Source organism: Chenopodium quinoa, unplaced genomic scaffold (assembly GCF_001683475.1).
Source record: "Chenopodium quinoa cultivar QQ74 unplaced genomic scaffold, ASM168347v1, whole genome shotgun sequence".
Taxonomy (NCBI): domain Eukaryota; kingdom Viridiplantae; phylum Streptophyta; class Magnoliopsida; order Caryophyllales; family Amaranthaceae; genus Chenopodium; species Chenopodium quinoa.
In genome coordinates, this window is record NW_018745448.1 from 6,394,314 (window position 1) to 6,466,402 (window position 72,089).

Consider the following 72,089-nt stretch of genomic DNA (forward strand, 5'->3'; position numbering starts at 1 on the left):
TTTAATCCAATTCCTAAACCAATTAGGATTAATTGGAAGCTTCTACAAGTTTCTAAAAGATCTTAATTATCCGTTTTGAAAAGATAAGATTAAAGAGTTCGAAATTGAATAAAACTTCTCTTTTTTAAAGTCCTATTTTATCCGAATTGAAAGACGTTCAAAGATAGATAGATATGAATTTCGTGCCTCATATTTTTTATCTGAATTTTATATGGTTGTATAGCCCTTGAAATTATATTTCCAATGATATATTATAAAATCAATTCCGAGTTATAACGGAAAAGATATGAATAAAATGTCAAACTCTATCCAAGACTGACATCGTCCCACTATTTCGTCTATATCTTTTATTCTACAAAATATTTTATTCTGATTCCAATTGGGTTAGAAAGTAGACTTCAAGAGCTTTCCAACGATATCTTATTCATCTTATTTTGATTTCTGGATCAAAAGATATGATAAAAACAAAAACTGCAAAAACTGTTGTCTATCGCAAGAGTTTTATCCGATTTGAATTCTTATCTTTTCTTAATTCTTCGACCCTTCTTTTTTTTTCTCTATAAATAAAAGTCATATCTCCCCTTTTTCCAATCATCAACAAGCTTGATCATAAAATAATTCTCTTCTCCCTCTTTAGCCTAAACACTAGCCTCCCTATTCTTCCATAATATATACTTCCCCTAAGCACTCCAAGGAGTCCATACAATACCCGAATTTCTATACTTTAACCAAGGCGTGAAAGTTATAATTAACTGAGGGTTTGGACCAAATCAAATCTACATTTATTTAATTTAATTTCCATTTGATTTATATTTTTATTGAAGTTACTAACAATTTATTCATGATGTAACAATTTAAAGGAACGCGCGGAATGTGAGTAATTAATTAATTTTATTACTCTTATTTTATTTTCTTATTGCTAGTATCATGATTAGGTTATGTTATATTTGATTTGACTAACGTTATTATTGTTGAATTGCTTTCAATATTAATGTTTATTCATTATTGTTATTATCACCATATTGCATGTTTAAAGGGAATATGTAATTGAAAATCACGCCTAATAAGATAATTTGGACAACCGGTTTAGGTTCCTTTTTAATCTAGTTATTTAATTCAAGTGATCACAAGTATTTTAGAATTATATGTTGCATTAATATTCAACCAATATAGCTTAATAATAGTTTGGAGCGAATTGAATATTTTGCTTGTATGCCTTTGAGATCGCAGGAATCACTTTTCACTATAAGAATCGAGTAGAGGCCAATACGGGCGAATGTGACTCCATGAATCACTTCGTACCATCATCCCCGATCCTCCTTTCGTGGTTCCGAACCATATGGAGTTAGTAATCTCATGGATTATGAATGGGGTGTAACCTTCACGGGTCAATCGTTGTTGCCTATCGTTGTCCCTTAATCGTGGTTGCCTTTTATGATCCGTGAACGGTTTACAAGTTCCTTAAAAACTTGTTAGCGGCTCCCTACTTTCCTTGTCCCTAATCGTATATGTCAATTCCCACTTCCTATGAGTGCCAAGCATATTCACACATGCTTTAACGTAGGCGCACTTCGAACGACGCCTACAATTTGGCGACTCCACTGGGGAGGATTCTTGGTTATTATCACTACAACATAAACGAGCAAATGCAATGGTCTTAACCAACGATTAAAGAGTAGTGCAACAGTTGAGTGCAACGACCTAAGCTAATACAACAGTTATTGCAACGGTTATAGATAATACAGCCGTTTGTAGCAACGGTCTTGGCTAATGCTACGGTTTTTAGCAACGGTTTAAAAACTAGCCATGGCATTAGGTCTTTAACCGTTGCATTATATGATGGTAAGAGCTGATAAATAAAATAGGAGTATAAAATTTTTGGAGTTGCGCGCTATACCCCGGACTTTTTGTGCGCTTTTTTTCCCCAAAATTTCAAAACCCTCATTTCTTTTAGTCTCAAATTCTTAAGTCTCTAGTACAGTACTTCCCATTTACCAAACTTCAGCTATATTCTAGAGAATTCCCATTACCAAACTCTTTTCAAAATCCCCAATACAGAACGAAGTCGACATTGGCGCTCCGGCATCCATTTGGAGATTAATTATCATGTAATTTCAAACTCTCTTTGCACTGTGCTTCTAATTAAGTATGCAGGTTTCAATTTTTCTTTAACATTATATTTTGTTTGCAAATTTTCATGCTCAATTGACCTAGAATTTTCAATTGATTGAAGTTTTTGTTAATTAAAATTATCTAAATCTTCAACCTTTTGTTCTTTTTACTGTATAAACAATCTTGTTGTTTTATATTACTTAATTATTGATAAGAAGAACATCTGACCCAAATTATAGTAGATTAGAGGTCTATTAATTAGGGAATTATTGTCAAAGTAGCCTTTAAATTGAGGATTTGGTAAAGATACAAGAGGTGGAGTTTGTATTTTAGTAAAAATAATGGTGGGCTGGTTTTTTTTTTAGTATTGAAGATTTGCGTAGGCTTCAAACTTGAGACTTTTCAAGTTGAGCTTTTTAGTTCTTATTGTTGTTCTTTTATTTTTATATTTTTTTTTATTTACGACCTCAATAGTTGAGAATTGTCAAGTTGTTGTTATATATGTATATATGCATGTTTCTACACTTAATCAATTCTCAATTTTTTCTACTGTTAGTCAATTCTCAATTTTTGAAACTTGGAGTTATTAAATCCATGTACTCTGACCTTGACGAGGTTGTGGGATAGTATCTTATCTTTTATTCTCATTTGAACAAATTGATGTTGTACTATTTTGCAAGTTTCTTTGGGAATTTGAGACTTATTTTCTTTTAGCAAAATGCTTTCCTCACAAATTATCAAGTTTGGTGTGCATTAAAGAGTCTCTCTATATTTGAAATTATCAAGGATGAGAAATTTCACTCATTCAAGGTGAATTATTATTTGAATTATCAATTACTTTCGTTATATTTTTTAATTATGGTGTCCAAGTTATGTCTTCTATTTTATTTTTATTGCCTCCCTATTATTGTTTATTTTAAAATGGTTTAGACAAGACTTTAAACTCTAGTAGGATACGAATGCCCAACAAATTACCATGAGCTGGTTTTTTTTCTATTGATTTGCGTGGAAGGGGAATTGGATAACGAAAATTACGATGAGTGTTTATTGATTCTATATATTAATTTGACAATTTTTTTAAACAAATTGCATGCATATTGAATTTATGTTTTCTATTGACTTTATTAGGAGTAAAGCAGTACGTCAGTTTCGGTATTTGCAGCACTACACTCCCTCAGTTGGCCTAGATAACTATCTAATAGTTTGGGTTTAATCCATTGAGTAATAGTATGGAGTATAGAATATATTTGATCTTGTGATTAGTATCATGTTTAGGACATGAAATTGGGTTATGCATATATCTGCATGTTAATATTGGATACTCTTATACTAGTCTTGGTTAGCAACCTTATTTTGTATCATTGGTAATTCATTCTCCAAATCATTTATGCAATATTACTTTTATTTGTAACATGTGAGTATTGTTATTGTTTCATATATACTATGTATTGATTCTAGCATGAAGGTTTGGGTTGTGGTGGAATTAGATGCGTAATTTTGTATTTAATTAAATAGTTGACTTTAGATTTATTAAATTACGCATTAGTATTTGGACCAACTCTTAGTTCTTACTTCTTGTTTGACTTATACTTTTATAATCATAGTGTGACTTTCTCTTATTGTTTCATGTATTGCATGATTGTACATATACGATTGTTTCTGGTGGTTGTTCTCCCTCATTTGTTTTTTTTTATATTTATATTATATTTATTATATATTTATTGGAATAAAAAAATGATAAGCAAATAACCGTTAGTAGGATGAATTTTGTATTTATATTTTTGTAATTGGCTATATATAATAATAGAATATCTATTTTTTCTTTCTTGCCTTTAACTAGAGTAATGGATAAAGTAAATACAAAGTGGTGGACATTTGCTAGATGGAGTGATGAATATGAAAATGGAGTTGATAAGTATATAGAAAAGACTTTTGCATCCAGCTCACAAGGAGATCAAATTTGTTATCCATGTGAAATTTGTCACTATCGTTATTGGCGTAATAGGAATGTTATTAAAGAGCATATGATTTGCAACGGTTTTGTCCCTAGATCAGACATATTGTTAGATGTAAGGGAGGACATCGAAAGAAAAGATATAGTAGTTGATTCTGATGTACCCCAATACATAAATGATGTGAATGATGACATAAAAGGTTTGTTAAGTGATACCTTCAAAGAGGGGCCAAATGAAGATACAAAGAAGTTTTTTAAACTTATTGAAGAAGGGCAACAAGAATTGTATCCAGGTTGTAAGAAAATGACAAAACTTGCCTTTACAATTCGACTATTAATTTTCAAGTGTGATTATAAGGTTAGCAATGTTGCAGTTGGTGCTTTATTAGCGTTTCTTAAGGATATATTGCCTGATGATACAAAGCTACCTTCTTCTTTTAATGATGCAAAAAATACTTTAAAAGTATTGGGCTTGGATTATGAGAACATAGATGCATGCCCTAATTATTGCATGTTGTATTGGGAGGAAAATAAAAATGCAACGAGTTGCCATGTTTGTAAGACTTCAAGATGGAAATCAAATGATGAGGATCAGGTAAATGAAAAGGTCCATAAAATACCTGCCAAAATTCTAAGATATTTTCCCATCAATAAAAGGTTGCAAAGGCTATTTATGTGCCAAGAGACAGCAAGGTACATGACATGGCACGCAAATGGACGTGAAACTGATGGACTTTTACAGCATCCTACTGATGGTCAAGCATGGAAGGACTTTGATAAGTTGTATCCAAAGTTTTCTGAAGATCTACGTAATGTTAGGCTATGTATGGCTACTGATGGATTTAACCATTTCACACGATGAGCATCGTACATAGTACCTGGCCAGTTATCTTGGTAAATTATAACTTACCTCCCTGGCTGGTTACAAATCACGAGTTTTTAATGTTAACATTACTTATTCCTGGCCCTTCATCCCCGGGCAATGATATTGATATCTATCTACAACCGCTAATCAAAGATCTAAAAGAGCTATGGGAGGTTGGGCTGGAAACATATGATGCTTCAACTGATAAGAGGTTTATGATGCATGCAGCTTTATTATCTACGATCAGTGATTTTCCAGCTTATGCAATGTTGTCTGGTTGGAGCACAAAGGGGAAAAGGGCTTGTCCTTGCTGCCATTATGATATGGAATCACAATGGTTGGACCATAGCCGTAAATTTTGCTATTGGCATCATCGTATATTTTTGGATTCAACCCACCCTTGGCGCCATGATAAGAGAACTTTTGGAGAAATTGAGGAGAGAACTGAACCTTTTAGATTGAAAGGTACTGAAATTGAAGATTTACTACAAGATTTTCCCAATGACTTTGGAAAGATGAACAAAAAAAAGCACGATGATGATGTTCCATGGAGAAAGTTGTCGATTTTGTTTAGCCTTCCTTATTGGAAGCATTGTACAAATCGACATAATCTTGACGTGGTGCACATAGAAAAAAAATATATTTTATAATATCATTGGAACATTGTTAGATATAACTAAGAAAACCAAGGACAATGTGTGTGCTCGTCGTGATCTAAAAGTTCTTAAAATTTTGCCAGAACTTCAGCCTATTGAAATAGATGACCTTCGTGAAGAGATCCCAAGGTCACGCTTCTGGATGACATTAGAGAAGAAGCGCTTGTTTTGCCGAACCATAAAAAATGCAAAGTTGCCTCAAGGGTATGCTTCTAATATTGCTCGTTGTGTGCAAGTTAATGAGGGGAAGATAACAGGATATAAGAGCCATGATGCTCATTTTTATATGCATTACTTGCTTCCAATTGTAATAAAGGCAACTTTACCTAAGGAAGTTGCAACTCCGCTGATTAGACTTTGTCAGTTTTTTAAAGGCATATGGGGTAAAACCATTGACCCAAAAGACCTTGACAATCTTCATTCTCAGATAGTTGAATCACTTTGTCAATTAGAAATGATTTTTCCACCTGCTTTTTTCATTGTAATGATCCATTGGTCCATTTACCAGTTCATTTGGTGGAAGAAATCAGGCTTGGAGGTCCCATTTGTAATAGATGCATGTATGCAATTGAGAGGTTTCTTCATGAGTTGAAGGATGATGTTCGGAACAAAGCTTGCCCCGAGGGCTCAATGGCAGAAGCATATTGGGCTAAAGAGTGTCTTCGATTTTGTGCTAGATACATAAATCGACCAAAGACTTCTTCAACTAGTGGTAAGTCAAAAACCGCACAACCATTCCTTCCTAATATTGGTCGACCGACTAGGGGGAAAGGAAATCCCACAAAGAAGAATCAATATGGATTTATGATTGATCACATTACATGGGACCAAGCCCATCAATATCTGTTATTCAACTGTGATTGTAAGGAAGTTAAGAGATACATCAGGTAAAATTATTCATAAAAAAATCTCAATACCATATTTACATATATATAAACTTAATCTTCATCATATCATTAATTACAATACTAATATGTGTGTAGTTTTATTAATATTTCAGTGAACACATGGCAACTTTAAGCTCCCATAGGAAACGAAAATGGGATACTGTTCAGAATCATAGTAAGGAGTTTATGGCTTGGTTTAAGGAGAAAGTTGCCTGCATGATTCAGCAAGGTGCTGTAGTACCAGAGCATTTGAAATGGTTATCAAAAGGTCCTTCTTATGTGGCAAAAAGGTACACTAGGTACTCTGTGAATGGATTTCACTTTCACACTATGAAGCGTGATGCAAATTCTATATCACAAAACCGTGGAGTAACTTTAAACGCTCTAACACCTAGCTTTTCTAGTAGCAAAGATCAAAATCCTATAATGGGAAGTGTTGCTTATTATGGTTCAATAGAAGATATCATTGAGCTATCATACCATGGCCAATTTAGCGTTGTCTTATTTAGATGTATGTGGTTTTACTCAGAAATGAATGATGAATTTATTTTGGTTAATAAGAATAGAACCATTGGTGGGGGAGAACCATTTATTTTAGCATCTCAGGCACGACAAGTTTTCTATGTGGAAGACTTAACCAAGAATGGTTGGTTTTATGTTGTTCACAACCTTCCTACAGAACTCTCTGATGGTAGGATGTTATGTCTTGTTTTTTTTTTTTAAAAAAATTATTATATGTAATGTTGATTGATACATTAAATTACTTTATCAGTTGTTTCCTTTTCTTATGGCTTGTTCTTTTTTTTTTCTCTTGTAACATACAAGTTTAAATATTTTTTTAATAAGATAAATTTATCTTCATATGTGTAGATGAAGGGGATTAAGGCTAAATCCATCCCTCAAAAAAAAGTGATAACAGATTATGAAAGGCAAAGACTAGAGCAGCTGAAGCGTAACGCGGACATAATGGCAGCTTCTAGAAAAGGAACTTTGGCATCACAAATTTATGATAAATCTTGAGCCTTTTCATATGCCCTTAATGCTATCAGCACATGGGATGACAATAATTTGTTTTCAGATGAAGATGATGAAAATGATGATGAGTACATACCTGAATATGAGGGTAACCAGGATGAAATTGACTCTGGTAATATAACAATCAAGCGTAAGGTTAGTCTCATAAATACATGTATACAGATTATTTTTGACATCTCCCCCCCCCCCCCCCCCCATTTTTTTTTACTTATGTAACATTGTAATTGCGTCATAAACTCCCTTAATTTGATTTATCCATATAAATTATAAATAAACCTATTTTTATAGGCTGTTGTGAGTGGGAAATTTTGTGGAGGGTCAACAAGAGGCATGTCACCGCTTTCACATTTGCCACATGTCAAGGATATTGCTACCAAAAAGGCTGCTCGCAAGGTATGTATGTGTCATCTTCGGTCTTATTCAGTCGCCTTAGTGTTTGGACCAACTCTTATTCAGTCGCCTTCATATTCTAATATTTTCTTATGTGCAATTAAACACAGGGATCTTCAAACAAGTCAGGCTCAATGGCTGCATTTGTTCAGAACACCACAAAACATGGTGTGGAAAACCATATCGAGCTACCTCCAGTCAATTCAATAGGCAAGTTTCAACAAAGAGATCACCAAAATGGAAATAACCTATCAGGAAAACAAGCTCTCCAGCCACTAAAGAAACATCAACAAAAGACTTTTTGTCATCCTGGATCATTGACTGCCTTTCGTGAGCTACGGAAAAAGCAATCAGAGAATATGATTCAAGACAATGAAACAAACAGTACTTCCAACCTTGAAGTGGCATATGAAGGCCAGTTGATCTCTAATAGTGCAAATGACATTGTAAATGAACAACCTGTAAATGATGCAACAATGTAATTGAAGATATAACTGAAGCGATAGACGAGGACTCTCGATTGAGAACTAAAAGCCCACAAGAAGGTACAACACTTTTTTTTCGATTGTGGAAAGTTTTTTTTTGTCATTTGATAAATCTTTTTGTTACAACATTGTATTAACTTACAACTTTTTCCTTCACAGTTCCTGCAAAAAAGAAGCATCGAGGTCCAACAAAATTGGTTAAGGTTCATGCTCGTCCTAGGGAGGAACGCCCTTACCTTATCTTGAATATTTATGGGCAACTAGTTGGACCTACTGATGAAGTAGTCGATGAATTTACTCAATTTTTGGGAACTGTTGCTAGAAATTCTGAACTAGCCCCACTTAATTATGTTGAATGGCCAAGCCTTCCCACACATAACAAAATATGGGATTCTGTCCAGGTTTGTCAATCGATAAAGTATTTCATTCTTATCCTTTAATTTTTTTTGAGGTCATTTTATTATCCTTTAATTAATTATTATTAGTTTGTACAAGTATATATATATATATATGCTTTTTTTGTGTAGGAAAAATATTTGGTTCCTTAAGAAGGAAGAAAATGGGTAATGGAAACTGTCAATTATGCTTGGCGTATGCACAAGTGTAGGACAAAAAAGAAGCATTTTTATGCATTTGATACTGATGAACAAAGAATGATAGAACGTCCAAAGACAATGCCAAAAACTCATTTTGAAGATCTGTTGAAGTATTGGCATTTGACAACAACTGAGGTACTTGGTGTTTAACTTATCTATTTTAGAACCAAGAAAAGTTGCACATTTTTGTGTGTTTCGAATAAAAAAATTGTAGATGCATTATATACATTAAGTTAATTTTTTTACAGGAAGAAAGTCAGACCAACAAAAAGAATCGTCAAAAGGCAGAAGACATCCATACTATGGGTCCAAAATCATATGCCAGGTTAGGTTACGTCATAAGCTGGTAGTATATATTTGTACAAATATTTAATTTTCACTTAAATATGTTTTTTTAGCTAGTCATTTACAAATTCATTTAGCTCATAAGCCCCTATCTTATAAACTCTTTGTATAGAAACAAGAGGACCCTAACAAAAAAGAACCCTCTCAAGCAAAGGTGTACAAAGAATCAAGGAAAAGGAATCCCAATAAGACATACAAAACCAGCTTTGGGAAAACGAAGAATAATATAGTGAGTTTAAACTACTATACCAATTTTTTAATATTTTTTTATGTGAAAACCCAAGCTATACATACATAACCTCTAATTATTCATGTATATAGGAACAAATTGAAGCTTTGGAATCTCAAGAACATGAACATGGCCCTAACACTATTGATCCATACTATCAAGTGATTAAAAAACCAGAGCATAATGGTCGTGTACGCCTCTATGGGAAAGGTGTGACCATGACTGATTTGAAGAAGAAAAAAGGATCTAATCCAAGAAATGCAACTAACGACACATTACAAGTGAATGAGGCCGCTGGTGATGAGCATTCTTCTCCTAGAACAGAACCTTCTAATCAGGTAATGTACATATATGTGGCTGTATTTAAAATTGCAGAGTACTTTACTCTTAGTACTTGTTCTTTAGATAATTTATCATACTATTTTTATATTGCTTAGAAACTTTTGCCATTAATGTTAAGGCTATGTGTTGGTTAGGATAAGAGAGAAATAAGGAAAAAAAACTTATTACAGGACAAGTGATTTGATTCATGGAAATGTTGGGCGAAATAGCAGTAGAGTTAATTGAGGAGTGAGTGTATGCATTTTGAACACTTTCTATATATAATCCAACTTTATTTTGTTTAATGTAATTGCTAAGCAACAATTTGCAGTTGTTGTGTATTTTTTGTGCTCAATTCGTCAGCTATTTGTCATATAATGTTTTTTTCATGGGAATTGTTGTTCTATTGTTCCTTTTTTTTCTATCAATTGAGAACTAAACCTTAAAATTATGTATGTAGATACCAAATATCTTAGTTTCTTACTATTATGACTCTTATATTCCATACTTATAACTGTTTAAATTATGCATTTTGAATTTGCAGATTATTGAAGAAAATTTGGATTAGAGAAGGATGCATGAATTATAACATTTTGGTGGTGGCATATCTTGTATAAATTGTCATGTGTAGTGACAGTTTTTGTGGCCGTAAATATCATTGTGATCACAAATCAAACATCTGTTTTGGTAAATGTTTTTGTGATCTAACTAATGTAAATTGTGACTTGCTTTTATCTTTTGGGCTAGCTAGTTGACAAGTACAACAAAGTACATCATTTTGTATTTTGCCAAACAATTGGGTGACTAATATATATATAAAATCGAGATTGATGATTTTATGGTTGTTAATATTAATTTTCATTATTATTTATTATTTTATACGCATATAATAAATTTAATTAAATATAAATAGGGAAGATTAATATTAATTTAATTTTCACTATTATTTATATTTATTATTCCTATATAATTAAACCGTTGCATTAGTACATGACAATGATTGGTAAACCTACTGCAACGGTTTAAGTAAAGGCCAAGGAATGTTGCATTAGGAACATACAAGTGTTGCTTTAGATATAATGCAACGGGTCATGGAGTATTGCAAGCACTGTTGCATTAGATCATATTGACCATTGCATTAGACCCTAATGCAACGGTCAAAGGTAGATGTTATAAGACCGTTGCATTAGCTTAAATAACCGTCGCATTATATCTAGTGCAATGGCCGCAACAGCAACGGTTTATGAACCGTAGCAATAGGTCTAAATCAACGGTTTTTTTCCCTATGGCAACGGTTATTTGGGGTTGCATTAGCTCGTTTATGTAGTAGTATATTTATCGATTTGCGTGATCGGTATTTAATTGAGATGAGTGGATGAGACTTGAAAGATTCTTGAAAAATATTCCTGTGATTTAATTGGCATTGTCACATATGCATATGCATTTTAGCTTACCTATTTTGCCACAATAGTACGTGTTCTACGTATGTGGCTAGCCCTGGGGATTTATGCTCTATCAACCCGAAAACGCTCATGGCAATAAGGGTTCATCCGAGTTTTTAAATCCATCCAAACCATGGAGGAGAGTTCGATTTTGTCACGAACTCGCGGAGCCGCCCGTTGGCATACACCCTCAAGGGAGGCTGTCTTGCTAACGCGTCCAAACTCTTAACCATGGTACCCTTTGACACCCAAAAGCTTGACCATAGTCGAACATAGAACTTGACTTTAGGTTGCGAACTTCATTACATCATTCGTGACAATGTGCTTATATGTGCATTTTTTTTTGACTTTTTATTTTATTTATTTATTTATTTATTTATTTTTCTCTTATCAAACTTTTTTTTTATTATTAGAGTCGAACCAAAGATTTTTTTATTTTTGAGTCACCCGGATTTTTTTATTCTCGTATACTGCACAAGAGTCAACTTGTTTTGGTCATAGACGGAGTTCTAAAAAGAGTTACGTGTCGTGCCACCTATGGATCTGTAGCCCCGAGTTTTATCTTTCATTTAGAATTGGTTTCGTCCCAATCAGAGTCACGGATAAAACGTTATAACCGATATACTACAGCCTGTCCAGTTTAGGTGTCTTTTTAGCGTTACCTTTTTTATTTTATTTTTTTTCAAAAAAAAAAATTAGTGTCAAGCTAGTCTTAGACAAGTCCTTTAATCTGTGTCAACTCGTATAACATAGGATTATAGATTTTAATTTTTATTTATTTATTTTTCTTATACCCATGAATCATAACTCTTCTAGATTCCTAGTCCTCTTCCTAGTTTCTTGTGATCGATTTTTGTGCTAACTTTAACATGTGTTCTTTGTCTTTGATTGTGGTTGATCTTATTTATGACTAACAATTGACAATGGACCGTTTTCACCTAGTAAATAGCATAAACATTAAAATTGGACAAAATTAATCAAGTTAGTTTGTCTTTTAGTCTTCCATGCAATTTGGTCATTGGGTCTTTTGTTTTTCACAACGTCCTCATGTCTAGCCATGCGATCATACCACGAGTCTTAATAAACTCACCTAATCTCACATGTTGAGTCATTGCACGCTTTTTATCTTCGAGTAATGTACTATATTGTTTATGATCGTATACTAGGACCATGCATGCATCGCTTTCCGTCGTAATAGGAATGAGTGGAGTATTTCCCATCAGTTTTCAAACTTGTTTCATACACTCTTTCTTTCCAATTCGAGTATTGAGTGAATGCATTAAGTGAGTTCGTCCTTTCACAGTACTTGAGTCTAAAATCATTAGGTAATAGTTGGAAGAATAAGGGGAACGTCACTCCTTTCTTCTTTCCTTCTAATCAAAGCATCAACAACAAGAAACTTTTTTTCCTCAGTAGGCGGCAAGAAGTAACTCATAATAAACAGCCATAAAGACAAAACACGATGCAAGCTTCTCACCAAGATTTCATGTTTTCTTCTTCTTTTGTTTCATCCCTTTCCCCTAATAAGTCTAGCATAGGTTCTCCTTTTCCTTTTGTATATATGCCATGTTCCATCAATGAGCATCTCTTTCTTACATTCGATCATGTGATTAGCAAAAAAAAAAAAAAAAAAAAAAACAATTGTCGTACCGAACACAAGGTATACCAATGATTTGAGGTACCTTTGCAACCCATTCATTCCCAATTAAACACTCAATCACAAATCCATTTCTTCATCAACCACTTTGAGCCTCGTCTAATGATTGACCTTTTTTTATTCAACCCACATTCACTTAACCCTGGGATTGGAAGGTGTGTAATTGTATAACATTCAAAAAGCAAGTAAAAAAAAAATGCAGCAAAGCAACAATAAAACAATGTCTAAAGGCAAGTGTTCCAATGTCTTTGATATGAACACGTCTCAAATTGCGTCTCTCATCGAGTGCTTGGTACCGTGCCTGAGAAACATGAATGCTAAGTGAGTGATGGAACGCATGATTTGAGATTGCCTACATTGATTCACAAGAATGGGAAAAAAAAAACTCAAAAAAAAAAATGAAAATAAACTTGCAAAATTCAAAATTTTCAAATTCACAATTACACATCTTGGGGATTCTCTCGGGTCTTGAGCCTTGAAACCATCAGCTTAACCACATTACAACCCTTGAAAGACCTCTTTGAGGTGTACATACACTTGTGCAAAGTTCGGTTAGAGTTACGTTCGGCCTGATTCCTAACGGATACGTAGGCAACCTCACATTGAGGTGCGGCCACATTCATATTCATATCCATGTATGATCGAGTCAAAGAATATCCAATGCTTACCCCTACCCATTTAGAGCTAGAATTGGGGGCTTGAACCCACATCATTTAGCCTACCTAGCCTAAAGAGTCATCATCTTTGACTCTTCTCACATCTCTTTCCATCGCCATAACCCTTGCAGCCAGCCTTAGTATCACATTCACACACTTCACTCACACATCCATATCCATATCATCCTTCTCTTTAGGAACCCTTTATCATGAAATCTTGTTTCCCTACTGTGCATGTTTCATCATATTTAAAGACAACATTCATTAGAAGAAACATTGTATACTTGCTTAGCTTCCTGACCTGAGCAATATTCATTGTTTCATGCATCGCATAATGTGCTGAGAAACATTTATATATCAATGATTTTTAATCATACAAAGCATATCGTGCCTAGCTCCTTGACCTAGACAACGTTCATTATGCAATAATCACTTCATCTGTATATGTGCTTAGCTTCCAGACCTAAGTGACGTTCAAGATCGTTTCTTTACACCATAAATTATGCTTAGCTCCATGATCTAAGTTCATTCATCGTGTCACATGATGTAATTGTCCTTAGCCTCCTGGCCTAAGGACATGCATCATGCATACATTACTTTCAAGAAAAGCAATCCAATCCATGCGATTCATTTTGTCTTGCTCAACGAGGAAGTTCAAAACTTCTTTCCTTTTTTTTTCGCGTCTTTTCTTTTGGGGAAGTTTAAAAAAAAAATTTCAAAATTTTCTCATCGAGGGAAGTTCGAAAATAAAAGTTCAGTTTTCATATCTTTCTTTTTCGGGAGAAAGTCGGTACCCTCCACTCATGACAAAAATTGACGGAAATTTTTTGCTTTTGCATCTTCGTTTGCTTGTGTCTGCACATACACATATAAATACACACTCACAAGTCATACACATGTCATGTCACATCAAGTCAAACTTGGTCAAGTCAGTGGTTAAGTCAGTCACAATATATACGAGTCCATTGGCAAATTTATTTTTGCAGGTCTCATCTACAGCCCCCGTTCGGGGACAAGCGAACCAACTACAACCCACGTCCGGGGACAAGCGGACCATCTACAGCCCACGTTCGGGGACAAGCGAACCAACTACAACCCACGTCCGGGGACAAGCGGACCATCTACAGCCCACGTCCGGGAACAAGCGGACCATCTATAGCCCACGTCTGGGGACAAGCGGACCATCTACAGCCCACGTCCGGGAACAAGCGGACCATCTACAGCCCACGTCCGGGGACAAGCGGACCATCTACAACCCACGTTCGGGGACAAGCGAACCAACTACAACCCACGTTTGGGGACAAGCGAACCAACTACAGCCCACGTCCGGGGACAAGCGGACCATCTACAACCCACGTTCGGGGACAATCGAACCACCATCATTATATGACGCAAGGTTCTCGATACACAGAGACTTGCAATCTAATCATCTGTCAACTTTCCTCAAGCATGGAAAGTATTATCCGGTGGATTTCTTCAAGCATAGAAAACCGCCAAATTCCTTTGTCAGCTTTCCTCAAGCATGGAAAGCATTATTGGTGGATTTCGTCAAGCATAGAAAAACGCAAAAATCATATGACGACTTTCCTCAAGCATGGAAAGTGTCATCCGGTAGGTTTCTTCAGGCTTAGAAAGCTACCCAACTCATCTGTTGGCTTTTCTCAAGCATGGAAAGCATTTCAACAAACGTCATCCGGTGGATTCCTTCAAGCATAGGAAAATACCAAACTCATTTGTGGAATTAACATTTTTTGTAGGTATCGGCGTATACAGAGTGATTTAGGATCGCAGAACGTCTTAAATCATTCTTTGTCCCTATCGACTACTTTGACTATTGTTTTCGAAACTGACGTTTCTACAAACTCAGCCAAAGTGGGGGCTTCTGTAGACACCTAAAAATGTCTCCCCAAAACCAAACCTGATGATGAACAACCTTTCACCGCCATTATTGGTCGGGTTGAGTATTTAATCTTTGGAGTGCTTAAATCCATATTTTCATTTCATAAACCAACCCAATACTATCCCATTTCCCCAAAACATAGCTTATTTTCCTCTTTTCATGCCTTTAAACCCAAAATAATTCATTTCGTGTCCTTTAAAATAATTCATTTCATGTCCTTTTTATAAAAACATTTAGTCCAGTTTATTTTAGTCCATTATCTGGGTTCAATGATTGAATAGTTGGATGGGGATTTTAAATATCTTTCCAATGATATATTATAAGCCCAAATCCGAGTTATAACGAATAAGTTATGACCAAAATATTAAATTGAGCCTAAACCGAACCTAAGTCCACCATGCCTACGACCCAATGATCATGTGGAGGGTCCAAATTATTTAATCCAATTCCTAAAACAATTAGGATTAATTGGAACCTTCTACAAGTTTCTAAAAGATCTTAATTATCCGTTTTGAAAAGATAAGATTAAAGAGTTCGAAATTGAATAAAACTCCTCTTTTTTAAAGTCCTATTTTATCCGAATTGAAAGACGTTCAAAGATAGAAAGATATGAATTTTGTGCCTCATATTTTTTATCTGAATTTTATATGGTTGGATAGCCCTTGAAATTATATTTCCAATGATATAGTATAATATCAATTCCGAGCTATAACGAAAAAGATATGAATAAAATGTCAAACTCTATCCAAAACTGATATTGTCTCACTATTTCGTCTATATCTTTTATTCTACAAAATATTTAATCTTATTTTAATTGGGTTAGAAAGTAGACGTCAAGATCTTTCCAACTATATCTTATTAATCTTATTCCAATTTCTGGATCAAAAGATATGATAAAAACAAAAACCGCAAAAACTATTGTTTATCGCAAGAGTTTTACCCGATTCGAATTCTTATCTTTTTTTAATTCTTCGACCTTTTTTTTTTCTCCCCTTTTTCCAATCATCAATAAATAAAAGTCATATCTCCCCTTTTTCCAATCATCAATAAGCTTGATCATAAAATAATTCTCTTCTCCCTCTTTAGCCTAAACACTAGCCTCCCTATTCTTCCATAATATATACTTCCCCTAAGTACTCCAAGGAGTCCATACAATACCCGAAGTTCTATACTTTAACCAAGGCGTGAAAGTTATAATTAACTGAGGGTTTGGACCAAATCAAATCTACATTTATTTAATTTAATTTCCATTTGATTTATATTTTTTTATTGAAATTACTAACAATTTATTCATGATGTAGCAATTTAAAGGAACGCGCGGAATGTGAGTAATTAATTAATTTTATTACTCTTATTTTATTTTCTTATTGCTAGTATCATGATTAGGTTATGTTATATTTGATTTGACTAACGTTATAATTGTTGAATTGCTTCAAATATTAATGTTTATTCTATTATTGTTATGATCACCATATTGCATGTTTAAAGGGAATATGTAATTGAAAATCACGCCTAATAAGATAATTTGGACAACCGGTTTAGGTTCCTTTTTAATCTTTTTATTTAATTCAAGTGATCACAAGTATTTTAGAATTATATGTTGCATTAATATTCAACCAATTTAGCTTAATAATAGTTTGGAGCGAATTGAATATTTTGTTTGTATGCCTTTGAGATCGCAGGAATCACTTTTCACTATAAGAATCGAGTAGAGGCCAATACGGGCGAATGTGACTCCATGACTCGCTTCGTACCATCATCCCCGATCCTCCTTTCGTGGTTCCGAACCGTATGGAGTTAGTAATCTCATGGATTATGAATGGGGTGTAACCTTTACGGGTCAATCGTTGTCCCTTAATCGTGGTTGCCTTTTATAATCCGTGAACGGTTTACAAGTTCCTTAAAAACTTGTTGGCGGCTCCCTACTTTCCTTGTCCCTAATCGTATATGTCAATTCCCACTTCCTATGAGTGCCAAGCATATTCACACATGCTTTAACGTAGGCGCACTTCGAGCGACGCCTACAGGTTCAAGTCAATAATATACGAGCTATAATCAGGTCGGTTCATTCTCTGTTCGGGTTCGGTTTAATTCAATAATTTATAGGTTATATTCAGGTCGGGTCATTTCCAAGATGGGTCATTCTTGGGTTCAAGTCGGGTCATTATTCTGGGGTTCAAGTTGGGTTCGGTTCAAGTCAATAATTTACGAGTTCGGTTCAAGTAAAGACAAAATACTTTCAATATTAACATAGAATAATTTTAGCCTTACAAAGTTATGACTTTACAAGAAGTTATCATATATATAGCATGTATTTTTATTTAGCTAGTCAATATCTACAATAATAAAGATGTTTAAAATAATAAGTCGATTTGATTTCAGGTCGGGTCAATAACAAGTTGTGTTGATTTTGGGTCGGGTTTGTAACATATCGGGTTGAATTTCGATTTATGTATTCGAGTCCGGCAAGGAACACGTCAGGTCAGGATAGTAATAGGTTGTGTTAAATTTGGGTTTTGATGGTTTAAAATAGGGTTGGGTCAATTTTGATTCAGGTCGGGTTCGGTTCAAGTCAATAATTTACGGGTTATATTCAGTTCGGGTCATCTCCAAGTCGATTCATGTTCGGGTTTGGGTCTCAAATACTCGGGTTTAGGTTTGTCTTTAGGTCTGATCAGATCGGGTTTAGGTCATCGCTTTTTCGGGTTCAGACTGGTTAGTTTATAATCGGGTTTGAGTCAGTATTTCGGATTGGGTCAACTTTTGATAGTTGTACTTCTATTGCTCTAATCAAGTAACCAAGCACAAGGCTTTAATATCCAATGAAAATAAGTTAAAAATTTGGAGATGCGGGGGATCGAACCCCGTGCCTCTCGCATGCAAAGCGAGCGCTCTACCATTTGAGCTACATCCCCTGTGATTAACTATCCTGCGTGCGTACTAACTCAAACTGCATGTTTTATTAATTTTAAATACTTCTCCTCATTTTGGAAAGCATTATATATAATCAGGCTGCTTTTTTATATTGATTTTTCTTGATTTTGTAGAATAAAAGCTACTATCATATTCTATTGTGTTTCCATGTGGTCAACATTTGGGTAATTGGTTATAGCTTTTGTAATGGGTAGCAATGGAGTTTTAATCTATTTCATTTAAGGGAGGTTATCACACAAAGGTCCTGAATGAAAGAGGCCCGAAATTTAAAGTTTTGTTATACAAACATATTTTCCTTATGTATAATGTTGATTAGGATTTACTAAAAAGTTTCTTAAAATAAGAAGGGATAAATGAGCATATATTTTGAAATGAATGTGTATATATTTTATACTAAATTAAATGTGTGCATTTAGTTAGTAGAAAATGAAGGAATTGTGTACTTGACTTAATCCTTACGGACCATAACCATTAGTGAGATTTTTCTTTCTTAATTAATAGGTAAATAAATTTGATAATTACCACCATCTATAGTAGACAAAATTTGATATACCACATCAAGAAAAAAAAAAATTACTACTTAGTTTTTTCCAAAACTTTTAAAACTCCCTCCTGTTTGACGAATGATGTCATCCTGGGGCCTAATTTCGCGTTTTCCCTCTTTTTCCCTCTATTTTCCTCTCTCCTCCCTCAAATTACCCTGTTTTCTTTTCCCTAATTGCATGATTTAATTGTGTTTTCCTCCCAATTACTTGTTTAATTGTCCAATTTTCATTTCATAAACCCTAAATTTTCAATTTTAGCAAAACCCCCAAATTGATTAAACCCAAACCCTAATTACACTATTCAATTCAATTTGAAATAAGTAAGATTGCAGAAATGTAAACCTTATTTGAGTAATTGAAATCGAATTTCAAAGAAGAATTCGAAAAAAGGGAGAAGAAAGGCAAGGAAACAGGGAAATTCGAGGGAGGAGAGAGGAAAAACGCGAAATTCGGCCCCATGATGATGTCATTCGTCAATCAGGTGAGAGTTTAAAAAGTTTTGGAAAAAACTAGGTGGTAATTCAAAATAAAAATAAAAAATTGAGGTGGTAAATTTCAATTTTGCCTGCTATAAATTCCAGTAATTATCAAATTTTCCTAATTAATAATGAAGAAGCGTTGAGTTTCATCATCACCATCATCATTAAAACTACTAATACAATCGTCAATATATAAATTTGACCATAAAATATGTAAATACGTTATTAGTATAATATGAAGTTCATTATGTTGTAGTTATAGTTTTTTATATCCCCTAATTTTTTTTTGCCAGTCAAATTGGCACCTTGAAAAAATGACAGTGTACCATAACTAAAATTTGGGTAATGATTTGCATATAACATACGGAGTAACATAATACATGACAAAATTATTCATTGATTGGTATATATAATATGAAAAATGGAAATTAATAATCCCATCTTAGCTATTTCTGCTCAAAACAATCTCACCTTTTCGAAATCTGAAACAATCACACCTTTAACACCCATCTTCTCAAAACAGTCCCATTTAACTATAACCTGTTTGACAGTTAAATTTTATTTTTAATTTTTAATATTTTTCTTGAATCTCTCTCCTCCCACATCACCACCATCTTCCATGTCAGCCCACCATAACCACAACCACATCACCACCTAATTCCCACTCCCACTACCCACGAGCCCACCACTGACCCCCACCTTCTTTCTCCCCCCTTTTCTTGCAACCGCACTTCTCTCACCATCGCCAACCACCTCCTCAACACCTCCTCAACTGCTGCTAAAACCACCCACTTACTCTCTATCTCTCCACCGTCAACATACCTAGAAATCTACTTTAATTTACTAAATTCGGACCCCACCGAAAGCCCAAACCCGAACAAAAGACAGTTTGATCAAAACACCCTCACCCGATTCCGACCGGACAATGTCATAGATTTCGTCGTTGGTGTCGAAGAAAGTCGAGTTCAAAATGCGGGGTAGGAGGATGTGGGGGCGGCCTTTGCCAATCGAGGGTGCCAAGTTTTGGGTGGAGGCTACCACCCAGCGGTGTTCATGGAAAGGGCTGAATTTGACAGAGGATTTTGAACACCGGGATGGGGGGCTGGTTCAGGTGGAATCGGGAATAGGGAAGGGGAAAGGGTATTTTTTTTTTTTTAAAAAAAAATAAGACTAATCAGAAGGTGACACATGGCTAGTTACCTTCTAAAATAAGTTACCAATTTTACATACCGGTTAAAGAACTGTTTTGAGCAAATGGGGGTTAAAGGTGGGATTGTTTCCAGATTTTAAAAATGTGGGATTGTTTTGAGCAGACAAATGTGGAATTATTAGTTTCCATTTTTTCTATATAATATTTAATAATATAACTTTTTACCTTATAACATTACATGTTGGATGTTTTATAATCTATATATCTATATACTATACTAAAATAGGGTACACTAGTTCCAAAGCTGACACGTACCCCAGTTTCAATTTTTTTTTTTGAGTTGTCTTTTTTTAAAATGTATATAATTTCAAAGATTCTATTGATTGCATATTATAAAACAAAAACAATCTTCATATTCTATAAAATCTGATATATTTTACACATGAATATTAAATATTTTAGTGTAGATTATATTACAGTTTAGTAAACATATACATTTAACTATATATTAAAGGTAGATTATCAATCAAATACACTAATTTATAAATTATTTTGTCTATAGAATATATTAGGTAATATACTACCTTCACTTTAACCTTAGGAATTGTAAATGTACAGAACTCGGGAAAGCGAGGGGAGTATTAAGTAGCAAATTAATTTTTTACGAGATGTTGAATAATATTTTTATACTTTAATTATAATAAATATTTTTTATTATACATACATAATCTTAAGAAATATTTTTTTTTTGTTTATATTCTTGTATGGAACTCAATATAATATATGCATATTGAATATATAGATCATTCATCTATCACTCAAGTATACTATTCCTTTTTCATAATATACAGATCACCCATTTATTTAATATTCTATCTTTTTCATAAAATGTAATATATTATTAAGTAGAATATTATTAAAAGATATGGAGTGATATATATAATTTATAGAAAAGATATATTTGTCTTATATTTTACCACTATATATATAAAATTATGTATTAAAAATCTTTTAATGTTTGGTAAGAGATTGACTAGTGATATTTTTTCCTACATTGATAGTTGATAATAGATTATGAATAGCTACAAATTATAAGGATTCTTGATAATTTTTTGAAGCTAGAAAATTTTATAAATTATATTAGTACTACTCGGTTAAATCCGATGATGCATGGTTTATATAAAGCCTATTTTTAATTTGTACATCTTAAAAATAAATCACTATAATACATGAATATAAATAAGAATTACGTATATTTGTAATTTTAAATTTTTTATTTTAATCAAAATTATGATATGGTATCTGTTTTACATTGTCTAATTCGTAGTTCAATATAGGAGGTCATTTATTAGTGTGCTATTAAAATTGTTTCAATTTCCTACGGTAAATTGGTAGGTTTTAGTTGTAATGTATAAGTTTCCAATATTTAAATTTCAAAAATGTTAAATATATAGCTCTATGAAGGAAAAAAAACAATGACATCATCATTGCATTAAGGCGGGAAATTTTTTATTGAGAAAGCGATACATGGGCAATGGTGACATCATCAACTTATGTTTTAGTAATACTTAATAGAAGTGTGCATAAGAATGATATTATTTATCTATCATATATAAATTTGCATAATAGACATAAATAAAGGCATATAAAAAAAAATTAATAATATGAGGCATGTAAGTGAATATGTACCACCTTATAAGAAAAACTATACTTTTCATTTTTATATATATTTAAAAAAAAGGACAGATAATTAAACAATTGACAAGCTCAAACATCATTCCGAAGTTACAATTAATTTTTGAAAAAATAAAATAAAATTAAGTTAAAGGTTTTGTAGATTTTTGGTTTTAGAAGGTACAATAGGTGTGTGGTGATAATCAGGTGAATTCATCATGTAATAAAATTAAGGTTGTAAGTGATGGGATAAAAAATCCTATTTTAAAAGTTTCACGTTAAACTTTAAGTGTTTTTAGAGGCCATAGAGGAAAAAAAAATTACGAAATTATTTGTGATATACGAAGTACAATATATAATGATCATATTGTTATTATGATGGTAAACGTTTCCAAAAATATACTTTGTATTAAGTTAGAGGATAGAGATAGTCAATTAAAAGACAAATTTTTATATGTCGTTGGCCACATTATGTGGCAGGGGTTACTCGAGTTACTTGATCAAGGGTTACTTGAGGGGTTCGGTCAGGGGTTAGTTAAATACTCAGTCATGGGTTACTTTAAGAGATTACTCTGTCAGGGTTACTCGCTCATGAGTTACTCGCTCATGAGTTTACTTAAGGGGTTCGGTCTGGGGATACTTGAGGGGTTCGGTCAGGGGTTAGTTACTTGGTCATGGATTACTTAATGGGTTACTCGGTTATGTTTTACTCGAGGGGTTGCTCAAGTGGTTACTCGGTTAGGGGTTACTCGAGTTATTCTGTCAGGATTTCATTTAGGGATTACTTGATGAAACGAATGGTGCCCTTCGAACAAGCTAAGTGTATTATTTCGATAGAGGGTTCGGAATTAATAGAAAGCTAATTATTCAGTGAAGTCAAGTGATCGGAATGCATGGGTGGAGGCCGCTTTTGATCATTAATATTAATGTAAAATTAATACTACAGCTTAATCTTGACTGAACTCTTCGGGTCACACCCAAGCAAGTAACGAGGCAAAGCGACGAATTAATTCGGAAGAAATTAATGATTCACCCAAGTAATTAATATTCAGACGTCAAAAATTCGAGCTTGGAGCGTCGAAAACAAGAAACGAAAGTCGAGTCAAAAATAATAAAAGACGAGACAAGAAATTTTCTAATAAATCAACAAAATGACTAAAATACCCCTAGCATCGGAATGCCTGAGTGCTAGGGGCATATGACCTAGCAAGGTGGCTAAAAATGTGTCCTAGCACACCTTGGCTAGCATGGCCAACTAGAAGCCCGCACCTAGTGCGAGGCATGCTAGCTGCTGGCCGAGGTTGGCAGCCCGCACTTGGTGCGTGGCATGCCAGCATGCCGAAGCATGCACACCAAGTGCGAGGCTTGCTAGCAAGTTGCAGCTAGCAGCCCGCACCTAGTGCGTGGCATGCTAGCATGCTGCAGCTAGCAGCCCGCACATGGTGTGTGGCTTTCTAGCAGCTGCCTTCGCCCATAGCAGCCCGCACATATGGTGCGTGGCCTGTTGGGCCGAAAGGGGTAGCGACAAGGTAGCCCACCTTGGGTGCCTTGGTGCCCAAGTGTGGGGCTTCCACGTGGTGCAAATAAATTGGGCTTGGGGTGTTGTGTTGGTCGGCTATTGGAGAGGGAGTGGAGAGCAAGTTTGGCCCCCCTTCTCCAAATGGTCCTCACCTAACCTCTCTTGTGAGCATGCCACTTTTTGATTTATTAGTAGCTTGATTATTAATTTTATTTTTGATTTAAAAATAAAATGGAAAAATCAAATCTCCCATATTGATAGGTGAACTTTTTTCACTCTTGCATATTCCATATAAATACCCAACTTGGGGTATTGGGAAAAGCACTTGAGTAAGTGTTGAAAAAAGCATCCCCATTGTGAAAACCTTTGAACACAATTATTTACTCGGGTTTATGTCGGGCTTAGCTAACTCCAAAGCAATATACCATTTTCGGTGCTCGGGTTGCGGGTGGACTTCGTTGGAGGTTCGCGTTTGAGCGGGGCTAAGAGCTTTCGAAGTAAGAGCTCAATTAAGTGAGCGAAGCATGCGACAAAGGTATTAATCTCTTTCTTAATCTTGTGTTTAAGTTAATTATGCTTTATGGTTATAATTATTGTGAGTATGGTCTTGGCTCGGGTTCCCTTTCGCGGTGGGTCGGACTCACCGAAACCCAACACTTGAGGGGTTCAGTTAGGGGTTAATCAGTCAGGGGTTACTTGAGGGGTTACTCGATCAGGGGTTTACTCGAGGGGTTCAGTAAGGGGTTACGAGTTACTTGACAAGGGTTATTTAAGGGGTTATTCGGTCAGAAGTAACTCGAGTAATTCCTGATCCAGTAACTCGAGTAACCCTGACCGAGTAATTCGAGTAACCTCGGACACATGGTTTGACTAGCCACACAGAAAAATCCCCCCATTTAAAAATGAGATGGCCGGTGGTGCAAGTAGAAATGACGAAAAAATTATGACTTAATGTGCGTATTGATTGTTAGTTCATTGAGTTGATTTATTTTTCAAATATTTCCATACATACAATTTAAGAATAAAAAAAAGGTTGTTTTCAAGTAGTACTTCATATATCATTATTTTCAGGATTAAAAGTATATGATTAAGACAAATTTATAAGTAAATTCATTATTATTCATTAAATCATTTTATTTTAAAATTTTTGTGAAATGAATATAAGTATCAAGATTTGTAAGCTGTGCATCGTACGGGTCCTATACTAGTTTTCATATTAAACGTAGTTTTTATATTTTATGTATTTGCAATATATCATTGTATTTTATTTTTGTAATGTAATGAAAGAGAATGAATTATTCAAAATGACCTCATGCCCAACTAATCCAAAAACATATATATATGTTGGGGTTTGTTGAGTCCGACTCACCGCGGAAACAAACCCAAAAACAAGACCGCACTCGCAATAAATAAAACCATAAACATAATTATATTAATCACAAGATTAAGATAAGATAATTACCTTTGACGCGTGCTTCGCTCCAAAATGAGCTCTTACTTGAAAGCTTCAAGTCCCGCTCACACGGAGACCTCCAACGAAGTCCACCCGCACCAACAAAACCGACTAGGTCCAATGTCTTGGGGTTAGCAAGACCCAATAAAACCTGAGTAATTATATTGAGTCCAAAGGTTTTCACTAATTGTGATGCCTTTTCCAACTCTTACTCAAGCATCATTCCCAATACCCATACTTGGGTATTTATAGGAAATGATGGGAGTATCATTTACTCTCCCATCAATGTAGGATAGTATGATTTTTCCATTTTATTTTAAAGCTAAAATAAAATTAATAATCAAGGTAGTAATAAATCAACAAGTGGCAAGCTCATGTGAGTGGTTAGGTGAGGACCACTTGGAGAAGGGGGGGGGACCAAACTTGCTCCCCACTCCCTCTCCCATAACCGGCCACCTCACTCCACAAACACTCAAGGACCACTAGCCACATGGCACCCACCCTTGGGCACCAAGGCAGCCAAGGTGGGCTGCCATGTGCTGCTGTCCGTGGCAGCCACGCCCAGCAGGCCCAGCACTCGCATGCGGGCTGCTAGGCGCTGCTGGCCAGCAAGCCCAGCATGCTTGTGCGGGCTGCTGCTGGCCTTGTGCCTTGGCCAGCGCTGCTAGGCAGCAAGCAATGGCCTAGCCATGCAGCTGCTAGCTGTGGCGAGCTGGCGCGCCTAGCGTGCTAGCTGCTGCAGCTTGTTGCGGCATGGCTTGCTAGCCATTGCGCGCACAAGGCTGTGCCTAGCATGCTAGCACGCACTAGGCAGCGCCTAGTCTTGCGATGCTAGCATGGGTGCGCTAGCACGCACCAGCCAGCCTAGGCTCGGCTTGGTGCGCATGCTAGCCACCATGCTAGGCCATATGCCCTTAGCACTCGGTTTGCTTGGGCATTTCGATGCTAGGGGTATTTTGGTCTTTTGTTGATTTATTACTATTTCTCGTCTCGTCTTTCACTATTTTTCGACTTGACTTCCGACGCTCGGTTTCGACGCTCTAAGCTCGAATTTCCGACGTCTAAATAAATATTACTCGGTCGACTCATTAATTCCTTCCGAATTAATTCGTCGTTTCGGTTTGTTGAATGCTTGGGTGTGACCCGAAGGGTTCAGTCAAGATTAAGCTGTAATATTAATTATTCATTAATATTACTGATCGGAAGCGGCCTCCACCCAGGCATTCCGATCACTTGACCTCACTGAATATATTAGCTTTCTAATAATTCTGAACCCACTAATGGAATAGTACACTTGTTCGAAGGACACCATTCCTTTCAATATATATATATATATATATATATATATATAGAAATGGGATCATATGAGACCACATCCCTTATGTGAGAACCATATTATATGTAAGGACATATTACAACCGTTGGATAAATTGCATCCAATGGCTACAATTTATCCCAATCAAACATAATTTCAAATTCTATTTTCCAGCGTTTTCTCTCTCCTCCTTCATTCGACGCGCCATTTTCTCTCTTTTTCTTCAATTTCTCTACTCTCTTTCTTGCTGCTAGTTTCTTTGATATGATTCTTCATCAATTCATCTTGAAACTTCATTGATTCTTTGTCAAGGTGATTTACGTTGATTTTATTTTGATTTTCATTGATTGAAGTTTGATTTTCGTTGATTTTAGTTTGATTAATTAAGGATTTCATCAATTGAATTATTCATTAATTAAGGTTTTCGTCTATTTTTTTGCGATTTTTGGCGATTTTCGACCAATTTTTGTTCAAAATGTTTGTTCATTTGAAAAAAACTACTAGAAAAAATCTCATTTCCGATGGAAAAATTCCGTTAGAAAAACTTGAATTCATCGGAAAAGGTTTTTCCGACAAAATTCCGTCGGAAATGGTTGTCGGAAACGCCTAGGTAGGAAAAACCACCTTTTCCGACAGAAATTCTGTCGAAACACTTTTTCAAAGGAATTTTCGTCGTTACCACAATTTCTGGCAATGGCAAAATCTGTTGGAAATTTCCGACAGATTCAAAGTCCCTCAAAAATTTCTTACAGAATTTCCGTCGGAAATGTCTTTTTAAAAAATAAAACAAAAAACACGCCGCATCACCACCGGTGCGGCGGATCACCACCTTCACTATTCCTAACCACCGCAACTATCACATCAGACCAGCACCACGTTTACCCATACTTTGACCGAAACCCCCCCAAAACCCTGACCGAAACCTTCCCCAAACCCAACACCACGCCCAAACCCTGAACGAAACCTTTCTTACACCCTAACCGAACCCTCCCTAAACCCAGAACCACCCCCAAACCCTGATCGAAACCCTCCCCACACCCTTGTCGTACCCTCCCCAAACCCATAACCACCCCCACACTCAAACCCACCCACCTAATGACCCTCAACACAGAAGACCACCACCACCGAACCCAAACCCATACCCACTTAACCCATATCTACCCACCTAAACACCCAACTCGACTGAACCCACACTCCAATCCACCCACCTAAAACCCTCAACACGTAAGACCACCACCACCACCGAACCGAAAATCAAACACACCAACCTAAAATCATCCAAAAATTAAATAAAAAAAAGTCAAAAAACAAAAATAAAAACATTAAAACGTACCTTTAAAAGCAAAAATCTTTGAAATTCCCTCGAACTTGGTTTAATAAGGCCAAATTTGACCATAAAAACGCTAGATCTAGCATTTCCATGGTCGAATTCGAACTTAAAAACCATTAATTTGTTTTAAACCCATCACCATAAATTAAAGACCATGAGAAGAGAAGATGGAGGAGGAGAGGAGATAGATAGAGAATATGAGAAGGCGTTGATGAGAGGAGGAGGAGGAGAGGAGGAGAGGAGAGTCATAAGATAAGGGAGGAGGAGATCGAGGAGAGAGAAAGAAAAGATAAGAGGAAGAGAGGAGAGAAGATAGGCGGAGGAGAGAGAGAGAAATGTGAAATGAAATGGGGTAGGGGAGGACTGCCGTTTTAATTAGGGTTTGGGTTTTTTTTTTTAAATTATTTTACTAAATTCCGTCGAAAAGGCTGTTGTAAGGAGGGTGTTCCCATCATAGGGGATTTTCCTTAGATGCCCATGGCCCTTTAAAAGCCTAGGACTTTTACACTTGTTAGGGTGTATTAGAATTTGAATTCTTGACTGTTTGGGGGACCTTGAATTAAAATTGATTCTTTCATTATGCTTTTTTGTAAGAAACAAGTAGGAGTCGCCAATGAGTTTTTGGAAAACTCATAAACCTCGTTCATACCTTTCTCCCATGTGGAGTTCATGGGATAATTAGCATAAATAAGTTTACCCATGCCCAAATTGGTCTACATAAACCAGAAATGAGTTTGGGAGCGAGGGTACTAAAATAACGTTCCCTTTAAAGGAGAATCGCTATTCTAGTCCTAGTGCGGCCTCTACTAGCTCTTCCTTTTTCACAATTTCATCACCAAACAATATACGCAACGCGATACCTAAAACTAAGTTACTTAATTTTATTTACATGCATCAATCACGTAGGAATTACATTGCAAAGTCGTTATTCTTTATTTAATTCAAATTCATGAAAGGAGCAAAAAATAAACAAGATTCGCCTTGGCTTAAGTGATCAATCAATCAATTAATTATTCAATTATAATCTTGTTTAACGCAAGATACTATGTGGAATTGATTAAAAATCCTTTTAATTTTAAAGTGGTCAAACAACACTGTTTTATTGGTTAAGATTCTTCTAAACAAGAAAAGTAAATATGATTTATCTAAGTGCTCGAGAATTTATCACTTCTCTTTGCTAGATCTCCGTTTAGAATACTTATTGTTGGCCTTAAGTTTTGATGATGACTCAAGAAACCTAAGCAAACCCATATGTGTTTTCACCTTTGTCTATTAGCTTTGATTTATTGACAGGTTTGTGTATGCAACGAAGTTCTAGAGTCAGAATGGAGCATGGAAAAAAGTCTAAGGATGAGCTATGGATGAGCATAGAAGACAATCAGAAGCCAAGTTCCTTGAGTGAGGAACTGAAGCATTAGAGTCGAAGCTTCACAGTGTGTCAAGGAGTCTAATGTATCTTTATCTTTATTTTAGGCTTCTTGTATCTATGTTAAGTACATTGTTAATTGATAGGGTTTAAGTGGATTTAATTTAATTTGATAAAGATTTTATTTTCCATATTTTAACTTGTTTTAATTATATTTCGAAAAATATCTTTTGAGTTAAAATATCTTGTTAGTTAAAAAGATTTTCTGTTTTAATTCTATCCTATTATTTTGGAAAATCTGATTTGGAAAATATTCTTTATAAAACAGTTGTTTTACTTGGTCAAGGAAGTTGAGAGAAGATAGGAAGCAGTAAACCACTTCCTTGTAAAGTGCTCAGCTTGCTGCCCAAGCATCCACAAATTACACTTCCTTATTTTAAGGGAATTGTGGTTAAGTGGTGTTTAAGGCAACTACGATTTTAACTGCCAAACTCCTTTATAAATAGCCTTGGTTTTCAGTTGGAAAAAAAAACACTTGAGCATTACAGTCTTTTAGCTTTTAAAAAAGAGTCATAATCCACTTAAGTCCTTGAGTGTCTTTGTACTTAGCAATTTAGAGTTTAATCTTTGAGTTGTATTGGGTTAGAGTTTGGGGAAACTCTAAGAGTGTTTTATTGCTTTGAGTGAAGCAAGGAGAAAGAGAGAGTGTTTGAGAGTTCGAATGGTTGAGGGATTAGTTGAAGGGAGCTTAAGTTCATAGAGGAACTTGAGTTTAGAGTCTTAATTTGTAATAGGTTGTTTTGCCCTATTATTATTATTAAGAATTGAGTTTAAAATCCCTTGTGGTCGTGGTTTTTATTCTTGATTAGGGCCAAGAAGTTTTCCACGTAAAATCTCTCTTTGCACTTTTAGTTTTTATTCGAAGTTCCTTTATAAATTCCGCAAAAATTACCCTAGTTCTTCTACAATACAATTCACTCCCCTCTTGTATTGTTCATTCGAGTCAACAATTGGTATCAGAGCCTGTTCCTCGAAGAAATCAGGAAACCCTAACGAGTTAAGTTCCTAGAAGCAACATGAACAATCACGAGAAACTGGAAGAAGGTTACTCTACGTAGCGTCCTCCTATGTTCAATGGGAAAGTCTACACCTATTGGAAGAACAGGATGGAAATTTTTATCAAAGCTGAAAACTACTAAGTTTGGAGAGTTATAGAAGTTGGTGATTTAGAAATCGCCAAAACAGTTGGTGAAAATGAGGTAGTACCTAAACCCATGTCTGAGTTTGATAAGGAAGATTTTGAAAAAATGGAAATTAATGCACTTGCTGTTAAATTACTTCACTGTGGTCTTGGTCTCCATGAACACAATCGTGTTATGGGCTGTAAAAATGATAAAGAAATTTGGGATTTACTACAAGTGACACATGAAGAAACTAATGAAGTGAAACGCTCTAAAATTGATCTGCTTATGTCTAAATATGAACGCTTTGAAATGCAATCTAAAGAAACTATCCAGGAAATGTTAACAAGGTTCACTAACATTATTAATGAGCTTTTTTCTCTTGGAAAGCAAATACCTATTGATGAGAAGGTCAGGAAAGTTCTAAGGAGCCTCCCTCAAGATGAAAGATGGAGAGCCAAGGTGACTGCCCTTCAAGAAACTAAGGACTTCACAAAATTCAACATTGAGCAACTTGCTGGTTCCCTCATGACTCATGAATTGCATTTGGGAACAAGCAATAGTGAAGGGAACAAAGGAAAAGGCTTAGCTCTCAAAGCTGGTGATCAAGAAGAATCTGAGGTAGATGAAGAAGAAGCGGCCATGTTGGTGAGAAGGTTCAAAAGAATGTTTAATCGAAACAATAGAACAAGGAACTTCACCAAAAAGTCATCTAACTCAAAAGCCGATTCCGGAAGTCACAAATGTGGATCCTTAGATCACTTCATTCGTGAATGCCCCTTGTGGGAAACTGAGAAAGGTAAAGGGAAGGCCAAGGAACAGAACAAGAGCAACAAGACTCCTTACAACAAAACAGACATTAGGAAAGCTATGATTGCTGCTTGGGGAGATTCTAAGAGTGATGATGAGGAGGAACAGCCTGAAGAAGAAACAGCCAATTTATGTCTGATGGCCAAACGTGATGAAAAGGCCTACAATGATGAATTGGCTAAAGAGGTACGTGCTGATCCTAATCATCTTAGAACTCTTCCTAAAGAAGTACTTATTGATTACATTTTAGAAATGGAAGGGACTGGATAATTGATATTAAAAAGCTTAATGAATGTGAAAAAGCTCTTAAAGTCTGCAAGGAACATAGTGCCTGGATTGAGAACCAGCGTACTGATGTTCAAGGCAGATTCTTTGATCTTTTTGATAAGAATCTTCTTCTAAAAGAAATGAATGAAAAACTCAAGTATGAAAATATTATGGTTAATGTGGAACTGACTCAATACAAGCTTGCTAGTACTGACCTTAAATCGTCAAGTTCCTCTTCTGAATCATTGCCTAAGTTTAATGAAGATTTTGAAAAATTAAAACACAATCTTGATGAGTTAAGAATTGAAAAGGCAAATTTAGAAAAGGAACTTGCAATCAGAAAAAAAAGAAGCACTGGTCTGCTTGGTGTACCTAAATGGATTGAGAATGCTCAAACCAAAAGAACTGAAGGACTAGGATACATTCGATCTAAGCATAAAGTAAAAAGAAATATGTTGATTTACCTAGCTATAAAGTTTGTTCCTTTTGTGGGAAGACAGGTCACTTAGTGAACACTTGTATAAGAAGGAACAATCTGTTAATAAGAATGTTAAGAAAGTTTGGGTTAGAAAATCTGATATTGCTTTAACGTCCAAGGAATCCAAGGAAACCTGGGCTCCTGAAACTAATCAATGAGTTCTTTTGTAGGTCCTAGTGAGGGGGAACAACACGTGGTACCTCGACAGCGGTTGTTCAAAGCATATGACAGGAGACAAATCAAAATTCCTCTCACTTGAGACCTATCCTGGAGGAACTGTGACCTTTGGAGACAACAAGAAAGGAGAAGTCATTGGAAAAGGAAAAGTTGGAAGGTCAAGTTCCCATTCAATTGAAAATGTACTTTTGGTTGAGGGTTTGATGCACAATTTGCTGAGCATATCACAATTTTGTGACAAAGGAAACCTGTAAGTTTTACTTCTAATTCAAGCAACATCATTAATGACAAAACAGGAAGGGTTGTTCTTGAAGGAACTAGGAAAGGGAACACTTATATTGTGAATCTCAATTCTGTCCCAAGGAACAACCTTACATGCCTGAGTGCGATTATTGATGATCCTTTATTATGGCATAAACTTTTTGGACATGCTAGTTTCTCACTCATGGATAAACTTAGAGCAAGGAACTTGGTCATAGGGCTTCCCTCCGTCAAGTTCCTCATACAACATATCTGTGATGCATGTGTGAAAGGCAAGCAAGTCAGGTCATCTTTTAAAAGTAAAAACTTGGTGAGCACCACAAAGCCATTGGAACTCATTCACATGGATTTGTGTGGTCCCATGCGTGTTCAAAGTAGAAGTGGAAAGAAATATGTTCTAGTTATTATTGATGATTTTTCTAGATTTACCTGGGTGATTTTTCTGTCTAGCAAGGATGAAACCTTTGATGAATTTGTGTCATTCGCCAAGAAAGTGCAGAAGACTAGTGAAAATCAAATTATCCACATTCGGTCAGATCATGGAACTGAGTTCGAAAATTCAAGATTTGTTGAGTTTTGCAGAGAAAATGGCATGGATCCACTAGTAGAATAAATGTGATGGGAAGCCATAATAGGCAAACGGTTTACAAAATCCGCTTCCCATTTAATTAATAAAAAAAAGGGAAGTGAAATGGCAAGCGGTTTTGGCGCAACACTACAAGAAAACAGCCTATCTCCGACGAACTAGTTCCAACGGGCACGTAATTCCGTCAGAAAATTCGAAATTTCCGACGGATTTTTGATCCGTCGTATGTTTCCGAAGAAACTAAAGAATCCGTCGCAAATCCGTCGTAAATTTCGTACTTTCCGACGGAATATTCCGTCGAAAAGAGTAATTTCCGACGAAAAAAATTCCGTCGGAAAGTTCCTACGGAATTTCCGACGGAATATATAAATTTAAATAAAAATAAAATTTCAAACCCTAACCCTACAGCTCTTCCGCCCCTTTTCTTTTTTTCCCTCTCTTCTCTTTCTTCTCTTTCTCTCTCCTGTCCGCCCTTCTCTTCTCCTTCCTTCTCTCCTCTCTTCTCTTTCTCTCTCCTCTCCTTCTTTCCTCTGATCTGCCTCTTTCTCTCCCCTTCTTCTTCTTTCCTCTTCTTTTTTCTTCTCCTTCTTGCCTCTTCTCTATCCGCAGTTCCGCATTCTTCTTTCCTCTTCTCTCCGAACACCACCGCCATCACCAACTACCAACAACAACGGACACCATTACAACCGTGCAACAACAACAGCGACCACAATAACACCGGCAACACGTAACAAAACCAATTGCACAACCACCGTTGCGAGAATCGTCAACCGCTCAAGTATTGTAGATATTGTTTTAGTTTAGTTTAGATTGTAGATCTAGTTGTATTTTTTAATAAATTTATGATTGTTAATTTTTCAAGTAATTGTAATATTAGTGTATGAATTTTTTAGGATAATTGTATATTTATTTGAATCCTTTTGATTTTTTTGGTTCGATCTACTTGTTTCGACATTGTTTTGGTGGTTAACTTTAGATCTATATGTTGTGGTTGTTGTTTTTTTTAATTGGGTTAATTTTATTTTAGATTTCTGTTTTTGGGGTGAACGGTGGTAGTGGTGTGGGGTTTGAGCTGGTAGAGAGGTTAAGGGGGAGGTGAGGCCATGAGGTGGTGGTGGTGGTTGTGGGGAATATTTGAGGAGTTTTTTTAGTTTTATTTGTTGCAGTGGAGGTGGTGGTATTGCGGTGCGGGCTGGTGGTGGTATGGGGTGGTGCATCTTTTTTTTTTATTTTTTTAAAGGGTTTTCCGACGGAATTTTCGTCGGAAATTTCTGACAGAACGCAATTCCGTCGGAAATTTCCGACGGACTTTTCTTGGACTGAAAAACCTCTGGCGACGGAAATTTTCGTCGGAATTTCCGTCAGAACTGTGTTTCCGACGGAATTTTCGTCGGAAAAGGTCGATTTTCCTACGAACATTTTTACGACGCCACTTTTCGACGGAATTCCGTCGGAAACACCATTACCGACGGAAATCAGGATGTTTTCGAGGGATTTTTTCCATCGGAAACAACCTTAATTCTAGTAGTGCAAACCGCTTGCCTTTTAACTAATGGCTAGCGGTTTAGCCTTGAACCGCTTACCATTAGTTAAATTGGCAAGCGGTTCTAGGCCGAACCGCTTACCATTTTTTTTAAAAAAAGAGGGATACACCCTCTCTTCTCCTCCCTGTAATTTCACCAGTTCACTTCCTAAATTTTTCAAGTCCTCCGCCTTCACTCCTCCTCTCTGTCTCCTTCGTCCTCACCTCTCTTCTCACTTCTTCAGATTCCGGCCACCACCACCACCACCACCACCACCACCACTCCATTCATATTCTTTTTTATTTTTTTTTAATTTGGCTATTTAAGTGAAGCTGCGTTGTGGGTCGTGGGTCGAGGCTGCTGGTGCTTGTCAAGGTTGCTGGTGGTTGCTCGAGGCTGCTGGTGTTTGCTGGTGGTGTTCGTGGGTGCACTTGGTGGTGGTGCATGTTCGAGGGTGTTGTTGAACCGGGCCCAAGCATGACAACTCTCTGTTGTCTCTCTCTCCCCCTCCAATTGTCATCCTCATCCCTCAATCTTTATCTTTCTCACTCTCAAATTAGGGTGAGTTCTTGCTAAATTTTAGTTTCATATGTATTAATTAGTATTAATTGTTTGTTATTCCAAAATTTCAAGTTAGGGTTTCAAGTAGTTAATCCAAGTTTCATATGTATATATATATTGTTTGAATTTGAGTAGCTTTAAATGAAATTTATGAATAGAATATATATTAGTTAACATTTTAGTTTGTTAAATGTGGTTAGTAAATTGCAATGTATGAATATAATGGATTGCTATATATATATATATATATATATATATATATATATAGTAAACTTAGTTTGATTTTGTATGTACGTTAATTTAAATATTAGCCCTATTTAAATGAATGAACTTGTTTATTGTTGAATGTCAAATAAATGTAAATAATAATTGAATGCTTGCATCATCATTTGCCTAGATACCCGTTCAAGTCTTTCTCAATAGGAAAAAGTCTTGAATAGTCCCCAGTTGGGACTGTTCTTGGACGTTTAATCTCACTTAGGTAGTGAATGTATGTCTCTTTTTCGATTTTAAGAAATATCCGGGCTTCTCATTTGCTCACCATGTTCTCTGGGTACATATGTAGGTAAGTTATTACCTACATCGTGTACTTGGAGAACTGGGGGGGAAATGTTGCCGAAGTTTCCTTAAAATTGAAAAGTTGACATACATTCACTAGTGAGATTAGACGTTCAAGGATGGGTTATGTTGGAGTGATAAGGACCTTTTGGGAGCATTCATTTTTACGATATATATATGGATGATATATATGCTATGTACTTTGATTACATAATATATGTTACATTTATCATTGTTTGTAATGTGTTGGTATGTTTAAAGGCAATTTAAAGCGTCAATGGATCGCGGTTGGATGTATGGTAGACGTGATACATTGGAATTTTTTTAATGGGGTTCAAGAGTTTTGCAAGAGTGCTGCACAATATCAGCTTAGAACGGGTGTCAATTACCTTTGTTGTCCTTGTGTCAATTGTAATAATGTCATAAGGGTCAATAGTGCGGATACCATCATGGCTCATGTACAATGTCATGGGTTTAGGCCTCAATATCATGTTTGGTTTTGGCATGGTGAGAAGGGATTGTATAGGGAGAATGTTGTTGGCAATAAGACGCATGTTGAAAGTGCCGAGATTCATGTTGAAGAAGAAAATGGGAGTGATGATGGTGGTGAAGGGGATGACACCGAGGATGGTGGTGGTGATGATCACTTGGATGAGATGATGCATGATGTTGAAGGTGAATTTGGTGACCGACCTGATGTATTTGAGTCATTATCAGAGGCTTCCAAAAAGCCTTTGTATCCCTGGTCCAAAAAATACACAAAACTCTCAGTCGTGCTTACACTATTTAACATTAAGTCTAAGCATAACTAGAGTGACACTAGTTTCACTTTTTTGTTGACTGCGTTATGTGATATGTTGCCAGATGGAATGAACTTCCTAATTTCTATTATTATGCAAAGAAACTAATGTGTCCATTTGGTTTGGAGTATAAAAAGATACATGCATGTCCTAATGACTGTGTTCTGTATCGAAATGAATATGAAGAGTTGGAGGAGTGTCCACGTTGCGGTAAGTCGCGTTACAAGCGATCAAGCTGCAATGTTGGTAGTAAAGGACCTCCTGCCAAGGTGTTGTGGTATCTTCCTATTATTCCATGGTTAAAGCGTCTATTTTCAATACCAAAAGACGCCAAGAACCTGAGATGGCATGCTGAGGGAAGAAAGAAAAATGGTTTGTTGAAGCATCCTGCTGACTCTCCATAATGGAAGAACATCGATATGAAGTTTAGGGCATTTGGTGGTGAAGTCAGAAATTTAAGGCTTGGGTTGTGCACGGACGGTACGAATCCATTTGGCACTCTTAGTACTAAACATAGCACATGGCCCGCACTTTTAGTGATTTACAACTTGCCTCCGTGGTTGTGTATGAAACGGAAATATATAATGCTTTCGGTTTTGATAACGGGGCCAAGGAAACCTGGAAACGACATTGATGTTTACCTTGAGCCCCTTATTGATGATTTGAGAAAGACGTGGGACGAAGGTGTTACCGTTTATGATGCCCATAAGAACGAGATGTTTCTTTTGCGTGCTTCCCTTATGTGGACCATCAATGATTTTCCTGCATATGGCAATCTGTCCGGGTATAAGAACAAAGGGCATAAAGCATGTCCCATTTGTATTGATGACACACCGAACGTGTACCTTGACCACTATGGAAAAGATGTGTACGTGAGGACCTGAAGATTTCTTAGGCGCGATCACCCGTATCATAAGCAGAAAAGGCCTTCGATGGGAAAGTTGAGGAGAGGGTTGCGCCTAGGCCATTGAGTGGAAAGGAGGTTTATGAGAGAGTGAAGGGTATTCCATGTGTTTTTGGTAAAACAACGAAACCAATTGACCCACACGCTCTCTTTAAAAAGGAATCAATCTTTTGGAAGCTTGAGTACTGGAAAGAACATGATGTTAGACATTGTCTCGATGTGATGCATATAGAGAAGAATGTTTGTGATGCAATTCTGGAGACAATTATGAACATTCCTGGAAAAACGAAGGTTGGCAAGAGTGCGCGGTTAGATTTGCAAGAGTGGGGTGTTTGTCCGGAGTTGAGGGTTCAAGCTAAGGTAGGGATGGCGAAGATTAAGGAAAAGGGAAACGAAGATGGTGGTCAAAACCGTAAGGGGAAGCGCAAGGAAAAGGCCAGCTTGCTACACATTATCAAAGGAAGAAAAACGGAGGTTTTGTGCTTATTTATATGACATTAAGCTTCCATCTGGGTTCTCGTCAAACACGAAAAGGTTTGTTTCCTTAAATAGAGAATTAAAGTTGACAAGTATGAAATCCCATGATTGTCACATGATGATGCAAGTTTTCCTACCGATTGCACTTCGTGGTAGTTTACCAAAGCACGTGAGAGAAGTTATAACAAGCCTCTATGGGTTTTTCAATACTATCTGCAGCAAAGTTCTTGATCCCTTTACACTTGATGCTCTCCAGGCGACTGTTGTGGTAACTTTGTGCAAATTTGAGATATTTTTCCCACCTTCACTTTTTGACATAATGGTGCATTTGATTATGCATTTGGTTCGTGAGATTAAGTTGTGCGGTCCAGTATTTATGAGGTGGTGCTACCCTTTTGAACGACACATGGGTACACTGCAAGATAAAGTAAGAAATCGATCCCATCCGGAAGGCAGTATGATACAAGGAATTGTGTCCGAGGAGATTGGGAATTTCGTGGCAGAGTATGTTGCCGTTGCTGAACCTATTGGGCTTCCCACTTCCCGACATGAAGGGAGACTTGATGATTATGGCACAATCGGGTCAAAAAGGATCTGGGCTGCTCGAGATCAAATCATGCAAGCTCACCTATTTGTGCTTCATCATATTGCGGAGGTTCACCCATATTTAGAAGAGAACATGGATAGTTTGCGTGTTGAATATCCATCAAAAGGGGAAAGAACACTAATGCAGTTGCATAATAAGATGTTTGTAAAGTGGTTCCATGATCGTGTGATGCGTCAATTGGATGAGACTGTGTCTGATACAATAAAGTGGCTACCTTATGGTCCAAAGGAAGATGATCATTCATTTGAGGGATATGATATAAATGGGTACACATTTTGGACTGAAAGTCGGGATCAGAAATCCTCATCGACTCAAAATAGTGGTGTCACTCTTGTGGCTTCATCAAGAGAGTTTGCAAGTGCAAAGGATACATCACCAGTTGACGCACTATTATCATACTATGGACGAATTCAAGAAATATGGGAACTAGATTACCGTGACTTCAAGGTTGGTCTATTCAAGTGTAAATGGGTCGATAATAATAGGCGTAACGTGAGAAATGATGACTTTACTATTGTAGATCTTGGCCACTTGCGGGATAGTCTTGAACAATTCATCCTTACATCTCAAGCTAAGCAAGTGTTCTATGTAACTGACCCGTCTGATCCAAGATGGTCCATCGTCCTGGCTGGGAAAAGGAGAATTTTAGGGGTTGGAGAGGTTGAGGACGAGGAAGAATATGATGCATTTGATGATTCTCCCCCTTTTACTGCTCCTACACTTGATGTAGCAACTGATGTAGATGATGATGCTACTTATATTCGATCTGACCACAATGAGGGAATACACGAATGAGGTACTTTTATTAATGCATGTTTTATTTACTAAATATCTTATGCTCCAACAACCTTGTTTATTTCGGGAAGTGTTTTATTTTTTTGCATTTTCAACGTATAAGCATGTAATATGAACTAAATATATGAATTGTTTAGAGGATTATATGTGAATTTGTTATGAAACCAAAGAAGTTGGGTAAGTGTTTGTCTTTCTTGGTGCCTCAGTTTTTATTGCCATTACTGATGACTAACAACATGCTTTGCTTGTTTACTGTAGGTGTGCACATATCATGGATCCTGATGAGAACCTTCATTCTGATGAGGATATGGCTGATGATGATGGTGACGAGTTGTATGATGTTAATAAGGAGACGGATATGGGGGAACCGGAAGACCAAGCTTATGACGAGTTCCAACAAAAGATTGATGAATTTGAGCGTATAGCTGAAACTGCCTCACCTATTGATGATAATGTGGTTACCGAAGTTGTAGGTGATTCACATTGTGAAACTCAAATGCAAAGCCAAGTGAAAACAACCGGTGGTGGAGGAGGGGTAAAGCCACCGGTGAACAGAAGGAGTAGGGGTGCAACTAAAGCTTTCAAGAAACCCGGCGTTCCTATGGTGCTTGAGTTTGATGAGTTAGGTCAACCTACTGGCCAATGGCGCGACAAATTTTCTAGTCAAGTTGGCATTCTAACTCGTAAAATACCAATCACACTTGAGTTTGCCGATATACCTTACGGGTTGCTTCAAACATTTTGGGACGATACTATGGTAAGTATTTCTTTCAATCACACTTTTATTTTAAATTCATATATATGTTGGCAAAAAAAAATAAAAAAATTGCAAAAACAACCCCCGGGCCTAACCCGAGGGCTGCAGCCGGCAGCTGCCCGGGGCTGCTGCCTGGGTGCTGCAGCTGCCTGGGAAGCAGCCTGGGCTGTTGCTTGGGTGCTGCAGCTGCCTGGGCAGTAGCCTGGGCTGCTGCAGTTGCCTCGGCTGCTGCCTTGCCCGATTCCCTGTTTTTTTTTCCCTTTTTTTCATTTTTTTTCTCTTGCCTAACGTGGATGTTTGCGCCAATTACAGAGTATGTTCCATATTCCTGATGAGCCGACCAAGAGAAAAGTCTTTGAAGCTTTTGTACAAGAGAGATTCAAAAACTTCAAGAGTTACTTGAGGACAAGATGGATCCATAAGAGAAGAAAGAGATAACCAAAGAAAAATGTGCCTGCAGATGGAGAAGAAGAGAAACCTGATAAGAAACCGTGGGATTTATATCCACAAATAACGGTGGATGATTGGGAGAAGTTTGTGGAAAAATCTTCCTCTAGGACCGCACTTGTATGTTTTTATTTATCAATAGAGTCGAATACTCATATTTAGTTTCTTACAATGACTGATGCTAACTATATTTCTTAATGTGTAGGAAAAAAGCGAACAAGCTAGAATCAATGCCGGAAAGAAAATGTATAGCCATCATATGGGTTGTAAGACCTTTGCGAAGTCAAGACCAAAGTGGGTCAAAGCGGGTCTATACCCCAAATCCATAATGTCATCAACTGATAAACCACTTTCTTCCACGGTCACAACTTTGGTTAATCGTGCAATTGACTGGTGGTGTGCTATGCATGGGATGGACAAGAAAAACCGGCAAGTATGTCATGCAACCGGATAAGAATGTAGTAGCAGATGCACTTGTAAGCAAATTTTTCTACTTATTAATTATATTTCCTTGTCAAGTACATTGTACTTAGATTTGATAAATTTTTGTGTTGTTAAAGCTCGAGCATACTTCGGAAGTGATTGAAGGCAAGCTGACTCCAAGCATCGAACATGATCCTTTCACCTTAGCTTTGGGAAGACCATACCACCCTGGGCGAGTAATTGGTTTTGGCGGGAAACAACTATGGTGGGAGAAGGTGATGGGTTCAGAATACACCAAATCAGCAAAAAGCAGATCGAGTGTTAATTCGCTACATCGGATTGATGAAAAGGAAAAGGAATCAGTTAAGGCGGAGATACGCCTGGAGCTGCAAGAACAGATACAAAGTCAATTCAATGCCATTCTGAAGCACATGAACTTGTCGTCTTTGCCATTTCCCTCGAGTACCCCAGTAGACTCATGTAGTCACCCAGGAGGCCCCGAGGACGATCCAGCAGTTGAGAGAGAGGTAATTTTATTACAAGGACGAATTACGTCATATGAAGTTTGTCTAATGAGGTTGTTTGCATGTTTAATTATTTTACTTTTGCAGGATCCTAGTCTTATGGATGCAGAGTCACTGAAGAGACCAAATCCGATGCCTAAACCTTTCCCAGATGTTAAGGTGAACTTCACTATGTAATCAGCTTTTCTTATGTTAGGCTTTCGTTTGTTATTTCATAACTTATGTCCTAACTCCTAACCAAATATGTAGGAAGAGACGCCTTGTGAGCTTCTTCACCCCTGGGAAAACACCGGTGGACAGTTGCAGTTGGTGGGGTATGGTAGTGAACAACCTTTTGACAAGGTCTATTTTAAGTCTAATACTAGCACCCATTACATCTCGGTCGGGATCGATTCTAGAGTTGCTGGGTTTGAGGACTTACCACTATCGGTGCCTAGAGAGGAATATGATTTTTTTAAGCTGCATGACGCGACCGGGAGCTTTGTGCAATGGCCACGTGATCGGTTGAGGTTGGTAGGAGGGGTAAGTAAACACTACTTGTATGTAACTACTTGTATGTAACTAGATTAACATGTGCTTTGTGCAATGACCATGTTCTTTTATGCTACTAGATTACTATGGAAATTCAGTCCGCTAAAAGGAAGAAGGTGGAGAAGCCAAAATCCAAGGAAGAAGGTCCTCCGAAGATGGAACAAGGTCAAGTGTCAAAGAAGAGTTCGAGAGCTTCATGTACTCCACTGGTAGAAGCCAATGTCCTTAGGTCGCTTTCGAAATCATGTTGTTTTCTTCACAACCGTGTTAGTGAGTTGCCTACGGGCACACATATTCAAGTGAACTTTCCTAAGGCATTGTTCTACTATGATGAGGATGCGATCGCATACATTTCTAGAGAGGATGTGACGAAATTTCTAACCGGTTCCATGCTTAAAATTTCCATCATTCAAACTTTCATGAGGTAAATTAACGATACTATTTCTAAACATATTGTATTTTTGATATTTTCATACCAAAACAATGCAACTAGTAATTACTTGCAGACATTACGTTCTTGAAGGTCACTACAGGAGCTCCTTGCTAGTAAACCCGATGGTGAAGCAGCAGTTGGGTGGTTATGCCCCGAGTAGACCTCCGTAACCAAATGCTTGCATAACCCTCGTGATGTGATAGATTACCTTGAGCGGGGTATTAGAGAATCAATGCGTGCGGGAAACAAGTTCATATTAGCCCCTTGCTTTGAGGAGTAAGTTTAAATATGTCACTCTTAATTTGTTTGTTAAGTATAGATGTTGACGCATAACAATTGATGGATTGATATTTTCTTTAATATATATGTAGTCTACATTGGAGCCTTATGGTGATTTGTGTTTCCAATAACACAATCTACTACTTTGACTCGGCTCGTATATGGCCACCAAGGAAGTTGCTAGTGAATAACCTATTGAATAGGTACATACCGCTTCCTATATATTGTTTTGTATCATCACCTAAATGATTGAGTAGCTATGTTCCTAAATTGTTTGTTTTTTATTTTTTTGAAGTGTTATGAAGAAGTTTAATTGTCGTTCGGTTGCGGGTCCCACGTGGAAATATTCGAAGGTAAAGCCTTGATATATTGATTTATTTAATAAAATTGCCTTGAGTTATGGCTATGCATGACTATTTTAACTTTGTGTCATGTTAGTGTGCGCAACAAGACAACGGCGTTGACTGTGCCCTGTACGTGATGAGGTTTATGCATGATATAGTTAATAGGTGCACTGAAGCCCAACACATCGAGGAGGTACTTGTTTTTACTTTTTTCCGGTTCGATTTCGGGTAAAAGTCGTCCTAAAACTAAGTAGAATGCTAATTTGCTATGATTTCAAACATTAGACACCTAAGACTAGTTGTAATTGACATGTTATGATAAAGAAATAGCTCATTAGATAAGAAATGTAGAAATCGGGCAAAGTAGTAGTGAAATAGGCGATTTTGGGTAAAAGCCGTCCTAAAACTTAGTAGAATGCTAATTTGCTATGATTTCAAACATTAGACACCTAAGAATACTTATAATTGACATGTTATGTTACAGAAATAGCTCATTAGATAAGAAATGTAGAAATCAGGCAAAGTAGTATTGAAATAGGCAATTTTGGGTAAAAGTCGTCCTAAAACTAAGTAGAATGCTAATTTGATATGATTCCAAACATTAGACACCTAAGACTAGTTGTAATTGACATGTTATGATTAAGAAATAGCTCATTAGATAAGAAATGTAGAAATCGGGGAAAGTAGTAGTGAAATAGGCGATTTTGGGTAAAAGTCGTCCTAAAACTTAGTAGAATGCTAATTTGCTATGATTTCAAACATGAGACACCTAAGACTAGTTATAATTGACAGGTTATGATAAAGAAATAGCTCGTTAGATAAGAAATGTAGAAATCGGGCAAAGTAATAGTGAAATAGGCGATTTTGGGTAAAAGTCGTCCTAAAACTTAGTATAATGCTAATTTGATATGATTTCAAACATTAGACACCTAAGACTAGTTGTAATTGACATGTTATGATAGAGAAATAGCTCATTATATAATAAATATAGAAATCGGGAAAAGTAGAAGTCCAATAGGCGATTTTGGGTATAAGCCGTCCAAATACTTAGTAAAACCTTCTTCTGATGCGATTACTGACCTTAGACACCCAAGACTAGTTAATATGGGTCTGCTCTAAGGACAAATTTGGTCATTTGATACAAAATGCAGAAAATGGGAAAGTGAGCACCCGAGGCAACTACAGCACCCGAGGCAACAACCTCGGGTTATGCCAGGCAGCTGCAAGCAGCCACCAGGCAACTGCAACAGCTGCCAGGCAGCCGCAGCAGCAGCCTAGGCAGCTGCCCAGGCAGCAGCAGCAGCATCCTAGGCGGCTTCACAGGCAGCTGCCGCAGCAGCCAAGCCGCTGCACAGGCCACTGCAGCAACAACCTAGGCAGTGCAGCAGCAACCTAGGCAGCTGCACAGACAGATGCAGCAGCAGCCTAGGCAGCACAGGAGATGCAGCTGCTGCAGCATCCCAGGCAGCAGCAGCAGCCACAAGGCAGCTGCTGCAGCACCCAAGGCAGCTGCAGCAGCTGTTCAAGAAACCGAGCCGCTCCAAAAGCCATGGGAAGCAGCCCGGGGAGTAATTTATTGGGCTATTCATGGCACCTCATGATATTTGTGTAATTTTTGCGTACTTGTTAATGTATTATGGGAATGGTTTGTGAAAAAAAATTCCAAACAGAAAAAATGTAAAAAATGGGCAAGTAGAAGTGGAATAGGCGATTTTGGGTAAAAGCCATCCTAAAACTGAGTAAAATGTTCTTTTGCTATGATTTAAAACAATAGAAACCTAAGACTATTTTATAATGATAATTTATGATAAAGAAATAGCTCATTAGATAAGAAATGTAGAAATTGGGCAAAGTAGTAGTGAAATAGGCGATTTTGGGTAAAAGCCGTCCTAAAACTTAGTAGAATGTTAACTTGCTATGATTTCAAACATTAGACACCTAAGACTAGTTATAATTGACATGTTATGATAAAGAAATATCTCATTAGATAAGAAATGTAGAAATCGGGCAAAGTAGTAATGAAATAGGCGATTTTGGGTAAAAGCCGTCCTAAAACTTAGTAGAATGCTAAATCGGGCAAGTTAGAATGATGTTTGAAATATTTAACATATATACATTATTATTTTTGAATTATTAGTTTGAATTTTATGTAATATATGAATGATGTTTAATGTTTGGTATTTTTTTCTTTTCAAAGGTTTGTAAGATTCAAAGGGAAGGCCCTTTGACAAAGGAAGAAGTTGATGAAATTCGCGACATGTGGGCTTTTTTTGTGACATTTGATGGCATCTAGGTAGAATATATATTATATATGTGTTTGTTAGATAATTAATGAGATTGAGTTTTTTTTAATGAATAATTAATATTTAGTTACTATATCTTTTTTATTATTATTAAATCCATATGTACATTATATTACTAATTTGTAATTAGTAATATATATTATTTATGAGTTTTATATATGTTATTATTGTTATGAATTTTATTGTTATTGAATTATTATTATTCCAAAATTTGTAATATTTTAATTAATTATTATTGATTATTAATATTAATTAATAATAATATTAATAATAATAATAATTTTTAAAATTACAGATTAATGTGCATATCAAAATAGGTCACTAATAATATTATTATTATTAATTATTATATATATAAAAATTAAAAAAAATAAATAAATAAATTACAAATGGGAAGCGGTTTGGCGCCAAAACCGCTTGCTATTTGCACTGGACATAATGTTATGTGAAGTGCAAATGGCAAGCGGTTTTGGCGCCAAAACGCTTGCCATTCCCCCCAAATGGGAAGCGGTTCTGAACCGCTTCCCCATGTAGGCAAGCCCCCTAAACCCATGCGGTTCAGAACCACTTCCCATTAGGAGGTTTGAACCGCTTCCCATAACGTTTTTTCTATTAGTGATCATAACTTCTCAGCCCCAAGAACTCCTCAAGAAAATGGAGTTTTGGAGAGGAAGAACAGGACCCTAGAAGACATGGCAAGAACAATGCTCATAGCTAGTGGACTTCCAAGGAACTTCTGGGCTGAAGCTATCAACACTGCTTGCTATATTATAAATCGAGTTATGATGAGACCAATCATCAATAAAACTCCATATGAATTGTTTATGGGCAGAAAACCCAATATTTCTCACTTTAGAGCTTTTGGATGCAGGTGCTTTGTCCATAATAATGGAAAAAGGAACATAGGAAAATTTGATGAAAGAAGTGATGAAGCTGTGTTCCTTGGCTATGCATCAAATAGCAAGGCTTACAGAGTTTACAATAAAAATACTATATGTGTCGAAGAAAGCATTCATGTGATATTTGATTAATCTAATATGTTTATGAATGTGCAGGAACAAGACACTAATGATTATGAAATTGGAATGGTTTGAGATAGGGAGGATGATAACTAGTCACCCCAAGGAAAAGCAAGTTGAACCGAATAAGATCATCAAGAAAATGCTGAAGTTCCTCCACCTGAAATTCAGGAGGAACAAGGTCATGAAGAAACAGACAACATAGAGGAACCAGAGGAAGCAAAAGAAGAAGTGCCTCAAATAGGAGTTCCTGCCAGAGAGTTTCATCCAAAGCCCTTCAAATATCAAGGCTCTCACCCTACTGACCTCATCATAAGTGACATTGGCAAAGGAACTCAAACCAGATCACAGATGAGGAACTTCTGTGCCTTCCAAGCTTTTCTATCCATAATTGAGCCAAGAAACCATGAAGAAGCTCTCAAAGATGCTAATTGGATAATTGCCATGCAAGATGAACTCAATGAATTCGAAAGGAACAAGGTCTGACATCTTGAAGAGAAACCCAAAAATAAAGAGGTAATAGGGCTCAAGTGGGTCTTCAAAAACAAGCTAGATGAGTATGGAACTATTGTGAGGAACAAGGCCAGACTTGTTGTGAAAGGCTACAATCAGCAAGAAGGTATTGACTTTGAAGAAACTTTTGCTCCTGTTGTCAGGTTAGAAGCTATTAGAATATTAATTGCGTTTGCTTCATTTATGGGTTTCAAATTATATCAAATGGATGTTAAATGTGGTTTCTTAAATGGTTTTCTTGAAGAAGAGGTGTTTGTGGAACAACCACCTGATTTTGAAAATCCCTTATTTCCTAATCATGTCTTTAAGCTTGATACGACTCTTTATGGGCTGAAACAAGCACCAAGAGCTTGGTATGAAAGGCTCTCTAAGTTCCTTCTTCAAAATGATTTTAAAAGAGGAAAAGTAGATAAAACTTTTTTTTTAAAATCTGAAGGAACTAACTTGTTAGTTGTGCAAATATATGTTGATGATATTATTTTTGGAGCAACTAACGAAAACTTGTGCAAGTACTTTGCTGAATTGATGAGTGGTGAATTTGAGATGCGTATGATGGGGGAACTAAACTTCTTTCTTTGACTTCAAATCAAACAAACGTAAAGAGGTATTGCAATTCACCAACAAAAATATGTCAAGGAACTACTAAAGAAATACAATCTCGACCAAGCAAAGACCAACCATACACCAATGGGAATAGGCACAAGGTTAGATGAAGATCTACAAGGAACTAGTGTAGATAAAACCAAATATAGAGGTATGATCGGATCCCTTTTATACCTAACTGCTAGAAGACCTAATATTGCTTTTAGTGTTGGCTTATGTCCAAGGTTCAATCGAATCCTAAGGAGTCACATCTCACAGCAGTAAAAAGGATCCTAAGATACCTCAGAGGAACTGACCATCTCTGTCTCTTCTATCCTAGAAGTGATACTTTTGAGTTAAAAGGTTTTGCAAATGCTGATTATGCAGGAGATTTGGTGAATAGGAAAAGTACTTCAGGAATGATTCAGTTCCTCGGACCATGTCTAGTTTCTTGGGGCTCCAAGAAACAAAATACAGTGGCCCTATCAACTGCTGAAGCTGAGTATGTGGCTGCTGCAGCTTGTTGTTCCCAAGTTCTTTGGATTAAACAATAGTTAAGAGACTATGGTATAAACTATGATTGCATTCCTATCTATTGTGATAATACTAGTGCTATATGTATTTCAAAAGATCCAGTTTATCATTCTCGTGTGAAGAATATTCACATAAGACATCATTTCCTTAAAGATAATGTGGAAAAAGGCTTAATTAAGTTAGATTTTTGTGATACTAAAAATCAAATCGCTGACATTCTTACTAAGCCTTTGAGCAGGGATAAATTTGAAAAGATGTGCATGGAACTTGGTATGATACAATTGAATTAAGAAGACCTCAAGTTCCCCCCAAAGGTATAAGTCAACTATATATGCAATGTATACCTTACACAATCTGAATATGTGAAAACATAGTCCTAAGCATTAGAATGTATGGCATTGCATATGGGATTGTGGCTGTATGTGAAGAAATCAAATTGCATTAGGCATATCTATGTTGTAACAAACTATGTTGATTTGTTCCTAGTTCCTCCGAAATAATCTATAAGATTTTGCGCTATCTTTTTGTGAATTAATTAACTAGTCAGTTGATTAATTTTATCTATTTAAAATCTTATCTTTTATTTTGAATTATCCTTCATTGCTTATCTTTTAAATTTCAAATTCATTCCTCAAAATTGTTGATTAAATACCCGTGACTTTTTGCATTCAATTCAAAGTTTCTGATCGAAAAGTATCTTCAATTAACCTAAACCCTTCATGTCAAATCACATTAAATCTGACCAAGTGAAAAGTCTTGTGCCATCCTTCATCAATCGACACCTACCCCATTCAATTAACCTTCTACATCATTCCACCGACCTAATTCACCCATCTAAATTCCACCTATATAATGAAACCAAACCCTAACCACTGTTCCTCACCACCTCACTCCGTAAAATACACACTCATATTTAGTGACACCTCTCCAATTCCCATGGAAATCTCACCCAAAATTCAAAACTCTCCTCAAAATGAATCACCCATGGAAATAGAGACTGAAACCTCAGTCAAAGCCGCTGTTGAAAAACCCCAAAACAAACCCATGGCCCGCAGTGATTTGAAAAAGAGAAAGATCGAGGTTGAAGAAGAATTGGACTATGAGGAACTGGGTGAACCAATTCAGGGGGAAAAATCGAAGTCGGCTGCTGTCAAAAGGCTTGAAGCCAGCTCTGAACGATTCATTCCTGGGTTTTTTATAAACCTAAAGTGGTGCGAATCGAGTAAGTACTCTGAACTTATTGATATTCTTGAAGCACAAAATTGGATTAAGCTATTTAGTGAATGTTATGACAATGTGATTGGGCATGCACCTTTAAAGGAATTTTATGCGAATTTTAGGAATGTAAATGGTGTGTGTGTTAGCAAAATTAAAAACAAGAAAATTAGTTTTGATGCTGATGATTTAGCTGCTGTGTTTGGAACTCCTAATGAGGGGTTTGATGAGTATTTTAAGGGAGAAACTGAATTGAGTGTTGATGGTGTTCCTATTGAAAAAATTGTTGAATCAATTGGGGGTAAAGCTTCCAAAGTTCGAACCAACCATAATCTGTTCTCACCTATTCAAAAGCTGTTGTTTATTTTTGTTCACCTAGCTATCATTCCAAGAACCCAGCATAGACATGAGGCTAATCACCTTGATGCTGTGCTTATGTATTGCGTTGAAAATAAAATTCAGATAAACTTTCCATCTTTGATGATCCAGCACCTTACCCACTGTCTTGCCAATCATTTAAAGGTTGGGTATGCAAATTTGATAATTACTCTTCTAGAAAGCTGTGGGATTTCCATGACAAACTATGAATCCCTTAAGCTTAAAACTAACCATTATGTCCAACCCAAAACCCTTGAAGCCCGAAACCTAACTGTTGTTGAGGGAACTACTCAATTTCTTTCCAAATCCCTTTCTAAGCCTAAACTGGATGAGAGTAGTTTGAAGAAAAAGGAAGATAAAGAGTTGGATAAGTGGTTGGAGGAAGAGGACAATGAGAAAGAAGGTGAACAGAAAAAGAAGGAGGTGATTGTGATGTGAAACCAAAAGGGTACTCAAACCTCTGGGAAGAGAAAGAGTACTAGGTTGGCAATAAGGCCAAGAGGGAAGGACAAGGCTGAGTCTGTTGCAGTTGTTGATCTGAGTGAAGAGAGAAACAGTGCACCAGGGGATCAAGGGATCCTTGAAGAGAAAACTGGTTCTCAGGGGGAACAGGGCATACTTCAAGCTTCTATTGAAAAAACATTTCCTACGGGTTCAGGTTTTACTGCCTTCAGCACAGTGAGTTCCACCTTGGAACTTAAAGCTCTCAAGGAGACAGTGCAAAAGCTAGTTGATGCTCAACCAGGTTTGATTCAAAGGATCGAAGCTCTTGAGAAAATAGTGTCAGACTTGGTGAAAGCTTCCACAGAGCTCACCTCATCAATGCACCAAAGCACATCAACTCTCTCTAAAGGGCAGGCTGATCTGTTGAAGAAATTGGAGGACTTGGTCATTGAAGAGGTGCCAGAGAATGATGCTGAAGAAGGGACCCAGCCCTCTGCCCCTAAAGTTTGATGTTTTTTTTTTTCTATCTTAGCTCTTAAAACTTTATCTTCTTGAACTTGGTCTGGATTGAACTTGTTTTATTTTGCTTCTTTTGGTTTGTAATCAATTAAACAGGGTATTTTCTTTTGTTTTTGATGTTCTGTAGGAACATCAGTTTGTTCATATGGATGTTGCTTGCTTGCTTTATGACTATTTGCATACCATTTCTGCCTATATGTGCTTTGTTCTATGCTTTGGACACAAACCATTAAAATGGTGTTGTGTTTAGATATATATATGTGCATTAATTTTAATGAACGCCAAAAGGGGGAAAAGAAAGGCAAACTCAATTGTTGACAAGCTTCTCCATCCATCTAAAATAGAGGTATAATTTTTATTCAGTTCCTTGTTTTAATTTAGCTAGTTCATTTGAGCTTTAAGTTTTTGTTTTCTTTCTGATTGGCTCTTAGTTTTTAATGAGTTTGCTTAGGTTTGTCATTCATCAAAAAGGGGGAGTATTGTTGACCTTAAGTTTTGATGATGACTCAAGGAACCTAAGCAAACCCATAGGTGTTTTAACCTTTGTCTATTAGCTTTGATTTATTGATAGGTTTGTGTATGCAACAAAGTTCTAGAGTCATAATGGAGCATGGAACAAGGTCTAAGGATGATCTATGGATGAGCATAGAAGACAATCAGAAGCCAAGTTCCTTGAGTGAGGAACTGAAGCTTTAGAGTCAAAGCTTCACAGTGTGTCAAGGAGTCTAATGTATCTTTATCTTTATTTTAGGCTTCTTGTATCTATGTTAAGTACATTGTTAATTGATAGGGTTTAAGTGGATTTAATTTAGTTTGATAAAGATTTTATTTTCCATATTTTAACTTGTTTTAATTATATTTCGAAAAATATCTTTTGAGTTAAAATATCTTGTTAGTTAAAAGATTTTCTGTTTTAATTCTATCCCATTATTTTGGAAAATATGATTTGGAAAATAATCTTTATAAAACAACTGTTTTACTTGGTCAAGGAAGTTGAGAGAAGATAGGAAGCAGTAAACCACTTCCTTGTAAAGTGCTAAGCTTGCTGCCCAAGCATCCTCGAATTACACTTCCTTATTTTAAGGGAATTGTGGTTAAGTGGTGTTTAAGGCAACTACGATTTTAACTGCCAAACTCCTTTATAAATAGCCTTGGTTTTCAGTTGGAAAAAAAACACTTGAGCATTACAGTCTTTTAGCTTTTAAAAAAGAGTCATAATCCACTTAAGTCCTTGAGTGTCTTTGCACTTAGCAATTTAGAGTTTAATCTTTGAGTTGTATTGGGTTAGAGTTTGGGGAAACTCTAAGAGTGTTTTATTGCTTTGAGTGAAGCAAGGAGAAAGAGAGGGTGTTTGAGAGTTCGACTGGTTGAGGGATCAGTTGAAGGGAGCTTAAGGTCATAGAGGAACTTGAGTTTAGAGTCTTAATTTGTAATATGTTGTTTTGCCCTATTATTATTAAGAATTGAGTTTAAAATCCCTTGTGGTCGTGGTTTTTCTTCTTGATTAGGGCCAAGAAGTTTTCCACGTAAAATTTCTCTTTGCACTTTTAGTTATTATTCGAAGTTCCTTTATAAATTCCGCAAAAATTACCCTAGTTCCTCTACAATACAATTCATCCCCCCCCCTCTTGTATTGTTCATTTGAGTCAACACGTATGGACTCCTTCTTATTCGGAACCTCCACCGTAGTAACAAAGATTAAGAGGGGTGAGTGTTTAGGACAAGAGGGTTTGTTAGCATAAGTTCATAAGTTTTTCTGCCAGAGTTTTAGGTTAATTTTTGTGTTTTTAAGCCTCGTATTAAGCCCATATTTATAGGGAATGGATGCAGTTACAATTTTAAGCATTCTGCTGTAGCAAATGTCGCGCGCATCTGGATGAGTTGCGCATGGCATCCTAGCGCAAGTAATTTAGTTGTGCTGCTATAGGTAGCGCAACTGGATGTCTTTTGCGCGTCATTATGGTAAGATTCGATTTTATAGTTTTATGAAATTCTGAATCTTCCGCAAGCGAATTTCTAGAAGTTGCGCTGGGTGTTGCGCGCAACTGAATTAGTTGCGCACGCCAAACTAGCGCGAATCATTGAGATGCGCACGGCTTTTTTTGCGGCAGCATTAAATTTAACCTAGGCGCCTCTAAATCCGTCATTATTGGGTCTTAAGCACGGGCTTAAGCCTAATTATGACCGGGTTTAGATAATTGGACCTTGTTTGTGTTTTTTTTTGGGTTAGGCTAGTCTTTTTATGTCTTTACGGTTTAGCCAGTCATCCATAAGTATTATTCACTTCAATCTAACACGAAGATGGTTTTATTTATCGTCATTGCACTTCCTTTCGAGACAGGAGGCCAAAAGCAAATGTCTACAGCTGTAAAATTCCTTCGGAAATTTGCTACGGGTTTTTAATCTGTCGGAAAATATACCATTTCCGACGGATTTTCCATCGTAATTGGTATTGTAGGCGTCGTTCGAAGTGCGCCTAAGTTAAAAGCATGTGTGAATATGCTCGGCACTCATAGGAAGTAGGAATTGACATATACGATAAGGGACATGATTAGGGACAAGGAAAGTAGGGAGCCGCCAACAAGTTTTTAAGGAACTTGTAAACCGTTCACGGATTAAAAGGCAACCATGATAAAGGGACAACGAAGGCAACAACGATTGACCCATGAAGGTTACACCCCATTCATAATCCATGAGATTACTAACTCCATATGGTTCGGAACCACGAAAGGAGGATCGGGGATGATGGTACAAAGTGAGTCATGGAGTCACATTCGCCCGTATTGGCCTCTACTCGATTCTTATAGTGAAAAGTGATTCCTGCGATCTCAAAGGCATGGAAATAAAATATTCAATTTGCTCCAAACTATTATTAGGCTAAATTGGTTGAATATTAATGAAACATATAATTCTAAAATATTAGTGATCACTTGATTAAACAACAAGATTAAAAAGGAACCTAAACCAGTCGTCCAAATTATCTTATTAGGCGTGATTTTCAATTACATATTCCCTTTAACATGCAATATGGTGATCGATAAATAATAGAATAACATCAATATTGGAAGCAATTTAACAATAATTCCAACAATATAAAGTCGTTAGAAAAATAATATAAATAAAAGGAACATAATTCTTACTTTGATTATGTTTGTTTGCAACTACAAAATAATAAACGAGTTAGTAACTTCAAGGAAATAATTATAAAACAATAATTTAATTAAACAAAATAAAGTAGAGTTGATTTGGGGCCAAACCCTCAAACAGTTCTAGCTTTCACGCCTTGGCTTAAGGACAGAACCACGAGTAAAGTATGGACTCCTTGGAGTGCTTGAAGAAGGAATTTTGAAAGAAAAAGGGTAGGCTAGTGTTCAGGCTAGAGCATAGAAGAGAGAAAAAACTAGAGAATTAATTGATGCCCCATACATCAGAAATGAGGGGGTATTTATAGAGAAAATGTGCTGAGGGAACACACGAAACCCTAAAATGATAAAAAACCTAAAAAAGTATCCCGCGACACGGCAAACTGTACTGTGACACGGGAAATCCCACCGTCAGACGGGAAAATTCCCGTGACACGGTGCAAATTTTGTGTGATGCGGGAAATATTTAGTAAACAAGGGAGAAAACGCGTTAAGGGATTATGGGGAAATGGACACGGAAATTCCCGTGTCACAGCAGGTTTCCCGTGTCACGGGAAATCCCACCGCCAGACGGGAAAGTTCCCCGTGACACGGTGGACTGCTGCCGTGGCGTGGGAATTTTCAGTCCGCTTTTCCGTCTAAATACATTTTTAACCCTAATTTCGTTTAGCATTTTAAGTGCCGATTGATAATTTCAGGCCTTTTTCTGATTTATTATTATTTGTGCTAAAATAAGAAAATAAGTAAATAAAATAAATAAAAGGTTTGGGCCAAAAATAAATAATAAAATAATAAAATAAAAAAGGTTAGGGCTAAAATTAAAGGAAAAATTGCTCCCATTAATCTGAACTTTGCCTCGTCCGCCGAAATTAATCCCAACTTTCGTTTATTATCTATCACTCCTAACATTAGGGGGTATTAATTTCTACTGCACCCAAATAACTTGCAACCGGTCAATCAGGTAATCATTTGTGAATAAGTTTTTTTTGCACACGTGTCAATATGTAATTGGTTGAAAAAAAAAGAGAAAATAAAAAAAACCTAAAACCAGTTTAAAAAAAAAAACAAAAAAAAACCTAAAACCAAACCCAGCCACCAACTACCACCCCGCAGCAACCCACGGCCAGCCCAACGCCTACCCCGCAGCACCCATGGCCAGCCCAACGCCCTTCCCCTCGTCCTTTCCTTATCCTAGTGTCGGCGACGCCCGACCACCCAAAACAACCACAAGAAAACGCACCCCTATCTCCCTGAAAACGACCACCAGAAAGCGCTCCAGGAGGAGGGGTTGGGTAGGGGGAGGGGTTTTAGGGGGTGGGGGAAGGGTTTTCGGGGGTGGGGAGAGGGAAATGGTGACTGGGCGGTGGTTTTCGGCAGCGAGGAGGGGTTTTCGGGGGTGGGGGAAGGGAAATGGTGGTTGGGCGGCGGTTTTTGGCAATGGAGAGAGAGAGAAGATTATACCATTTAAGTGTGCCTCAAGATTATCCATAGAGAGAGACATTGAAAAACATTATTTGAATTGTTTATACCTGTAAACATATATTAATGTACTCTCATAATATATTCTTCAAATCCACATTTGTGATTTGGCTCTTTAATTTTGTTCACCTTCGTCAATCTGGCATACTAAAGTGCCCATTAAAAAATCAAAAATTCAATAATTGATAATAAACATTTACCTAGCTATATTGTATAAATAGTGAAATTTATCCACTTAACTATCAAGATAATCAATGAAATCAAAAACTATAATATACATTCTAACAAATTCATACATATTACACCATCACTAAATTAAAAATGTTAGTAAAAGTGTAAAACACGTATAGGCCAAAATTTATATTTAAGTTGATTTACATGTATAAAACAAGAGTATTACTATTAGTGATAGTATAAACAAATAGCATATTTTAACAAATGTTAGTAAAAGTGTGTAAAACACGTATAGGCCAAAATATTGCTTGCCAAAACTAATAAGGATGTAAACAAATAGCAAATTTAAATACTCATGACCCAAATAAATGTTTCTCCAATAGATTTTTTTTTTTTTGACAAAGGATACAAACAAATTACATAATAATACTAAAACAAAAAAAATTAACCGCCACTTCCCCAGCTATTAGATGAGCTCGATGAACCTGCTGATGATCCGCCTTATGTATACAGCAATACTGAAAGGTTGAGGCCAGTTGTTGAATCTTATGGAAGAGCCAAAGGTAAGCCACTTTACCTCACCCATCCCCCCGAAGAAGGGTAACAAGATTATATAAATCAGTAAAAACCGTGACAGAACAGATCGAAAGCCCATTATAGCCCATACAACCAAGCCAAAGCATTTGCATGTAAAGCTGAACTACAAACCCAAAAGTTACTACCTCCAATGATTCGATCATCAAACGGGTCATCATTATCAAAGAACCAACCCATCCCTGCATGTCGAGAGTCTTGGAACAAAGCTCCATCAATTTATAGTCACTACAAGAAAAATGAGAATAGGCAACACTTAAGATTGCAAGAATTGCAACACTTACAGAAATGTTACTCTTAATAATCTAACGCAACAATACTTATTTGTTACCTTGAACTAAAGTAACAGAAAAAAAAGTGTTGCTCTAGACTATATAAGGCAACAGTCGCTTAAAGTGTTACCTTTTTCTTGTCTAAGACAACAAATATAATAATTGTTGCATGAAAAGATAACAATAACAAAACTATTGTTTGAAAAATATAACATTAATATCTATGTTGCCATCTATAACAACATTTATATTAAAATGACAACATATACATATAACATATATATATATATATATATATATATATATATATATATACATATATATATATATATATATGTATATATATATATACATACATATATGTATATACATACATATATGTATATGTATATATATATATACATACATATGTGTATATACATACATATACATATATATATACATATATACATACTGTATATATATACATACAATACATATACATATATATATACATATATACATACTATATATATATATATATATATATATATATATATATATATATATATATATATATATATATATATATATATATGAGCAAGTTTGGTAGAGTTGGTGGGGAACTCACCTTGTGACTCTGAGGTCACAAGTTTGAGCCCTACCAACTACTAAATGCTTGGGAGTGACAATATTTTTGAATTATCTTCTTAGATGACAACATTTTTCATTTGGTGTCTTTGATAAAGTGTTGCCTTATGTATCATTTTACCTAAGCTTTCAAAATTGTTGCCTTATGAATAGACAACTGGGGCATAAATTATGCCTCATATGTGTTGTCTTAGCTACAAGGCAACACTTTTTTTATATTAGGCAATGGTTTTGCATTGTTACCTTTGCTTTATTTTGTTGTAGTGAGTTAAGCTGATGAACCCCCATAGATACTCCAACCAAACTAAGATTTGTAAAACCCAGGCGGAGTAGAGGCATCTGCGTCCCTGTCCGCATCATTAGGGGAAAATGCAGAATCGGCCGAGGAAACAAATACTGAATGAGAATCCATGATCTCCGTAAACTGTGAGTCAAAGGGCCTGGAAGCAGAAGAATCCCTAAAGATTCTGGAATTCCGACATAACCACAAACTCTAAAGCGTACTGACGAAGGTACCTAAGCGAGCACTGGAAGGCCCAGCCTGCCTAATAAAAAGTCAGATATAAACTTGGATCTAATTTTAGAGAAAAAGGGCTCCATTAAATTCTAAGCTGATAACGAGGCATCCACCCCTCCAAGCTGAGCGTGCATTAAAAGATATTGTAAATTCTCTGGTTCAAAATGACATAGGTCACAAGACGCATCTTGAACTGGAACTCCTCTGTGATGGAGTTCCACCTTAACTGCTAGAGCCCGATGCAGCAGTTTCCATAGGAAAAACTTTCATTTAGGTTGTAACTGGAGTAACCAAAGAACTTTCCAGAAAGAATCTGAAGAGGAAAGTGTGGAAGCAGGGGAAAGTTGTTGTTGAAGCATTGCATAACCAGCTTTCACCGAGTACCTTCCCGACAAGGTACTCGCTCAATAACAAAAGTCTTCCTGAGTCGGATCAGGGGCCTCTAACTCAAGATTGTTGAGGCATCTACAAGCACAAACCATCTAAAACTTTAGCTGAATCCCACCCCATTGACTGAGAGTGGATGAAAAAAATGACGGAATTAGCTGCAGAATTGGTCAATGGAATTTCGGGTTTAAACTCAAGAATGCGACCATTGACCCATTTAGCCGACCCAGCTAGAGTAGAATGGCAGTTACCAATTTTCCAGCTGCAACCCTGTTTTAATAGGGTGACCGCCTTAAGTAACCCCCGCAGACCCTACGAATGACAAACAGAAAAAGTAGGCCCACTATGAGGGTTGTTGGAAAGAAAGGTCATACGAGCAGTAAAAGCTTTTGAAACTAGTAGTTGTGGGTTAGAAAAGAGTCTCCAAACCTGTTTCATGAGCAACGCCTTGTTTAAGGATGACAAGCACCGAATGCCCAAGCCACCCAGCCACGAGGAAGATGCATGGTGTCCTTATTAACCAAATGCATACCTTTAGTATCAAAATGCACCCAGAATAAGCGAATAATTAAGGAATAAATTTTCCCAGTAATAGAGACCGGTAACTCATAGCAAGCAAGAACATGGGACGTCATTGCAACAAGGATAAAGTTAATGAAAATCAAATTCTACGATTGTGAAAGCCGGATTTCATTCAAACAATTAATTCTTCCAATAATTTTGTCGATGATGAATTGGAAGTGGTCCTTCTTCTTGCCGACGAAATCGATTGGAGCCCATAAGTGATGGTCGAACACCTGGACATGATTCATTTGGAATATCGATTTGAACTCTGCTTGAGAAGAAGCCCAAATATTCAGGCTAAACTTTATCAAGGACTTTGACAAGTTTAGCTCTTCTCCTGAAATCTTAGCAAACCGTTGAATGATCTGCATGATATTAGAACAAGAAGCAGGCGTTGCCAGGAATAAGATAAGAGCATCATATGCAAAGAATAAATGCGAGATTGAAGGGTTAGCTCTGGATAGTTTGATTCCTTGAAAAATCTTTAAATCCTGTCCCAAATGCAACATACGAGAGAAGATATCCATGCAGAATAGGAAGAGATACGGAAAGATAGGATCACCCTAACGCAGACCACATTGAAGTTTAAAGGTATCCGAGGTATGACCATTGATCAGAGATTTGTAAGAAACCGTATCAAGGCATTGTTGGATCATCTGAAACCAACGAGCCGAAAAGTCATAGGCTTTAAGGACCAGTAGAAGAAAACTCTAGTTAACTCTGTCGTAAGCTTTGCTCAAATCAATTTTAATCAAAGCAAGCCAATTAGTGCCAGTTTTGGAACAGTTGAATTTCTCCATTAACTCATGACTTAGTAAAATATAATTTGTCATAACGCGGCCTTGAACAAAGGCGTGCTGAGAATCTGAGATTAGTAGAGGGAGAAACTGGTGCAATCTAGCCACCAAGCATTTAGACGCGCACTTGTACACTGTGTTACACTGGCTAGGCCATAAATGCCCAATCTCTGTTAGGTTACTAATCTTAGGAATCTTAACAAGGAGCAAGTGATTCCATTATTTCAAGATAAACCCCGTTTGAAAGAAACTTTGAATGCTAGAAACCACTGAATCTCCCACAACGTCCCGATGTGTTTTGAAAAGTTCAATTGTAATTCCGTCAGGCCCCGGAGACTTATAATTCACTAAAGAAAACATGGCCATTCGAATCTCAGAAGCAGTGAAGGGACGTTCCAGATTAGCGATTTAAGAGGAATTGAACTGAGGAAGATCTAAATCCTGCAGAACAATATCGATTTTCGGATCATAAGGAGGCATGTAATCAGTTTTAAAGGTCTTCTTAAGAGATTTCACAACAACATGCTGAACATTTGTCTGCCCATGTTGAAGAACACCCAGGTTATCAAGTAACGAGCTAATCTCATTTTTCTTATGTCGACACTTGATCTTGGAGCAAAGAAGTTTAGATGGGCAATCACCTTTTAGTATCCAGTTTTTCTTGCAACGTTGTCTCTAGAATTATAGTTGTAATCAGATGATCTCCTTTGAAGTAACAATACTTCACATGTGGAGAGAGGCATCATTGATCGAGTGAAGTAACTCACCTTCATTGGAAAGATCCTTAAAAAAATGTTTCCAATCGACACCCAAAAATTTCTTGTTGTTGAGACACCAATTCCTGGATAGTGACTTTAAATGTTCCAAATTATTAGAAAGAATGAACATAGGAGAGCCACAGATGTGTCTTTGCTAAGTAGAGAGGATGAAGTCATGTATTTCTCTATAGTTTAGACACCAATTGTCCAATTGATATGGACGGTTGGACTGTGTTTGAAACGGGGAATCATTAAAGAAGATAGCAGCATGATCAGAAATGATAATTGGTTGATTGAGAACACGGCTATCCGGATATTTATGAAACCATTCAAAACTCATGTAAGCCCAATCCAGACGCTATAAAATAAGTTGATTGGCATCCCGATCATTCGTCCAAGTATAGGGTGGCCTTTAAAGGGGGTTGCAAGCTTGATAATTACTCTTCTAGAAAGCTGTGGGATTTCCATGACAAACTATGAATCCCTTAAGCTTAAACCTAACCATTATGTCCAACCCAAAACCCTTGAAGCCCGAAACCTAACTGTTGTTGAGGGAACTACTCAATTTCTTTCCAAATCCCTTTCTAAGCCTAAACAGGATGAGAGTAGTTTGAAGAAAAAGGAAGATGAAGAGTTGGATAAGTGGTTGGAGGAAGAGGACAGTGAGAAAGAAGGTGAACAGAAAAAGAAGGAGGTGATTGTGATGTGAAACCAAAAGGGTACTCAAAGCTCTGGGAAGAGAAAGAGTACTAGGTTGGCTTTAAGGCCAAGAGGGAAGGACAAGGCTGAGTCTGTTGCAGTTGTTGATCTGAGTGAAGAGAGAAACAGTGCACCAGGGGATCAAGGGATCCTTGAAGAGAAAACTGGTTCTCAGGGGGAACAGGGCATACTCCAAGCTTCTATTGAAAAAACATTTCCTACGGGTTCAGGTTTTACTGCCTTCAGCACAGTGAGTTCCACCTTGGAACTTAAAGCTCTCAAGGAGACAGTGCAAAAGCTAGTTGATGCTCAACCAGGTTTGATTCAAAGGATCGAAGCTCTTGAGAAAATAGTGTCAGACTTGGTGAAAGCTTCCACAGAGCTCACCTCATCAATGCACCAAAGCACATCAACTCTCTCTAAAGGACAGGCTGATCTGTTGAAGAAATTGGAGGACTTGGTCATTGAAGAGGTGCCAGAGAATGATGCTGAAGAAGGGACCCAGTCCTCTGCCCCTAAAGTTTGATGTTTTTTTTTCTATCTTAGCTCTTAAAACTTTATCTTCTTGAACTTGGTCTGGATTGAACTTGTTTTATTTTGCTTCTTTTGGTCTGTAATCAATTAAACAGGGTATTTTCTTTTGTTTTTGATGTTCTGTAGGAACATCAGTTTGTTCATATGGATGTTGCTTGCTTGCTTTATGACTATTTGCATACCATTTCTGCCTATATGTGCTTTGTTCTATGCTTTGGACACAAACCATTAAAATGGTGTTGTGTTTAGATATATATATGTGCATTAATTTTAATGAACGCCAAAAGGGGGAAAAGAAAGGCAAACTCAATTGTTGACAAGCTTCTCCATCCATCTAAAATAGAGGTATAATTTTTATTCAGTTCCTTGTTTTAATTTAGCTAGTTCATTTGAGCTTTAAGTTTTTGTTTTCTTTCTGATTGGCTCTTAGTTTTTAATGAGTTTGCTTAGGTTTGTCATTCATAAAAAAGGGGGAGTATTGTTGACCTTAAGTTTTGATGATGACTCAAGGAACCTAAGCAAACCCATAGGTGTTTTAACCTTTGTCTATTAGCTTTGATTTATTGATAGGTTTGTGTATGCAACGAAGTTCTAGAGTCAGAATGGAGCATGGAACAAGGTCTAAGGATGATCTATGGATGAGCATAGAAGACAATCAGAAGCCAAGTTCCTTGAGTGAGGAACTGAAGCTTTAGAGTCAAAGCTTCACAGTGTGTCAAGGAGTCTAATGTATCTTTATCTTTATTTTAGGCTTCTTGTATCTATGTTAAGTACATTGTTAATTGATAGGGTTTAAGTGGATTTAATTTAGTTTGATAAAGATTTTATTTTCCATATTTTAACTTGTTTTAATTATATTTCGAAAAATATCTTTTGAGTTAAAATATCTTGTTAGTTAAAAGATTTTCTGTTTTAATTCTATCCCATTATTTTGGAAAATCTGATTTGGAAAATATTCTTTATAAAACAGCTGTTTTACTTGGTCAAGGAAGTTGAGAGAAGATAGGAAGCAGTAAACCACTTCCTTGTAAAGTGCTAAGCTTGCTGCCCAAGCATCCTCGAATTACACTTCCTTATTTTAAGGGAATTGTGGTTAAGTGGTGTTTAAGGCAACTACGATTTTAACTGCCAAACTCCTTTATAAATAGCCTTGGTTTTCAGTTGGAAAAAAAACACTTGAGCATTACAGTCTTTTAGCTTTTAAAAAAGAGTCATAATCCACTTAAGTCCTTGAGTGTCTTTGTACTTAGCAATTTAGAGTTTAATCTTTGAGTTGTATTGGGTTAGAGTTTGGGGAAACTCTAAGAGTGTTTTATTGCTTTGAGTGAAGCAAGGAGAAAGAGAGAGTGTTTGAGAGTTCGACTGGTTGAGGGATCAATTGAAGGGAGCTTAAGTTCATAGAGGAACTTGAGTTTAGAGTCTTAATTTGTAATATGTTGTTTTGCCCTATTATTGTTAAGAATTGAGTTTAAAATCCCTTGTGGTCGTGGTTTTTCTTCTTGATTAGGGCCAAGAAGTTTTCCACGTAAAATTTCTCTTTGCACTTTTAGTTATTATTTGAAGTTCCTTTATAAATTCCGCAAAAATTACCCTAGTTCCTCTACAATACAATTCATCCCCCCCCTCTTGTATTGTTCATTCGAGTCAACACGTATGGACTCCTTCTTGTTCGGAACCTCGACCATAGTAACAAAGATTAAGAGGGGTGAGTGTTTAGGACAAGAGGGTTTGTTAGCATAAGTTCATAAGTTTTTCTGCCAGAGTTTTAGGTTAATTTTTGTGTTTTTAAGCCTCGTATTAAGCCCATATTTATAGGGAATGGATGCAGTTACAATTTTAAGCATTCTGCTGTAGCAAATGTCGCGCGCATCTGGATGAGTTGCGCATGGCATCCTAGCGCAAGTAATTTAGTTGTGCTGCTATAGGTAGCGCAACTGGATGTCTTGTGCGCGTCATTATGGTAAGATTCGATTTTATAGTTTTATGAAATTCTGAATCTTCCGCAAGCGAATTTCTAGAAGTTGCGCTGGGTGTTGCGCGCAACTGAATTAGTTGCGCACGCCAGACTAGCGCGAATCATTGAGATGCGCACGGCTTTTTTGCGGCAGCATTAAATTTAACCTAGGCGCCTCTAAATCCGTCATTATTGGGTCTTAAGCACGGGATTAAGCCTAATTATGACCGGGTTTAGATAATTGGACCTTGTTTGTGTTTTTTTTTTGGGTTAGGCTAGTCTTTTTTATGTCTTTACGGTTTAGCCAGTCATCCATAAGTATTATTCACTTCAATCTAACACGAAGATGGTTTTATTTATCGTCATTGCACTTCCTTTCGAGACAGGAGGCCAAAAGCAAATGTCTACAGCTGTAAAATTCCTTCGGAAATTTGCTACGGGTTTTTAATCTGTCGGAAAATATACCATTTCCGACGGATTTTCCATCGTAATTGGTATTGTAGGCGTCGTTCGAAGTGCGCCTAAGTTAAAAGCATGTGTGAATATGCTCGGCACTCATAGGAAGTAGGAATTGACATATACGATAAGGGACATGATTAGGGACAAGGAAAGTAGGGAGCCGCCAACAAGTTTTTAAGGAACTTGTAAACCGTTCACGGATTAAAAGGCAACCATGATAAAGGGACAACGAAGGCAACAACGATTGACCCATGAAGGTTACACCCCATTCATAATCCATGAGATTACTAACTCCATATGGTTCGGAACCACGAAAGGAGGATCGGGGATGATGGTACAAAGTGAGTCATGGAGTCACATTCGCCCGTATTGGCCTCTACTCGATTCTTATAGTGAAAAGTGATTCCTGCGATCTCAAAGGCATGGAAATAAAATATTCAATTTGCTCCAAACTATTATTAGGCTAAATTGGTTGAATATTAATGAAACATATAATTCTAAAATATTAGTGATCACTTGATTAAACAACAAGATTAAAAAGGAACCTAAACCAGTCGTCCAAATTATCTTATTAGGCGTGATTTTCAATTACATATTCCCTTTAACATGCAATATGGTGATCGATAAATAATAGAATAACATCAATATTGGAAGCAATTTAACAATAATTCCAACAATATAAAGTCGTTAGAAAAATAATATAAATAAAAGGAACATAATTCTTACTTTGATTATGTTTGTTTGCAACTACAAAATAATAAACGAGTTAGTAACTTCAAGGAAATAATTATAAAACAATAATTTAATTAAACAAAATAAAGTAGAGTTGATTTGGGGCCAAACCCTCAAACAGTTCTAGCTTTCACGCCTTGGCTTAAGGACAGAACCACGAGTAAAGTATGGACTCCTTGGAGTGCTTGAAGAAGGAATTTTGAAAGAAAAAGGGTAGGCTAGTGTTTAGGCTAGAGCATAGAAGAGAGAAAAAACTAGAGAATTAATTGATGCCCCATACATCAGAAATGAGGGGGTATTTATAGAGAAAATGTGCTGAGGGAAAACACGAAACCCTAAAATGATAAAAACCCTAAAAAAGTATCCCGCGACACGGCAAACTGTACTGTGACACGGGAAATCCCACCGTCAGACGGGAAAATTCCCGTGACACGGTGCAAATTTTGTGTGATGCGGGAAATATTTAGTAAACAAGGGAGAAAACGCGTTAAGGGATTATGGGGAAATGGACACGGAAATTCCCGTGTCACAGCAGGTTTCCCGTGTCACGGGAAATCCCACCGCCAGACGGGAAAGTTCCCCGTGACACGGTGGACTGCTGCCGTGGCGTGGGAATTTTCAGTCCGCTTTTCCGTCTAAATACATTTTTAACCCTAATTTCGTTTAGCATTTTAAGTGCCGATTGATAATTTCAGGCCTTTTTCTGATTTATTATTATTTGTGCTAAAATAAGAAAATAAGTAAATAAAATAAATAAAAGGTTTGGGCCAAAAATAAATAATAAAATAATAAAATAAAAAAGGTTAGGGCTAAAATTAAAGGAAAAATTGCTCCCATTAATCTGAACTTTGCCTCGTCCGCCGAAATTAATCCCAACTTTCGTTTATTATCTATCACTCCTAACATTAGGGGGTATTAATTTCTACTGCACCCAAATAACTTGCAACCGGTCAATCAGGTAATCATTTGTGAATAAGTTTTTTTTGCACACGTGTCAATATGTAATTGGTTGAAAAAAAAGAGAAAATAAAAAAAACCTAAAACCAGTTTAAAAAAAAAACAAAAAAAAACCTAAAACCAAACCCAGCCACCAACTACCACCCCGCAGCAACCCACGGCCAGCCCAACGCCTACCCTGCAGCACCCATGGCCAGCCCAACGCCCTTCCCCTCGTCCTTTCCTTATCCTAGTGTCGGCGACGCCCGACCACCCAAAACAACCACAAGAAAACGCACCCCTATCTCCCTGAAAACGACCACCAGAAAGCGCTCCAGGAGGAAGGGTTGGGTAGGGGGAGGGGTTTTTGGGGGTGGGGGAAGGGTTTTCGGGGGTGGGGAGAGGGAAATGGTGACTGGGCGGTGGTTTGAGCTGAAATTAAAACTATGTTTTTACCAAACATCAAGACTAATCCATGGACTATTCTAAAATACGAATTTAATCAAATACGATTTTTTAAGCACTCTCAGGATTAAATACTGAACCCGACCAATAGTGGCGGTGACAGGTTGTTCATCATCGGGTTTTGTATTGGGGAGACATTTTTAGGTGTCTACAGGTATATTTTCCGACGGATTAAAAATCGTCGGAAATTTCCTACGGATTTGAAAATCCGTCGAAAAGTAAGAACTTTCCGACAAATTTCCGTATCCGTCAGAACGTTTCCGTCGAAAATGGGCCTTTTTCTAGTTGTGAAATGATCAACTAAGTTTACTCATTTGTTAAATTAGCAACGAAGTATTTGCTCATTTGACAAATGAGCAACTAAATATTAGTTCATTTGCCAAATGAGCAAAAACTTTATTGCTTGTTTTCCAAATGATGATCAATGAAATGTTTGCTTAATTTTCAAATGAGTAACCAATTATTTAATTATTTAACAAATGATCAAACTAATGGTTGGTCATTTCACAAATGAGCAAAGAAATGCTTTTGATTTAATGAATTATTAACGAAATCTTTGCTCATTTGACAAATGAGCAACTAAGTTTTTGTTCATTTGTGATAAAAGCAAATAAGTATTTGCTCATTTGACAAATGAAAAACTAATTATTTTCTCATTTGCTAAATGATAAAAATATTGATTGCTCATTTCCCAAATTATCAAAGAAATATTTGCTTATTTTACAAATGAGTAACTAATTATTTGATTGACAAATAAGCAAACTAATGGTTGCTCATTTGTAATGAGCAAAGAAATACTTGTTGATTAATAAAATGTTTTCGCATTTGACAAATGAGTAACTAACTATTTGCTCTCATTTTTTAAATTAGCAACTAAATATTCAAATGAGCAACTAAGTTTTTGCTCATTTGTTAAATTAGTAGTGAAGAAGAGGAGAGAGAAATCGTTGATCTTCAATTTTTAGTCTCCATTGTAATCTCAGCTGTTGGATTTAATACAATCTAATGGCTGAAATTTGACCTCACATAAGGTATAAGTTCTCATATAAAGGGTGGTTCTCACTGGATCCTGATTTATATATATATATAGAGAGAGAGAGAGAGAGAAGATTATACCATTTAAGTGTGCCTCAAGATTATCCATAGAGAGAGACATTGAAAAACATTATTTGAATTGTTTATACCTGTAAACATATATTAATGTACTCTCATAATATATTCTTCAAATCCACATTTGTGATTTGGCTCTTTAATTTTGTTCACCTTCGTCAATCTGGCATACTAAAGTGCCCATTAAAAAATCAAAAATTCAATAATTGATAATAAACATTTACCTAGCTATATTGTATAAATAGTGAAATTTATCCACTTAACTATCAAGATAATCAATGAAATCAAAAACTATAATATACATTCTAACAAATTCATACATATTACACCATCACTAAATTCAAAATGTTAGTAAAAGTGTAAAACACGTATAGGCCAAAATTTATATTTAAGTTGATTTACATGTATAAAACAAGAGTATTACTATTAGTGATAGTATAAACAAATAGCATATTTTAACAAATGTTAGTAAAAGTGTGTAAAACACGTATAAGCCAAAATATTGCTTGCCAAAACTAATAAGGATGTAAACAAATAGCAAATTTAAATACTCATGACCCAAATAAATGTTTCTCCAATAGATTTTTTTTTTTGACAAAGGATACAAACAAATTACATAATAATACTAAAACAAAAAAAAATTAACCGCCACTTCCCCAGCTATTAGATGAGCTCGATGAACCTGCTGATGATCCGCCTTATGTATACAGCAATACTGAAAGGTTGAGGCCAGTTGTTGAATCTTATGGATGAGCCAAAGGTAAGCCACTTTACCTCACCCATGCCCCCGAAGAAGGGTAACAAGATTATATAAATCAATAAAAACCGTGACAGAACAGATCGAAAGCCCATTATAGCCCATACAACCAAGCCAAAGCATCTGCATGTAAAGCTGAACTACAAACCCAAAAGTTACTACCTCCAATGATTCGATCATCAAACGGGTCATCATAATCCAAGAACCAACCCATCCCTGCATGTCGAGAGTCTTGGAACAAAGCGCCATTAATTTATAGTCACTACAAAAAAAATGAGAATAGGAAACACTTAAGATTGCAAGAATTGCAACACTTACAGAAATGTTACTCTTAATAATCTAACGCAACAATACTTATTTGTTACCTTGAACTAAAGTAACAGAAAAAAAAGTGTTGCTCTAGACTATATAAGGCAACAGTCGCTTAAAGTGTTACCTTTTTCTTGTCTAAGATAACAAATATAATAATTGTTGCATGAAAAGATAACAATAACAAAACTATTGTTTGAAAAATATAACATTAATATCTATGTTGCCATCTATAGCAACATTTATATTAAAATGACAACATATACATATAATATATATATATATATATATATATATATATATATATATATATATATATATATATATATATATATATATATATATATACATATATACAGAGGTCTCCATCCGAGCATGAATACGCCGGGCAGCCACATAACCCGAGTGCTTACAAAATTCTTTGTAATGACCAACACAGCCACGCTTCTTGCAAAACCTAAACACTCCTTCATACCTAAAATAAATCCAAATTGGACCGAACTCCCCCAAAATATAACACCATGGAATTAGAGGTTTAGAGAGGTCTACCATAACCTGACCTCGAAACTTCGGCTCCTCCGGCAGACCATCCCATCATAATCAAGAGTTTCCACCAACCCTACAAATTTTAAGGATTTTACAACCCACTTCGGACCGAGAAACCCTAGAGGAAGTCCGATAGAGTTAATGAATCATTTTCTACAATAATAATTTAGGTTGTTTATAATTATGAATTTGTTGGTTAATTACAATAATTTTGGTTGATTTATAGAGATGAATTTGTTGGTTAATTACTTCTTCATCATCTTCTTCTTCTTGGTTAGTTACTCACCCACGCACTAATTGGTTGTAGAATTTTAATTGATTTTAGAAGTGATCTTTAGTTACCAATTGGCTGTAATTAGACTGACATTTTGAGTAATCCTAGTGAGGTTGCTGCCCCTAAACTCATGAAAAAATTGTTAGATATATATTTCACTAAGGTTACCGCTTCTGCAAAATCCATCTTCTCTTTATGTCCTCGTCAATCAACATTGTGGAAATCGCAGCAAGGAGATCACACCATTGCTTGGCTAAGGGTTGTCCCTATTTCTGGGTTAGATCAGACGAGAACATGAAGACATACTGATGTGTGTTGTGCTACCGGATGGGTGTTCCATTGTTCTTTATCTCGACGCCGTGCTCTGTTTGTTCTCGGGCTTTTACTAGCACATTTTCGGCGACCATGTGGTGTCGTGTGCTGGTATTGTGGGTATTAAACATTGGCATAATGTTTTTCGGGATACCCTTGTTGATATTTACTATAGATCTGGGATTTCAGAAAAAAAGGAGGTTGACATAGGACTGTCAGGCGAATGGATATGGTTTCATTCCCTTCTCCTTTTCTTCTCTTGGAGAATTAAAAAAGGAGGTTGTTGCGTTGTTGAAGCGGGTTTAGAGGTTCTCAACGACGCAAGACATTGGGGCTTGTGCGGCAGCTCATATCTTCACTGGGTGAACTTTGCTATAGGTAGAGGAGTGGGGGCCCAGATTGTATCTCGGCTTCCCACTAATTTATTTTAGGTTGTATGACTTTTGTTTTTTACAACAACAACGACGACGACGACCACAACAACAACAACAACAACTAGAACAACAACAAAAACAACAACAACAACAACTAGAACAACAACAAAAACAACAACAACAGCAACATCAATAGCAACAACAACAGTAACAACAACAACAATAACAACAACAGCAACAACAACAACAACAACAAATCTGCTTGTTCAATGGTTTTTTCAATAGGGATATTTTCGGTGATCACGCAATATTGTGTACTGGTATGGTGGGTATTAAGCATCTGTGATTTCAGTGAGAAATGAGGTTGACATTAGGTTGTTTGGAAGGAATGGCAGGCCCCTCAAACTTGCAGTTGTGTTACTTTATTCCTGAGATCGTGGCCGCGATGTCTATGTTGATTTGATAAGGTCTTATCCTTTGACACATTCAGGGCTATCTGACTTTGTTCCTAGACGGGTTGTGACTGATGCAGCTCATCGAAAGCAGGTCAAGTACGAATCTAGTTATCAGGTAATTGGATATGGCTTCATTCCCTTCTACTTTTTTCACTTGGGGAATTAGAGAAGAAGGTTATTGCATTGTTGTAACAGGCTCATAAATTTTCGATGACGTAAGAAATTAGGGCACGTGCTGCAGCTCATATATTTACTAGCTAGGATATGATTTTCTATAGTTAAAGGACTGTGGGCCCATAATGTATCTCGACTTTCCACTAATTTTTTGTAGGTTGTATGACTTTGTATAACAATAATGATAACAATAATAATAATAATAATAATAATAATAATAATAATAATAATAATAATAATAATAATAATAATAATAATAATAATAATAATAATAATTCCTTATCTCCGTGTCAAGCTGCCTTTTGAAAATCCCAGCAGGGGGTCACACTTTTTCCTGGTTGCGAGCGGCCCCAATATCGGGGTTGGGTCAGACTATGAATAGTAAGGCTTACCGTTCTATTCTTTGTTACCGGTTGGGTATTCCATTTGTTCTTCGTTTTGGGTATCATGCACCGTCCTGTGCTAGGATGATGGGTATGTATTAAACATCGACATAATGTTATTCGCGATACCCTTGTTGATATTTGCTTTCGGTCCGAGATTTCTGCTCGAAAGGAGGTCAACGTTTGATTGACTGGAGGAAACGATGGGCCTCTTCGACCAACAGATGTGTTGCTTTATTCTTGGGTCAAAGGTCTTGATGTATGTGTTGACTGTATGGGGTCTTCTCCTATAACACAATCAGAGTTGTCTAACTTCGTTCCTAGTTGTGTTGTGTCGGTTGCGGCTTAGCGGAAGCGGGACAAGTATGGGATGCGTTGTAGGGCTATTGGTTATGGGTTTCTTCCTTTCTCTGTTTTCTTCATTGGTGGAATTAGAGAAGGATGATGTTGTGTTGCTAAAGAGAGTTTAGGCGTTCGCTAGGGCTCAGGATATTGTTGCTCGTGCAGCTGCTCACATGTTCAACAGATCGGATTCGTTATAGCTATAGGGGCGGGGGCCCAGATTGTATCTCGGCTCCCCACTAATTTCTTGTAAATTAATTAATTTTGTAGGTTTTTGTTATTTATAATAATAATAATAATAATAATAAGAATAATAATAATCTTTCTTGTTTGAGTACTCTCTACCCTCTAAAATGCTTTCTCTTCAACTTATTTTAATTTCATTTCAATTCAGTTCAGTTCTTAATTTCTTTCGCTCATAAAATATTCAGTTTACTTCAGTTCAGTAAATCAGAACAAACCCTAAGTATTCCTTCCGTTTTATATTAATCTTTCTTTTGACCATTTTGGATAGAGGTTTTTTTTTTTTTTTTTTTTTTTTTTTTTTTTTTTTTATCAACAAAAAAAATCTTAGGGTCTGAATTTGTGGTTGAAAAGTTAAGTGACAGCCTGATAATTTGGACAATGTATGTTCATGCACTGACAAAAAAATTCTCAATATCATTAGTTTAGTAATGATATTGAATCTGGATAACTGTGATGATGTGAGCATCGGTGGAACTCGCAAAAGAAGTCAAAAGCCAAAAAAATGGTAGTACTTTATATAAACAAATACCAGCGTAATATTTGTAGAAAGATTTGCTAAGAGTTGTGCTATGATGCTATTGGTGCATACTCCTCCCTTTCAATTAGTCAATATTAGCCCACTGTTTGAGATAGCTCTCCAATGAAATCCAACTGAGAAATCGGAATATGATGTTTTCTTTATTTATTCTTCAATTAGCTAGATGTAAAAACATGATTACAAGTGTTTATCACGTACTTACTTAAAAACAAAGTGTGTAATTTTCGAATTTAGTGTGTACGAACATAAAATTTTATGCTTTAACCCTTGACAACGCATTTCTACACGAACACTGCTGAATTGATTATCCAAATTTTAGTATTTTTGATACCATAGTAATTAGTCAGGTTCAAGTTGGGAGCTTGATGCTATATTTATCGTCAATATTGAGCGAAATGATAGACCTACTTAGAGCCTGTTCTCATTGACTGAACTCATCTGAACGGAACTGAACTGAATTGAAATGAATATTTTATAAGAGAAGGAAATTAGGAGCTGAAGTGAAGTGAACAAAACTAAACTGAACTCAACTAAACTGAATTTCAACGTATGAGAACAGACCCTTAATGAAATCACAACAATTTATGATTACTGTGTATGCCATAGAAAATTTTCAAGTAAAAATTTTGAATTTCCGGCGAATGGATTTC

The 72,089-nt window shown here is 36.4% G+C and overlaps 2 protein-coding genes, 1 long non-coding RNA gene and 1 other non-coding gene across 5 annotated transcripts; 3 read left to right on the top strand and 1 right to left on the bottom strand.

The window, feature by feature from the left end:
- The first annotated feature begins 5,008 nt into the window (after window positions 1-5,008).
- On the top strand, window positions 5,009-7,197 carry LOC110713739. Its single transcript, XM_021892187.1, has 4 exons — window positions 5,009-5,396; window positions 5,602-5,946; window positions 6,096-6,474; window positions 6,588-7,197. The coding sequence occupies exons 1-4, from the start codon at window positions 5,009-5,011 to the stop codon at window positions 7,195-7,197; spliced, it is 1,722 nt and encodes a 573-aa protein (XP_021747879.1).
- An 820-nt stretch (window positions 7,198-8,017) lies between these two features.
- LOC110713833 lies at window positions 8,018-8,573 on the top strand. The gene is made up of 2 exons (XR_002510074.1): window positions 8,018-8,444; window positions 8,544-8,573. It is a non-coding gene; the product is annotated as an uncharacterized LOC110713833 (long non-coding RNA).
- Window positions 8,574-8,917: 344 nt separating this feature from the next.
- On the top strand, window positions 8,918-10,609 carry LOC110713695. Of its 2 annotated transcripts, XR_002510036.1 has the most exons (5): window positions 8,918-9,115; window positions 9,229-9,305; window positions 9,438-9,554; window positions 9,647-9,892; window positions 10,420-10,609. XR_002510036.1 is itself a non-coding variant. In XM_021892151.1 (3 exons), the coding sequence occupies exons 1-3, from the start codon at window positions 8,951-8,953 to the stop codon at window positions 9,553-9,555; spliced, it is 360 nt and encodes a 119-aa protein (XP_021747843.1). In that variant the 5' UTR covers window positions 8,918-8,950. The 2 variants fall into 2 exon arrangements, 1 of the variants encoding a protein (XP_021747843.1); XM_021892151.1 differs by lacking the exons at window positions 9,647-9,892; window positions 10,420-10,609 and having other exon boundaries at window positions 9,438-9,555.
- Window positions 10,610-18,372: 7,763 nt separating this feature from the next.
- On the bottom strand, window positions 18,373-18,445 carry TRNAA-UGC. Its single transcript has one exon. It is a non-coding gene; the product is annotated as a tRNA-Ala (tRNA).
- Between the last annotated feature and the right edge of the window lie 53,644 nt (window positions 18,446-72,089).

Coding starts and splice junctions, on each gene's coding strand:
- LOC110713739 (XM_021892187.1), top strand. CDS start 5,009: ATGTTAACATTACTTATTCCTGGCCCTTCATCCCCGGGCAATGATATT. Junction 5,947..6,095: donor AACTCCGCTGATTAGACTTT/GTCAGTTTTTTA, acceptor TCCATTTACCAG/TTCATTTGGTGGAAGAAATC. Junction 6,475..6,587: donor GAAGTTAAGAGATACATCAG/GTAAAATTATTC, acceptor TTAATATTTCAG/TGAACACATGGCAACTTTAA.
- LOC110713695 (XM_021892151.1), top strand. CDS start 8,951: ATGGAAACTGTCAATTATGCTTGGCGTATGCACAAGTGTAGGACAAAA. Junction 9,116..9,228: donor GGCATTTGACAACAACTGAG/GTACTTGGTGTT, acceptor ATTTTTTTACAG/GAAGAAAGTCAGACCAACAA. Junction 9,306..9,437: donor GGTCCAAAATCATATGCCAG/GTTAGGTTACGT, acceptor CTCTTTGTATAG/AAACAAGAGGACCCTAACAA.